The following is a 72,089-nucleotide window of genomic DNA, read 5'->3' as shown; positions in this document are numbered from 1 at the left end:
TCATGGGTGTGAGTTTAAATATATACCACAGTGAAGGTTATAGATTTTGAAAGCAGAAGACCAGGTAGAAAGTCCTGGCTCCAGCCCAGAGGTATGCGGCCTCTCCATCCATTTATCTATATCAATTCTCTTATTTAAATGATAACAGTAAGAATGCAATATCAGTTATTTCAGGGCAGATCATTTGGACAATTGCAAAAGAATAAACAGATTGTAAATGTTGTCTTTAGCAAAGAATGTCTCTGCATAGATTTTTGCATTTCATTGTCACAAACATACTGGGATTGTAAAGAACTAGAAATGACAATTCCTGGCTATCAATCTCTTCAGTTTGGAAAAATACACCCTTTCTCACAGACCCTATCTCTTCCTCTGTCCTTCCTTCTTTCTCCCACGATCTCCTTTTTTTCTTTCCCTAGTCCCACTTAAACCCGGAATTAGCCCCTGCTAGTTTCTGAGCAAGAAGAACAAGACATGCCCACATCCACTTATGAAAGTTCCTACGCACTCCCACAAAGTCTAGGTTTTATTAGCTATGCATATATCTCATGCTTATTTGTGAATATGGTAGCATTTGTGTGATAAAATGAAATAAATAGGACAACTACCTAATAATTCAGAAATAACATTAATATTGTCTTTAAATATAAATATCTCATTTTGTTGGAATGTTTAGAGAAGTAGATTTGTATGAAATAATCTGTCTGAATCTCATCACTCTCGTTAGCAACAGTACAACTTTTGGGCAGTTTATTTAACACCTTTGTCTCAGATACCTTAAAAGAGAAAGACAAAGAGACAGAGAGAGAGAGAGAGAAGGATATAGAAATAAAACAAAGCAAGGGAATATGGTTGAAGTTAATGAACTAATAAAATTAAAGACTTAAGAATAGTGTTTTAATCATAAAACTAATGATTAATTATTATATATCTATATAGTTATATATCTTATAATAATTCTACAGTGCACACAACCGTGGGTCACATAATGATGCTTTTATCAACCAGGACCACTTATATGATTATGTTCCCACTAGATACCAATGGGGATGAAAAATTCCTAAAGGCTTCATGATTCACAGCCACCTAATGTTGTGCAATGAGTTGGTCATGTATCTGTGGAGATGCTGATGCAACAATTTTATATCTTTTATAACATTTTTTGCAGCAACTTTTCCATATTTAGATACACAAGTACCACCGCTTTACTGGTTCCCTACAGTATTCAGTAGAGTAGCATGCTGTACAGGTTTGTAGTATGGAAGCATCAGGTTATACCTATAGCCCAGGTATGTAGTAGTCTACGCTATCTAGATTTGAATAAGTATACTTTACAGTGTCCACGCAATGACATAATTACCTTACAATGCATTTCTGGGATCACATCTCTGCAGAATGAACTATGATTCCCTTTATACACCACATATGTGTATATGTGGAAAGAGAAAGCACACATCGCATGTATACATTGGTGAAAAATATGATTATCCAGTCAAAAAAAAAAAAAACTCTATGCATTTATTTCAGAAATATTTTCAGATTGTCTGGTAGATGCAGGGTATGGATTCAGTGCTAGCAATACAGGTCAAAACAAATAAAATGCGGTAAGTAAGGAGCTATGACAATGCAGAATTAAAGTCTGAAACCCAAACAAGAAAATCTAACTTGCATAATTAAGCCTGTTAAACTAATTTCTAAATTGCATTTGCACTTTAACTGTTAGTTTTGTATAATGAGAAAGCACTAAGATTAGGTACAAACATCTACTATGAATCAGCCAAATGCACAAACACCATTTTATAAAGAAAGATGTCTAACCATCTTTCTCATTTTTCAGGATACACCATTTTGCTATTTAATGAACAGTTGAATGACATCATATACTAATGTTTTTTAGTTTCCCCCAAAGTCAGTATTAATGCTAAATCCATACAAATTACTTTAGAAGCAATAGAATAGAAATAAGTAGAGAGGTTACCAAAGTTAAACTGGGTATAGAATTTGGTACCAATAAAAATGTATAATGATTTCTAAAAGTGCCCCTCTCCCCAAATTGCCACGACATAAATCAGACTTTTTCAATAAGATCCATTAGCCAATCTGTAAAACCCTCTTAGGAGAAATACCGATTTTCAGTACATTTCTCAAATTGGGTAATTTGGGGGTAATTTAAGAGTTTTGAAATCATTAAGACTACTTAGTGCAATTATATAAAGCCGACATCACAAGCATTCCTTTGAATTTTCTTCTATCTTGAAATGTAGCTTCTGTCTATATTATTTATAAGCGTAAATAAAAACAAGCCAACTATCTTTTTTCCTTCTTTAAGGGCATCGCTTTACATAAGAAGTGAAAAGAGTGTTATTTATTGGACACTCCATTTTCAGTTTGTGTGAAATAACAAAGAATATTTACTGGAAGATACATATTCATAAAATATAGATCTGGTTCTACAACTTGACTCAATTTTTTGAATAAATTCCTTACCTTCTGGTGTCACTGTAGCAAATCAACTATTGTTTTCTTTACAAGGTTATTTTCTTTGATCATGGTCCTATATTTTATTCTTTGATCAAGTCTTTTTTCCCGCTTGTTTGCCTTCATTTATCTAATACCCTGCTGTTTGTTTCACTCATTAAATGTTGCTGGTTCCTAAAATGGTATCAGTGTTCTTGACTTTGGTGCATTACGATATCAAACTTGTTTTTCTTCTTCTTTTTTTCCCCATCTCTTTCTCATTTTATATGCTGAAATTCTATTTGCTGATGAACAATACTTAAAAGATAATTTTCAAAGAATTCTAGGCTACTCACCAAAACATCTAAGACAGTATTCAGTTAGTACAATAAAAAAATAGATTGCTAAGTAATGTATCAAATTGTCACAATGAACAGATAGATGACTCTGGGGAAGGGTCCAAGGAGTTCCCAGAGGAGAAGGAGAATTCAACTCAGGTGGGGTTCTTGGCATATGTGACAGAAAAAATGTCTGCAGGAGCAGCCAAACAAGTCATAGGCAAAGGTTTATTTAGGAATAAAACTCTAAATACAAAAAACTCTAAATACAAAAAAAAAATAATAATAGCATGAGGACTATTGAGAGTAGTAGCAGCCCTGACTTGTGTGGGGAATTGAATATTTGTAGAAGGATTTTGTATTGGGGGCCAAATTGGAGGTGGAGCCAAGCAGAAAAGCACAACTTCACACCAGTTTTCCCTGTGCTTGTGTGTCCCTTCATTTTACAAGGGCATGGGCCAAGGGCATGTTGCTCAGGATTTACAACTGTGCATCTCAATGGCTTGAGGGCATTTCCTTTAAAATTCAGTGTATCTCTCTTTTTATCCTACATCACTATCTCAAAATAGTACAGGTAACGTAACCTCTGTTCATTCACTCTTGCTTGATTTTTGAAAGTAAGAGTTTGGGAAATGTAGAGGGCATTTTAGGGTACTGTAAAGAGACAATTTTGGCAATAGACACATAGAGTTTCTAATTCCTGCATTGCCTCAATACTTCCGATTAAAAACTTTGAAAAGTTAAAAGTGCATTTTTTCCTACCCTAATCATGGTGTCAACTTGGTCATGATACAAAACAACATTAGAAAAATCAAAAAGTTAAGGTTTATGCATAAAATGATGAAAACTTCCCAGGAAAGTAGGGACTCACTTGTGTTTTCATTCGAGTACATTGGTGGGAAGTGCTGTGGAGAGCAGTTGGAAGAAAAATGCCACAGTTCTGTCACAGTTTTGAAGGCCACTTAGGAACCTCAGAGGAGGGGTAAGCATGAAAACACTCGCTGACTCCCTCCTGTTCCTTCACTGAATTTATCAAGGTGCCACACAAAGTATGGAGGAGACAGAAGGAGAGAACTGAGGCACCAGAATCCTTCATCAAGAAGGAAGGCACGGGGCATCAGGATGTTAGGGGTAGTAGTAGAACATGCGTAGTCCTTCAAAAGGACACGGATTCTTTGCCAATAATAGTAACCAGGTAACTTCAGTGTCTGAGCAAAATACCAGAAAGACATCAGAAGGTGTAGAGAGTGAAAGTTAATGATGGGGAATAAAGAAACAAAGAGCCGGGCTCTGTGGCTCAGGCCTGTAATCCCAGCAGCTCAGGAGGCTGAGGCAGGGGGATTGTGAGTTCAAAGTGAGCCTCAGCAAAATCGACATGCTAAGCAACTCAGTGAGACCCTGGCTCTAAATAAAATATAAAAGAGGGCTGGGGATGTGGCTTAGTGGTGAAGTGCCCCTGAGTTTAATCCCTGGTACCTGCCTCCAAATGAGAGAGAGAGAGAGACAGAGAGAGAGAGAGAGAGAGAGAGAGAGAGAGAGAGAGAGAGAGAGAAAGAGCTCTGTAGTGTTCCAACAGGATGACTTCCAGGTCTCAGAAGACGGGTATCTATGAAGAAGAGTATATAGAGGTACCCAGAGTCGTGCCATTGCTCATCAGACACCCTGTTGAATTAGATGCACTGAGCCTGTCTTCAGAATATTTTAGCCACTAGTGAACTGAATCTAACCAAAACTACCACAAATTCCTCACACATTTTACAGATTAGACTCAGTCTCCACAATAGTCATCTCAAAGGAAAAGGGACCAAGGTAGGCCCTACACCTCAATGCAGTTAAATTATAAATATTTTGGTCTCTACTGTATACATACTGTCTTACATGCAATAAAAATGCATATCAGACAACAAAACAGGGAAACTCTATTCAAAGTCAAGTGAGTATAGACAATAAAAGTAGACATATAAATAACCAGATATCAGAATTATCACAGATTATTTCAGATGAAAAGTGACAAACTAAAAGATCCAGGAAATGGTGGATCCCATGCAGGAACAGATGGAAAAATTTCAGATGGAATAGAAAAGGAGAAAGTTAAAAGTCAAAACAGAAGATGTCAGGAAAAAAGGACTCATTTGAGGAATTGAGCACCATGTTGATCAAATAGAGGAAAGTGACATTGTATTAGTTTTCTACTGCTCTGTACACTTGTCACCAGTGTAGCTGCTTCAAGCAAGGTGTGTTTATTAGCTCCCGTGTTCCTTGAGGCAGGAATTGGAGTGTGGGTTAGATGGTTCTCCAGGTTAGGGACTCACACAGCTGCTCTCACTGGCTCCTCTAAGAAAAAGATCTGCCTCCAAGATTCCTTGGGTTTTGAACAGTTAATGTCCTCACAAGTGTAGGGTTCATGACGTATTTCTTCTTCAAAGTCTGCAACCAGCAATGGATGAAGGAGGTGGCAGAGGAGATCAATGGAGAGAGAGAGGGACCCAAGCACGATGGAGACAACTCTCACATATCATATTCACAGGGGAGAGAAGCAAGGCATAGGTTCCAACCACACTCACGGGCTCAAGAAAAAGGGTTACATGAAGGTGGAAATTCCACGAAGAGGAACTCATGGAAACCACCTTAAAGTCTGTCCATAGCGAGCTCTGAACTTTAAGACAGGTTCACAGAAAAAGGCCAGATTGAAACACAAAGAGAAAACGCTTTCAAGATCCATAGAAGAGTGTTAGAAAATGTCAAAGTAAGGTTCCCAAATTAGAGCCAAGGGAAATGGATCCAAAGAAATACCTGAAAAGATAACAGCTAATGTTTTTAAAACCTGATGAAATATATTACTGTATAGGAAAACAAACCAACCAAACAACAACAACAACAAACCTTGGCATGAAGAATGAGATCAATCAAGTGATGCAACTTGCATTAACAAATATGGGCTAATAAATCCCATGTAGGTATAGTTATAATGCATCAATAAAAATAAAGCAAAACCTTGGCAAATATCGTGCAGGACAAACACAAAGATAAAGAAATCTAGTCATATGATCTGTAGCATGCTAGAAATTAAAGAGAAAGAGAAAATTTTAAATCAGTGAAAAAGGACACATTTCAATCAGAAAAGCAATGTTAAGGATGACAGCTGACTTCTCCTCAAAGGAAAAAACGTTGAACAGAAATCAAAGTGATGAAAGTAAATAAAAATAATATCATGGTAGTTGCAGTGGTGCACACCTGGAATCCTAGCAACTCGGGAGGCTGAGGCAGGAGGATTACATGTTCAAAAGAAGCCTCAGCAATTTAGAGAGACCTTAAGAAACTTAGTGAAATCCTGTTTCAAAATAAAAAAAGAAAACAGGCTAGGTTTGTGGCTCAGTGGTTAAGCACCCCTGAGTTCAATCTCTAATACTAAAAAAAAAAAAAATTAGAAAAAATTATAACCTAGAATTCTATAGACAATGAAAGTACACTTAAAAAGTGAAGGGAAAATAAAGATATTTTGAGAATAACTTGAGATAATCTGTCGTGAATAATTGCAGAGCTTTATTATTAAGGGCTGTGGTATCAGAAGTCCCAGTTTGCTGGAAGGAATAAAGAGCCTGAGAAAGGAGAAATGTGTAGTTAGAAAAGGAGGAAATTTTTGCATGTTTCAAGCTTCATTTAATTACTGTTGACTCTTTAAACAGAAAACAATGTTGATGTCTTATTAGGTTTATAACATGTGTAGAAATAAAATGCATGCCCTGAAGTAGAAAATGTCGAGAGAAAGTGAAGTGGAGTCATAATTTGTAAGGTACTGTATTAATCTTTTTTTCATTTCTATAACAAAATACCTGAAGCTGGGGAATTTTTTTAAGAGAGCTTTGAGACCATGTAAATATAGCATTGGCTTGTGCTCATTCTAGTGAAGGTCTCTTATGGCAGATGGAGTCACAATGATAAGAACACATCACATGACATGATAGGAAGTCAGAGAGAGCAGAGATAGAGCTCTTTTCATGAAAATCCACTCTGACAGGAACTCACTGTGTTCTCCAAAGATCTACATTGACCCTAAAGAGAACAGCACCTCACTTCTACTAAGCCCCCAATTTTAAAGGTTCCAACCTGCTCAACTTTCCCACTCTGGAGACCAAGTTTCCAATAAACAAAGATTTTGGAGTCACACTGAAATAGCATCCAAATACAGCAGGTCCTATTGATGCCACTGGTGATGAGGAGAATCAAACAGGGCCAACTTCCAATTCCCAGGATGTGAATATTGAGCACACAAGAAACGCTGAGGCAAGCATAGAAAGCAAGTTTTATTTAAAGGATAGAACAGAGATAGACTTCTCTACAGAGAAGGGGATCCAGAGCTGGTATCCAAAGAACTGGGGTTGTCCTGCTGCTCTCATACATTTTAAAATTCCTTGGTTCTCATGCACCCCTCCGCCCTACATCCTGCCTACATGATAAGTGACCCAAAAAGTGGAATCAAAGGTGGAGTGATCCTGAACAGGATAGAAAGAGAACAGCTCAGGTGACATTCATTAACAGCCCCTTGCAAGGAAGGAAAGTCCCTGGGTGCAGGTTACCACAGCAACAGGTGGAGGAGAAGAGGGACAGCTCTGGAGGTATTAGAATTTGAATTCCTTTCTAACCTGTCCCCATCTTCCCCATAGGACCCAATTATTTATTATTTACACTGATTGTCCTTTTCATCCCCCGTCTCACTATCATTATCAATGACCTAATGAAATGTTATCTGAAGGTAAAATGTGGTATGTCAAAAATGCCTAGTGCAATCACTAGTACATCATGTAACACAGAATTTTAGTCAACAAGTTGAATATGTGTGAATGTGTGTCTGTAGTATGTTTTTTTGTGTGTATTTAATTTTATTTATTCAATTGAAGGAAAAAGGAAGAGAAAAGCCAATGAAAATTGAGAAACTGATGTGACTCCATTTTTGAGAACTAGCCTCTACCTCAGAGCAAAGCCTGTCCAAGGAAAAGGGTGTGGCCCTTGTCCTTGGAAAAACCCACAGAGCACTCCTAGGCACATACCCACCCTGCTGAGTTGTTTGTCTGCAAATAACAGGAGAGATCTGTGGCGCCAGGTGTCCCTGACTCAGTCAGGCTAGGTGAGGACCCATAGCAACCTCCTAGCAGCCACCAATCAGCATGAGACAGGGAAAATGCCTGGGATACCAGATGACCCTCCCAATAGTTTATGGTGGTTGATAACATGTTGGGAAACTATGTAGTTCAACATGTACTCTGTACTCCCCAAGCAGCTTAAACCAATCAGTTCAAATGAATCCCCCTGTTGTACTAACTAATCACCCTTACCCACTTGTTCCCACCAGTGAATATGCTAATCATGTTTTAGAGTTGTTTTATGATTTTCCTGCAGTGTGTGATGATTTGCTGAGAGATACTATGATGTATGTAAAGTCCCTTCCTTCCCCAAAGAGTGTATAAAACTGCTGCAAACCCTGGGCTCAGGGCCTCTCAGCGTCACCAGTTGCTGTGTGCACGCAGAGGACGGAGCTAGCTTGCAATAAATGCCTCTTTGCAACTTACATCGATCTTGGTCTCTTATGGTCTTTTGGGGGTCCTGAACTCAAGCTTATCAAAAAATAGGGCAAACAAAAATCAAAGAACAAGGTGATATTTTTGTTTGGCTTAAATGTAGACTCACACCTCCCCTGAAAAAATACTAGAAGGTAGAAATTTCAATCAGTAGAGTAGTTAGAGTTCTATTATATACATTGTCCAACTGATGTATGGCTTCATCAGTTCTGGCTGCTATAATAAAAATATCATAGCCAAAGTGGTGCAAACAACAGAAAGGTATTTCTTCCAGTTCTGGAGGTTAGGAAGTCCAACATCAAAGTGCCAGCTGTTTTGGTTCTTAGTGAAAGCTACTTTTCTGGTCCACATATAATGTGTTGTATCCTCACATGACAGAGCAAGACAAGATGAGAAGGGGGATCATCTTTCTCGTGTCTTTCTTAAAAGGGCACTAATTTTATTCACTCTCCAAGATAATCATCTCCCACACATCCCTCTGAATACATTAAGGATTAGATTGTCAACATATGCTTAGGAGAGTGGTTCTGTATGGTACCCCATGATGGATTGATGGATGGATATGTGACTATGCAGTTGATAAAATTCACTGCCTCATATCTAACAAGGAGTGATGCCTATTTAACAAGAACAATCATCAAGGATGTCAAAAGGTCCTAAGACTGAGTGAAGACCCTTCTCCCCTGCAAAATTACAACTCTAAGTACAAATTATGTTAGCCATGGGCTACCATAAAAAATACAACAGATCATGTGACTTAAAAGAAATGTCTCACAAATTCTGGAGGTTACAAAGTTCAAAATCAAGGTGCCAGTCAATTTGATTTCTGGTAAGGTCTCTTTTCCTGGTTTATAGATAGCTGCCTTTGCAACATGTCTTCAAACATAGCCTTAACTCAGTAGTGGGGGGTGGTGTAGGAGAGAGGAAAGGTAGAGTCAGAGGAAGAGGAAGGATCTATATCCCTTGTCCTATAAGGCAATGAGTTCTATTGTTAGAACCAGATTCATTTAAACTTAATTATCTACCAAGAGTTTTATCTCAAATACATACATATTCAAGGTTAAGGGTTCATCTTATGAATTTTGAAAGGATATAACAAATGTCCTTTCATAACAACTGTCTAACTTAACCTCATGAAAAGTTTGGGGAAAAAAAAGGCTGACCCAATTAACTTAGGAAAATGCAGTTTTTGATATTTTGATTAGAAATTATAAATCTAAAATCAAAAGGAATTTTGTGATTGATTTGCATGAATTTAGCATGTGTTGCTTCATTTTCTCCTTCCCTTCTTTCCAAGAGTTATTGTTAATTTGATCATACATCTTAAAATTAATGGCTTTTTTTTAAAACCAGGGATTGAACCCAGGGGTGCTTAACCATGGAGCAACATTCCCACCCCTTTTTATTATTTATTTATTTTTATTTTTTAGACAGGGTCTTGGTAATTTGCTTAGGGCTTCACTAAGTTGCTGAGGCTGGCCTTGAAATTATGTTCCTCCTACGTCAGCCTCCCAAGCTTCTGGGATTGCAGGCATGCACCACCATGCCTGGCTTAAAATCTATGATATTTAATGTCTTAGTGATTAGCTTTATAACATCTCTAAAGCTTCTATTACATCCTCAAATACAGAACTAACACAACTATTGGTAGCTATTATACTTATTAAATATTTTACCCACCTGATATAGTAAGGATAAAATATGTACAATTTTGTCTTCTACTTTTTACCAATACATTAGAATAATCCTGTGTTTTGAGAATCATAATAGTAATAATAGTTTTTATATTACCATATGTTTCAATAATGTTAGTGTACCACTTTAATTATACATTCCCCTACCTTAGACATTCAAATTATATTCAGTTTAAATTTTTTTTGCAATGTACTTTAGTACATAATGCTATTGCTTCATATTAAGTTTAAAATAAAACTGAGGCATAACAAGACCAAATTGATGGTTTGGGAAAGAATTCTACAGGAATTGGCAATATGGTTTAAAATTCATATGGAATTGAAAGAGAACCAGAATGAAAACCAAACAGATTTGGGTATGTAATCTTAAAAGTTAGCTACGTTTGAAAAGTGTGGGGAATATAATTTAAAGCTACCCAAAGAAATAATTATTATGGATTTTTTTCCCGTATTTTATTGTACCTTATAATTATATATAATAATGGGGCTCATTGTTACAGTCTTAAGAAATTATTTTTCTTTAAAAAGAATGTAACAGTGAGTCCCACTATTATATGTAATAGTGAAAAACTGATCTGAGGGACAAGAGTGAAGAAAAGGAATAGATTAGGACAAGGTTTAGTGACAAGCAAGAGAGCAATTCTTTACCTCTTCCTTATACAACCAAGGGAAACACCCTAGAGCAATACCTCTCCAAACTGGGGCTACAGTAGGCAAGACTGGCGTATCCCTTATTATATATAATAGTGGGACTCATTGTTACCTTCTTCTTCCTTAAAATTCTTATTTTTTATCAAATTTTCTTTAGTTCTATCAATCTCCACATCATTTCATTAGCCAGTTCCCATATAAATTACTATTTATTTTTCTTCACTTTTAAAAATTTAATTGAGATATAATTCACATATCATACAATAATCCTATTTAAATTATGCAATTCCATTGCTATCTGGATATTCACAGACATGTACAACTATCACCATAACAAGAATTCTTTAACTACTTTAACTACTCTGGATACATGTGTCTTATAAGATATATAATTTTTAAATATTTTGCAAATATTTTCTCCCATTCTGTGGGTTGTCTTTTCACTCATTTTCTTGATAGGATTATTTCAATCCCAACAGATTTTAATTTAGACTAAATACAATCATCTTTTTTTGTTGTTGTTGTTCCCCCTGATTTTAGTGTTATATAAAAGATTCCTCTGCCAAGCTCAAAGTGATGCAGATTTCCCCCCATGCTTTCTTGTAAACATTGTATGTGTTTGTCTGTAATATTTATATGTGTGTTTTATTTTCAGTAACATTTTTATACATGATTGGAGTTGAAGGTTCAACTTCATTGTTTTGCCCGTAGCTATACTGTTTTCTTAGCAACATTTGCTCAAAATATTTCTTTACCTATTGAAAGATCTTGGTACCATATCCAAAACTGATAGACCATAGATATGTGGGTTTATTTCTGGAATAGGTCGGTTCTATTCCATTTATGTGTACGTCTCTTCTCAGACCAGTATTCTGCTGACTTGATTACCCCTGCTTCATAGTAAACTTTTTTTTTTAAACTTTTTATTGTGGGTTGTTCAAAACATTACAAATTTCTTGACATATCATATTCCACACTTTGATTCAAGTGGGTTATGAACTCCCACCTTCACCCCATACACAGATTGCAGAATCACATCAGTTACACATCCATTGATTTACATATTGCCATACTAGTGTCTGTTGTGCTCCGCTGCCTTTCACATCCTCCACCCTCCCCCCTCCCCACCTCTCCCCTCCCCTCCCCTCCTCTCTCTCTACCCCCTCCAATGTATAACCCTGAGGGTCTCCTTCCATTACCATGCAATTTCCCTTCTCTCTCCCTTTCCCTCCCACCTCTCATCCCTGCTAAATGTTAATCTTCTTCTCATGCTCTTCGTCCCTACTCTGATCTTAGTTACTCTCCTTATATCAAAGAAGACATTTGGCATTTGTTTTTTAGGGATTGTCTAGCTTCACTTAGCATAATCTGCTCCAATGCCATCCATTTCCCTGTACATTCTATGATTTTGTCATTTTTTAATGCAGAGTAATACTCCATTGTGTATAAATGCCACATTTTTTTTTATCCATTCGTCTATTGAAGGGCATCTAGGTTGGTTCCACAGTCTTGCTATTGTGAACTGTGCTGCTATGAACATCGATGTAGCAGTGTCCCTGTAGCATGCTCTTTTTAGGTCTTTAGGGAATAGACCAAGAAGGGGAATAGCTGGGTCAAATGGTGGCTCCATTCCCAGCTTTCCAAGAAATCTCCATACTGCTTTCCAAATTGGCTGCACCAATCTGCAGTCCCACCAGCAATGTACAAGTGTACCCTTTTCCCCACATCCTCGCCAGCACTTGTTGTTGTTTGACTTCATAATGGCTGCCAATCTTACTGGAGTGAGATGGTATCTTAGGGTGGTTTTGATTTGCATTTCTCTGACAGCTAGAGATGTTGAGCATTTTTTCATGTACTTGTTGATTGACTGTATGTCCTCCTCTGAGAAGTGTCTGTTCAGGTCCTTGGCCCATTTGTTGATTGGGTTGTTTGTTCTCTTATTGTCTAATTTTTTGAGTTCTTTGTATACTCTGGATATTAGGGCTCTATCTGAAGTGTGAGGAGTAAAGATTTGTTCCCAGGGTGTAGGCTCCCTATTTACCTCTCTTATTGTCTCTTTTGCTGAGAAAAAACTTTTTAGTTTGAGTAAGTCCCATTTGTTGATTCTAGTTATTAACTTTTGTGCTATGGGTGTCCTATTGAGGAATTTGGAGCCCGACCCCACCGAATGTAGATCGTAGCCAACTTTTTCTTCTATCAGACAGCGTGTCTCTGATTTGATATCAAGCTCCTTGATCCATTTTGAATTCACTTTTGTGCATGACGAGAGAAAGGGATTCAGTTTCATTTTGTTGCATATGGATTTCCAGTTTTCCCAGCACCATTTGTTGAAGATGCTATCCTTCCTCCATTGCATGCTTTTAGCCCCTTTATCAAATATAAGATAGTTGTAGTTTTGTGGATTGGTTTCTGTGTCCTCTATTCTGTACCATTGGTCCACCCGCCTGTTTTGGTACCAGTACCATGCTGTTTTTGTTACTATTGCTCTGTAGTATAGTTTGAAGTCTGGTATCGCTATACCGCCTGATTCACACTTCCTGCTTAGCAATGTTTTTGCTATTCTGGGTCTTTTATTTTTCCATATGAATTTCATGATTGCTTTCTCTATTTCTACAAGAAATGCCGTTGGGATTTTGATTGGCATTGCATTAAACCTATAGAGAACTTTTGGTAATATCGCCATTTTGATGATGTTAGTTCTGCCTATCCATGAACAGGGTATATTTTTCCATCTTCTAAGATCTTCTTCTATTTCTCTCTTTAGGGTTCTGTAGTTTTCATTGTATAAGTCTTTCACCTCTTTTGTTAGGTTGATTCCCAAGTATTTTATTTTTTTTGAAGATATTGTGAATGGAGTGGTTGTCCTCATTTCCATTTCAGAGGATTTGTCACTGATATACAGGAATGCCTTTGATTTATGCGTGTTGATTTTATATCCTGCCACTTTGCTGAATTCATTTATTAGCTCTAATAGTTTCTTTGTAGAGCCTTTTGGGTCTGCTAGGTATAGAATCATATCATCTGCAAATAGTGATAATTTAAGTTCTTCTTTTCCTATTTTGATGCCTTTAATTTCTTTCATCTGTCTAATTGCTCTGGCCAGTGTTTCGAGAACTATGTTGAACAGAAGTGGAGAGAGAGGGCATCCCTGTGGAAGTTCAAGTCCTATTTTGTTCTTCTTGCAAAATTGTTTTGGTTATTCTCGGTCCCTCACAATTCCATATCAATTTTAAAATCATCTTGTCAATTCTTATAAAAAGAAGTCATCTAGGATTCTAATGAGGACATAATTTAATCTGTGTCAATTTTTGAGAGTATTGCCATTTTAACAATGTTAAGTCTTCCAACCCAAGAATATAAACTGTTTTTTACAATTATTCAGATAGTCTTTGATTTCTTTAAACACGTTTTAGTATTTAGAGTATGTTTTTGCATGTCTTTTGTTAAATATTTCCTAAATATTTCATTATTTTAATGTATTGATAGATGAAATTTTCTTGATTTCATTTTTGATTGTAAGTATACAGTAACACATTTGATTTTGGTATACTGATCTTGTATCTTAAACATTTGCCAAATTTATTTGGACATTATAATAGTGTTTATGTGTGTTCCTTTAGAGTTTCTGTGTACAAGATCATGTTGTCACTAAATAGAGATAGGTTTATGTGTTGCTTTTTAATTTGGATGACTTTATTTTTTTTCTTGCTTGTTTATCCTAAATATAACAGGACAATGTTGATTTTAATTGGCAAGAGAAGACTTCTCAGACTTGTTCTTGGTCTGAGGAGGAAGCATCCATCTCTCACCATGAACTATAATGCTAGCTGTGGGGTTGTAGATGTCCCTTAGTAGACTGAAGACATTCCTTTCTATCTAGTATGTCAGATATTTTTATAATGAGAGAATATCGGGGGCTTCTTTTGCTCTACAGAGATAAGCATATGACTTTGTTTTTATTTTATTAGTATATTAAATGAACTGACCTCTGGATATTGATTCAACACTGTATCCCAGGAATAAATCTCACTTGCTCATAGTATATAATTTGGTTTATATGCTACTGATTAGGGTTTACTAACATTGTGTTTAATATATTCTTGCCATATTTAAAAGAAATCTTTTTGGCTAGTTGTCTTCTTGTGACATCTTTGGTTGTGGTATTAGGATGACATTGTCTTTATAAATGCATTGAGAAGTTTATCTTCTTTTTGTATTTTTTGAGGAGAATTTGTAAAAAAAAATAGGTATTAATTCTTCTTTAAATGTTTAGAAGTATTTAGTTGTGAAAAACTCTCTATAGACCTCACTGATCTGCTAAAATTCATTTTGCTTTTGTGTGGCTAAAGGCTAAATCATTTTGACTTTGAAAGAAAGTAGATTTGTTGCCATTCAACTGCATGATTCTGAGAAAAGAACAAGAAGGAACAATGGAAAAACTATAACAAATACGGCAAGGATTTACCTTCTCATTTTGGTATGAGTCCTCGAGATCTATAGAAACCAAAGTAATAGATTTGACTTCTCGTATATCTGAGCTTTAAGCTCTATGTAATTTAGCTTAATGCCACTCCAAATTTCATTCATCTTATTAGTTCATGGCAAGACATTTGGAATTCTCTTCTACTCTTTTTAATATGAAATGATGGCCTTTATGTTATAATCTGCTTTATGGATTTTAAAGATACATAAATGCTAGTTCAGTGAGAATATATTACTCTGGGGCCATTGGAGAATGTAAATTATCTATGGTTAAATGAGATATTTGAGGTCCCATGGAGCATTGGAGAGACACACTATTCTGCATTTGCTGGGGCTTTTTGCAGCTGTTTATACTCATGTCCTAACAAAGTACATGCATTTGTCCATCTGCAGCTTCTTCTCAATGCACTGCTCCAGATATCACACCACATAATATCACCAGTGAGCAATCCAGATTGAGGCACCAGAGAATGTGCTGCAAATAGAATTCCATGTCTACACCAAAGCCACTCCTTTCTCTAGGTTCCATCCTTGAATTCTTCTGTTCCCATTTTTCTCTCCTGCTTTGGACAAAATAATTGTTGCTTTCATTGTTGTTGATGTTGTTGCTTTTTTTACAACAGAATATTGAGCTCAACTTAATGATTTGGAGTAGGTAGCTTTCAGTTTTATTTGATTATTTGGTTTTATTTTTCTGACCCATTATGGAAACTCTTTACCTGGTTTACTATGAGCTTTTAAGTTTGATGGGAAAGCAATCAATACAAAGAAGATGAAAGTACTAGTTTTAGTGAGTTCAAAAAACATGTGTGAGTACATCAAATACACATCTTTGACCTGTCAGTCAAATACACATCTTTGAATAAGGCAGACTTGCCCTCTGCCCTGCCTTCTAGGTGCCAAGATCAGGCAAGCTCTGCTGTCCTATAGGTAGCAGGAATCTGGAGTTCAGCAGAAGCATCTGAACACAGGCAGAGTTGAAGTGATAAGGGTAAAAGTAGATGTTGTAAAAACAGAACAGTCTTTAGAGTAATGACCTGAGAAACACTCACTGCTAAAGCCACCTGCTGCCAATGTGGTTGAACAGAATGTGTATGAGGCAGAGAAAATGCTTAAAGGTGTTACATTTGCATATTCAGAGTTTCAGGGAAATAGGCACATTGAACTGCCTTTCCTGAGACCCTAGATTACTCTCTCTCTCTCTCTCTCTCTCTCTCTCTCTCTATATATATATATATATATATATATATATATATATATATATAATTCTTTATATATATAGAATATATCTAATGACTATTCTATACAGAATATTCTATATTATATAATGTCTATATACATTATATGTATATAATATATAATATATTTTATATATATGTATGTATATATTGTATTCTAGGCAAACAGGGACCTACAGTCTTTTCCCAATAACTCTAGCAGGTTTAAATATAGACAACTACACATTTTTACACCCCCACCCATTAATTTGGCATCATTTAGAAAAATCCTTTTAAGGTCATACAGGTCAAGCTTTGGATGCATTTCCCTACTTGTTTACTTGGAGCACACATAGTATTTATAGCTATGTACCTGCTTTCTCCAATAAATCTCCCGTGCACAGGCTATGACTTGTGCTAAGTGCTGGGTATGCACTGATAAGTAAGAGGTTCTTTGTGTTGTAAAGCTCACATTGCTGTCTGAAGAACTCTCTGTGATAGAGCTGTGCTTTATGCATGATGTCTAACACAGTATCCTTGTGTTACATGTGGCTACTGAACAGTTAACATGTCACCAAGGCAACAAAACTATAATTTTATCTCAATTTTTAATTATTTTAAATTTAAATGGCCAGAAAAGACTTGACACCACCATGTGGAAAGGAGTGTTATAATCTTATCCCAAACTCCTGTGGATACACTATGATCTACACTATTGGATCTCAAACTGGTTGCTTGGAGCACTGAAGTTCAACTAATGCTGATTTGGTCCTTGCAGAAGACAGAGGGGGGCTGAGGGACAGAACTCAGCAGTCCAGGGTTGCTTCAATTAGAATGTTTCATTATTCTATTGATTTTTGCATTATTACATTTCACTGAGTAAAATAACTGTTAACATAGTTACAAACTGATGGCCTTGAAACAATCAAATATGATGTGATCTGGACCACAGTGTCCTAAACTTCAGTGCTCTTTTGTGAAGTACATATTATGATTCAATACTCAACAGTCAATCTAGGCCCAAAAGTCATTTAAAACCCATTTCTGGGAATAGAGTGGTTAATATTTTTGAGGGTAGATATGAGACTATTCCTAGAATTTCCATGCCATAATTCTCAAAGATTTTCATATCTTTAAACAGAGAAATTAATATGGTATATAAATTAAAAAATTGTCACTTTTTCTTAACAATGTAATTTCTAATTCTTGTTGTTTCTATAAATGTATCATTGTGTAAAAATAATGTTATCATGTGAGTTCCTGGCAACAAAATCATTGATCCAAAGACCAGATGATTTATGACTGTCTAAGCTTTTCATGACTAAGATAGGATACCAATACTTTATAAATAACTTTATGGTCTTGAAATAATGTACTATTTAGATTCATCTTCTACTTTCCGTCCAAATAATTATTTTAAAAAAAAACATAAAACATCTTTTGGAATAGAAAAAAATACCACCAACAACAGAAACTTGGATGGTCTGCAGGGTATTCCTGGTAGCTGCTGCTATTTTAATCAATCAAGAAGAGTAGGTAATGCTTAACTATAGAAATCGCTCACACAACTATTATTATATATTATGTACTAGACTTGCATGGATCAAATATACATTTCTTGGAATTATTTTTAAAGGAAGACAGCTATCAATAAACCACTCTGGAAATATGTCATTTTCACTTTTATTTAAAATTATGCTGAATATATGCTTACTATGGTAATGGGAATATACATTAAAATTCTACAAATATACACAAGAAAACAATACATAGTTATGGTCATGTTTCACCCACTATATGGAGTGATGCGGGGTCCAAGAATTAGGATCAGACATTGGCACAAACCGACTGTTTTATCAGACCTATCACTCAGATTATGTTTATTTATGCCTTTGTGTTTCAAATAGGCAGTTTTATTTCCTTGTGGAAGGAGAGCTTAAGAATTCAAGTGATGGCCATTGAATATTGATGAATTTATTTTTTTTCTAATATCATCTTTCTACCTTTTCTGTTCGCATTCAAACTGCTATTCATAACTTATGAGTCAGTGATACACAACTTTGTTGTATGAGTTGTCGTGTGTCAGCGTCAGCAATACTGAGCTTCTAGGATTCATGCTATGTTTTATCCATAAATATCTGCATTCGAAAAGAATGGAAAGAGGAAAAGACAAGAGACAAAGGAGGAGATGGCAGAAGGACAGCAAGAAAGAGAGAGGGAGAGGGAAGAAGAGGAAGAAAATAAAGTAGAAGGAAAGAAGGAAGTTCTGAGGGACAGAACTCAGCAGTCCAGGGTTGCTTCTAGTATATAGTCATTGCATACCCTGAGAACAACTGAGTGAATGTCACTGCAGAGTGTGGCATGCTGAGAGGTGACGGCTGGGAAGGTTTACATAAGATGGATGCAATTTCTTCTTGGAATAAGCTCTCAACTCACTTTGTGGGGTGCCCCAGGCTGTGAGTGCCCCGAGAGCATGGTAAATTATTGACTCAGGTAATCCCAGAGTTCATGTGCTAATTCAGACCTAGTAAGTATCTGTCCAATGCTGGCTCTTGGCTAGGTTCTTCCTCTGAGATGCAGGCAGAGATCAGTGCAGTGGAACAAGGTCTATTAATGATGATATTTTTTACAACTGTAGAAAGTTAACAATATATGTAAAATATTACGAAGGCATCGCTCTTTGAATACAAATGTTATTACTGCAAAATAGCTAAATAAAAAAAGAAACAAATGTAATTCAGTATTAAAACATCATCTCCTCAAACTGCTTCCCTTAATATTACTATCTTGAGGCTTGAGGCCTCTCTTTCAGCTCCCACCTTTCTCAGAAAGGTCTTGATTTAGACAGAAAGTCCATCATGCAAAGGCACTTGCTATTTGTTCACATCATCTTAGATCTGGTCCCTGTATTATGCAAGATATTTTATTAATAAATAAATTATTGAAATATTTGTTAGAGAATAGGGAGAATAAAAATCTCTTTAATGAGGTATGGTATTATGATATAATACATTACTATCAATCATTCTCATTAAATATTAATGGATTATGTATACAGACAAGCCACTATTATTAATGTGATTTTAAGAAAACTCCAATAATTTGCATATATATTTCTATTCTTAAATACTGGATGACCTCTGATAATGCAATTATTAAACACGAGGAGACAGGTAATATAATGTGCAACACTTTCTGAATGCATTCCCTAGTGTTGTTTGCTAAAGATGGGCAATGTTTATTGGATTTATTTGCATTTCCACTGCCAGTATTCTCATGCCCAGCTACTAAATATGAAATAAAATAATTCATGATCATTTAAACTGATGTTAAAAAAGGTGTTTTAGGAATCATCCCTGGATTGATTGATTTAATCTTTCCTCTGTTCTAAAATGTTGTTCAACATGTGATTAACTAAGCTTTGCCTTACATACTGAATCTCTTTTGTGAATCTTCCTCTTGACTTCATTTCTTCTCCTAGAAAAAGTCCCGCCACTCTGCCTAGGTTATTCCAGCTTTCAAATGTAAACACATTTGCAGAAATATTTAGAGATGGCTATAAATTCTCACAACTTTTAAGATTATTGGATGAGCTGAACACCATGGTGAATGCCTGTAATTCCAGGGACTCAGGAGGCTGATGCAGGAGGATTGCAAGTTTGAAGCCAGCCTTAGCAACTTAGTAAGACCCTGTGTCGAAATAAACATGCAAAGGGCTGGAGATGTGGCTCACTGGTTAATAATTTATTATTCCCTTGTGCTCAATACCCATTACCAAATAAAATAAGATTAACAGAATGATATGTCTGAACATACTTCAGAATATCTAGCATGCTTGAGGTTAGGTAGATAACAACAAAGATTTGTTTTTAAATGGTTCTATTTTAGAACATTTTTTTTGTAAGATTCATGTTTGTTGTGTGTATGTCACAATCAGTCACAATATCTGCTGGCAGAACCCTACCATTTTAAGAGTTACTTTGCCAATATATGAGGTTCATTTTCTTGGTTAAAATTATTTCCTGTTTAAATGGCCCTTCTCATATCTAAGAAAAAAATTTCTACACTTATTGTCTTTGTTATAGTTTTTTTGTGTTAACCCTTGCATTGAAAACTATTGTTAGGCAATGCATGGAATAATTGGTAAAGATTCTCTGAGAACTGGCTAGCATCCTGGTCTGAGCATATTCTTCCCTTTCAACACATAAATTAGATATGCACTATAGACATAGATAATGCTCATAGTAAGTATTTTTTTAAAGAAATACTGACCAAAAAAGAAAGAAGAAATCAATTCTTTAAAGACTGCATTTGTAAGTATTCAGCTTGCTTAGAAGCTTACAGCTTACAGTCATGAATGAGGATATATATATATATATATATATATATATATATATATATATACATACACACACACACACACACACACACACATATATATGCATCCATTCTAAATTCTAAAAATTGTAAGTATTCTTACAGTTAAGAGTTCATTAATCTCCTAGAGTATGACAAACTGTAAAGACAAAATGCTGACAGAATTAGGAAAAAAAAGTACTGTTGGGAGATAGATGAGGTTGGTTTAAATGCCTGTCCTGTTGTTCACTAAATTTTAGTTCTTAGAAGAGTTACTTTTTTAATGTTTATATTTTAATTGGACATATCTTTATATTTTATTTATTTTTATGTGGTGCTGAGGATTGAGGATCTAACCCAGGTCCTCACCCATTCTAGGCGAGCACTCTACTACTGAGCCCCAACCCCAGCCCTAGAGGAGTTCTTTCATCTCAACTTTGTACTTTAGTTTTCCTCTTATGTGAAGTGGGGGTACTAAGTCCTATCTCAAGGGTTTTCATAAAGATTAAATTAAACTATATCCATAAAATTCTTGGCACATAATAAGTACTCAACCAACGTCAGCTTCCTCCACTCATGAATTATGGAGAAATCAATACCTTACACAAGGCCTGGCTTCCAGCTCAAGGGAAGAGACTGTCTATGGATGAAAAGTCAAAGAAGAATCTAGAGAAACTGAAAAGCATTTTAGAAGGAAGAAAAAAATTCTCACTTCACTGCCACACAAGAAGTGAATGGTTCCTTCTGTTCTAGGAATTACAGAAAATAAGAAATCATTCTAGATTGTTAGGTGTAGCTCTCCTGAGGATAGGATTTGAGTAGGTAAGAATAAATGAAAACCAAGGTCACAAAGAGGAAAACTCGTCCTGTGTTTTTGTTTTTAGTCATCATTTTCTAATCATTTTAACGTACTGGGAATTGTTCTTTAAAATGAGGGAAGTGTTTGCTTCTCTTGAGTGTTCATACTGGAGAGTTGCGAAATATTACATTCAGGGCCGTGTTAACTAAGAGAGAAAGGAAAAGCCAGTGGAGGCTTCATGCTGATAACATGTCTCTGCTGATGATTCCTGCTGGGCCCTGGAATCTGCTCCTCCCTCAGGCACACTTTATTTAATGACATTAGACAGAGCTATCCCCATCTTGCACGTCACTTTCATGATCTGGAGAACAGAATGAGGGGGTCCCAATTGAGAATCCCTGAGTCCCTCCCAGCTCTAGTACACTTTAAGCGGAAGCCCAACTCTTTTATTGTCAGAAACTCTGGGGTACCCAGTGAGCTGTGAAAAGGAAACCTATTAGAAACTGGAACACAGGAGAGAAGGTGAGATAATTAAATGAGCAAGCACAATGGGGCGGGGGGAGTTAATAAGAAACACCATGGGTGAGAAAACGGGAATTTAAAACCATGGAACCACTTCCAAATGAAGAAAACTCAATTTCAAAATAGTGTATGAGGGTCTTTAGCACAGTCAGTAAAACATGGTTCTTTCTGTTTTTTGGACAATATGTATCTGCAGCTAGCTTCACCATTAAATAAAACTCTCACATTCTCCTTCCAGAAAAAAAAAATGAATATGTATTATTCCCCCCCAGGACACTCTCCTAGTTAATAGATTATAAGATATTAATTTTGGCTAGATTTAACATATTTGGCCTCTGGAGAATGAATTAGAAAATTCTATTACTGTCAAAAAAGGAGAGACCCCCCCATCTCTTCCCTATTTCTTATTTTCCTGGGAACAGCTTTGAGACTATTTCTAAAACAACTAAAAACACTAACAACATTCTAGCAAATTGTACTCAATAACCACAGGTAATTATCCCTCAGAGAAGGAGGATTCAAGTTTTATGGGATGTTCAAATGTTATCCCTTAACTCTCCCACTTCTAGTATCCTGTAAAATACAGAAATTGCAATTGCCCATGCGGTATATACAAATAAGTGTAAAGAAAATGGTACAATTAATTTAATAATCAATATTCTCATTAAGGTTTCAGAGTGAAGACAGTAATTTTGTATTTTCCATAAGACAAACTTATAACCCAGGTCATTATATTGGCTTTTTAATTTCATTATTCATAGTGTGGTGTTTCATATCAAGGTAAGACCTCCCATGGATAGTTTTCATCCTTAGAGATAGCATTAGTGGTTTGTACATTTTGTTTTAAACCCCTTAATTTGTAATGGGATATTTGACTGAAACATCTCCTATTTGGACTCCATTGATTGTAATGTGTCTATTTTACATTTTCTTTTTAGGTTATAGACACTGTAATTTTTAACTTAATATGTTTCGTCTTTATGTTGCTCACTCAAGAATTCACGTTGGATTTGTTTTCCACATGCTTTTTCAGGAGTATGAGGAGACTCAATAACACAGCAGCTTAAAGAAGAAAGAGTTATTTATGTGTCTTAAACAATTGACCTGAGTTGACCAGGTCATGCCACTGGGTTATTTGAATTCCTCATAAGTTTTCAAGGGACTAGATAATCTTTTAGTTATGGATAAGGTACACACAGGCCAATTGCATCTTCTACATCATCATGTCTGGTTTCCAGGAGGTGAGAAAAAGAAAGAGATCATGTGAAAAGAACACCCATTCCAATGAAATCTCATTGTAGAAGTAACTGAAACACCACCATGATCATGTGAAAAATCCTGAGCTAGATTATTGAATGCTGAGAAGCCACATGGATAGGAACAACATAGAAAATGTGACTCTTCCAACCTCAAATACTAACCTACAGACATTTGATTGAGGTCAATGTGGATAATGAAACTCCAGTAGAACCTTTAGGAAATGGCAGCTTAAAGGAAAGTTAATGCCTTTTTCTTTATTTCCCATATGATTAAATTAAAGTGGGAGAGGTTGAGTTCTGTGCCCAAGGTCACTCAGGAGTCAGCAAATTTAGGGTCCAGTGACGTCAAAAAAATAGAAATTAAGACAATGAAAGGCAGTGCTGAGAATAAAAGCAGTTTCAGCATTTGGTCTTATCCTTATGCTGTTTAGTTCAATAATCTTCAGACTACACCATCCCGACAACCAGCCAGCACAAGTGAGATTAAATTTCAGAAAGGAGACAGGAAAACAATATGTATATCCCTGTTTAAAATTCTCTATCAACAAAAGATTTAGATCTGTAGACAACTTGCATCTCTACCATACAGAGAAGGTTGGTCTTAAGTGCACTTCTGAAATTATTTGAAAGGAAAAGAAATGGTGAATATTTTCTGATTTATTAGGTTCATGGGCTCCCTGTTCTGAATCTTAGTTTCTAACGAATTTTCCTGACAGAATTCAGCATGGAATCTGTAAGTTACAAATGTTAAGGGGATTTAGCATAAATTGACTACTATGACCATAGAGGGAATTTATATGTAAAAGACAAAGGAGACATACAGAAGAATGCACACTTCAGGAAAATAGTTCTCCCCTGGGATGGATAATCAGGAGTTAAAACCCTCTTTCATAGAATGCATCAGGGACTGCAGTGTGTTTCAGCATATCTGATGAGTGAGGCAAGGTGTGGCAGGCAGGAGTGAAGGAGATTTGGTTTTGGACTGAAACTCAGAATATGGATCATCTGTGGGTTAAGGGATTAGAGCTTATTGCAAGTGTTGGAAATTTTTTCTCAGAACCCTTGAGAACTACTGGTTCATGTTCTTAGAAGGGCACAGACTAGGACCATTCTTACCTGATCCAAGTGTGTGTGTGCACATGTGTGTATTTATGTGAGTAGTTTGTGGATATGGTAAGATCTATTCTTTCTCATATGCATAGAAGGAAAGAAAAGGCCAAATGGAATTTCCACTTTTATTGACTATCTACTTTTATCTAGACAATATGTTCCATAACTTTTTTTTCAAATCTCACTTAATTCCTACACACAGAAAATTAATGCATTTTTCTTTACTTCTCATATGATAAAATTAAAGCGAGAGAGGTTGAATTCTGTGTCCAAGGTCTCTCAGGAGTCAGTAAGTTATGGCTTACTGATGCCAAAGCTGATGCTTCGTTAGTTTCAGCATATGGTCTCATCCTTTTCCCTTTTAGTTCAATAATCCTGTCTGCAAGGAGGAATATCTAGCTGTACTGATATGAGTGTAGCGTGGACAATTGAAATTAAGACAATGAAGGGCAGTGCTGAGAACGAAAGCAGAGAGGAGTGCTATTAGTACACAAAACAACCAACCAACCTCTCACTCTCCATTGAACTCTCAATGCAACTACTTATAACTGAATACAATGCAGCATGAAGTATATTTTAAAGACCATCAACATATCAGGATATCCTTATAATAATACTCTGCAAATGACACTGTCATCTAAAGCATAATTTTATTTCTATTCTCAACCCTTGGGGCAGGTATGGGAAATCCTGGCATAGTTACTATTTCTGAGTTAAGATTTATGATGCTAACCCACATGGACTTTTCTTTAAAGGAATTAAGAAAATATCCTATTAACAAACGGCATTGAAGAGAATGCTTTGGTGTACATTCTCTTATAGATTGATCTCTGTATTTGACAACTCCATCACCTTTTTCCATGTTCTTAGCCAAAAGCCAAACTTGAAGTAACACCATAGCAAAGATTCAAATACTAATCCCTGAACTAGCCATCTCAATAGCTCCCTTGTCAATAAGTCATATGATGTAAGTCAGATGAAAATATGGATTATACTTCAAGTAAAGGAGCTTCCTGAAATAGTTCATTGCTGTAATGTGAAGGAGGTCAGAAAATTGAGAAAGCCACCTAGACAATCCTTTAGAAGAGACATACATGAAAAGTAATTTGATATGAATTTGAGACAAATTTAATTTATTTGAGGATTTGTCTCCTTCTGGATAGAATGGGGATGGTAGCACCATCCACATGCTTCTTGGGATTGTAAAACTGGTATGTATGTATATCTATCTATCTACACATATATATGTGTATATATATGATGGCTTCAAATATCATTCAAATATAAAAAAGTATTCAATTTATGATATTTCATAATGATTTTATTAATACTGGTATTTCAAATATAAAATCATTTGGACATAACCTTTGCTTTTGCTTGAATATAATAGTCCTCCCTCTTATGCAAGGAGTATGTTGCAATATCCCCAGTGGATGCTTAAAACAATGGGTAGCACCAAACCCTATGTATACTATTTTTTTTCCCTGTGTTCCCAGCAGCATTACCATCTAGTGCCAGAATTAATTTGTCTTTTCATGTTATATGTGTTGGTGCCTTCTTTGCATGATTACTTTGGGGGCATTCTTAAGTAAAATGTGTTACTTGAACACAGCTCTGCTGGCATGATGGTCCGTCTGGTGACTGATATGACTATTACATTAGTAGTGGATGGGTACCATACACAGAGTGGATGTGCTGAACAGAGTAATAATTCATGTCCTGAACAGGACAGACTAGTATAATGTGAGATTGCATGATGGTACTCAGATAGTGCATAATTTAAAATGTATGAATTGTTTATTTCTGAAAAATTTCATTGAATTATTAAGACCATGTTGACTGCATGTAACTGGAAAAATGGAAAGTGAAATTACAGGTAAGGGGCTTGTGAGGACTGTACCTCCAATAATAAAAAATAAAAGACAACATGAACCCGAGTCATATACCCTGACTTTGAGTCCTGACTCCTCTCCATCTTGGACAAGACACTTTATCTCTCTGCTCCTCATTTTGCCCTGGATAAATTGTGAGTAATAATGGAATTTACTATAGAGTGCTGTTATTTCAAGTGTTTAAGCATGAAGCTCACATCAGGCCTGTCATACAGTAAGATCTACAATATTTGTACAATATATCTATTATGTTTTTATCCTGAGTTAATTTGATTAAATATTAAGGGTCACAATCCTGAGAGCACATCTAATCACTTGGAATGTGTTCTGAATTATTGGTGCCCACGCATGACTCCTAGAGGAGGACTAACTAATGAAAATATAATAAAGGTTATATATGTGATCATCTACCTTATTTTAAAAGGTCTTAATTTTTATCATACAATTTGTTTAATTGAATATATTTTAATTATATTCCTTTCATTTGTTTGTTTGGTGGTGGTGGTATATGCTAGGCAAACACTCTACTACTGAGCTCTATGGCCTGTACTTTTTAAATTTTATTTTGAGACAGGTTCTCATGAATTTGCATAGGATGGCCTAGAAAATTGTGATCCTCCTTCCTCAGCCTCCAAGTAGATGAATAGATGGGATTATAGGTGTATGCCATTACACCTAGCCCAAATGTATTTGTCTTTAACATATGATCCATAAAGAAACATTGATATTTTTATATTTGTTTGTATTATTAAAGACAAATTATTCACTGGAAACTCATCCAAGACAGCAGGAGAGGTAGCTTTCAAGACTAGAGGACAGCCTGAGTTCAACTCTGTATAGAGCAAGGACAGATGAGAATGCCAATAAGCAGAAGGAAAGGGTCAGTGGATTAACAATTTCTAACAGGAGACATCAGGGGGGAAGAGAAACTTTGCCAAACTGGTTCAACAGGATTCTTGCTCAAGGAATTCAAGGACTTAGACAAGCAGGGGTGGAAGGTGAACTTGAGCAGATATGAAGGTATCAAGGGTGAAGGGATTCTTGCTAAACTAACTTAGCAGAATTTTTATTAAGGCTGGGCTTGGTGGTCTAAAGGACAGGACTCAAGGACAAGGTCCAATTGAAAAGAGAGCTCAGGGGAGTGTGTTTAAAGATTGGTCGAAGAGAGTCTTTGTCATTATGTTGGTCAGTTTCAGAGTAAATACTTGAAATCCAATGTGTATTTTCCCCTTACAGTACATCTTAGTTCAGAGTAACTACCTTTCAAGTATGGCATGGTATCATATGGTCAATGGCTATGGTATCGGACAGGGCAGCCCTGGAGATTCTGATTCTATTTTTCTAGGGCAGGTCCCAGGCATACCCATTTTTATTTTTAACTCATGAAGTAATACATTGTGTAGCCAGACTCGAAAACAAAGATTGAAGGCTTGTTTGCTCCGTACTGAGTTATTCATTGTTGCTTTTATGAACTTCTGGGTTTTGCTAGACACCCCGAGTGACTCCAGAGCAAACATCCATGAGAATTTCTTACCCCATCTTTCGTTTTCTGTCATGTTTTGATCCTTCCTGGGCCACATAAAGGCATGTGAATCATATAAGAAAGATCTCTTATAAAGACAGAACAGAGGTCATTTTAGGAAATCAGAATCCTCAAACCTTTTGAGCTCTGGCTGTGAGTTCTGCTGATATTTAAAATCAACCATGTAGCTAAGTATGGTGACGCACGCCTGTAATTCCAGCAGCTTAGGAGGCTGAGGCAGGAGGACTGTGAGTTCAAAGCCAGTCTCAGTGACTTATTGAGGTGCTAAGCAACTCAGTGAAACTCTGTCTCTAAATAAAATACAAAAAGGGCTGAGGATGTGGCTCAGTGGTTAAGTGGCCCTAAATTCAATCCCTGATACCAAAAATAAATAAATAAAGCATGTATTCTCAAAACATAAAGTAGGGCTGGATGTGTAGCTCAGGGGTAGATACTTGACATATAGGAGACTCTGAGTTTAATCTTCAGCATCACAAATTAATAAATAAAGATGAAGCATTGAGAAAATAGATAACTTAGAGTAAATCCGCCATTAGATATCAAGGACCAAGCTCCTAACTCTACTTTAGATATCTAAAATGTCCTTTTGAATAAATCTTTATAGAAAACACGAATTGCAGTTTCAATGTGTTATTTTCCAGGTTCCTACAGGTTCCATTATTTATTTCAGTGTAAACTGGAGTCTGAAATAACACCAAATGGAAATGCCTTTTTGCCTGAGAGCTAGAATATCTCCATCACCCGCACAGAGGCTGTTTTATACACGGGCTGCTCCACAACTTTAAAAAAAATCACAAGGAATTGTAACTGTACACAAAAGCCATTAGTATTCCACAGGGAGGATTTGTGGTTTGTGTTTGAGGCAGCTTACATAAAACTCAAGGTCTTAATACTCCTTTGAGGCCTCTCAGGCCCCATGGTGACTCTTGAAAAGGCTTTTATTTCTTCAACATATGTAAATTGCAAAGGGTGAAGTCAATGTGATTTAAAGCTAACATCTCCTTAAGAGCTCAGAGGAGACATGGGTTTTATTAAATGAAATAGTAGAGGAAATTGAAGTTCCAACATTTCAATATAATGTGATCATGAAGATTGGAAAATAATATTTAGTGAAATTAAAAGTTCAGGTTTAGAATGTACATCACTCTTAATCTACATCTGTTCCTTTCATTTAATTTATCTGACATGCTTCGTTCCTTTCAAGGGAATTCTCAAACAAGATCTATTGGATAAGGCGAGATTAGTGAGATGGCCTTGGGGGTCACATTGCAATTCATGCAATGCTTTTAAAAAATGGGACTTGGATAAGAGTGTATTTTAAACACTTAAAAGTTTTTTTGAATGCATGTACAATTTTCACTGAAGCTTTCCGTTGTCCTTTGGCATAACATAATCATTCATGGTGATAATACTCACTTTGTTATTTTAAATTTCATGAAGTGGAAAAATCAATTATCTTTATAAAGATTTAGATGATTATAGATAGATAGATAGATAGATAGATAGATAGATCCTACCTGTGAACTACTCTCATTTGAAGAGTTTAACATACAGTGACACAATGGGAAGGTTTAAAAGTATTTTCTTTAATCTCATTGGGATATTAGTGTGATGTTCACCCATACTTAATGAGTGCTGACACAAGTCTTCATTCCCCTATATCTTTAACTAGGTATCTAACATAGAATTTATAGTACTATGTTGTATACTAAATAATGATGTAACTCCTGTATTTCTAATTGTATAGAAGCAAAGCAATGAACGAAGTGGGAGTGGGGGAAGACCTGCTGGGGCAGAAATAGCCCCTTAATTCAAGTAGACTATAAATAAATAAAAGCAATTCCAGGAAGGAGGGAGAGAAGGGGCAGAATAGAATCTTTATAACATGCTTTGAAAAGCAGGTGTTTTATAAGCATATCTTACTGAACTGCCTGCTGTATTTTTTTAAACCCATATAGACTATAGATGGAGATGCTACACTGATTCTAGTATTATTCACTTATTTATTTGTTATTTTTTAAAATTTAAATGTTTTATGTATGCCTACCATGAGTCAGTACCAGAGCTGACTTCATGTGCATCATTGGTTATACAGAGGAATAGTAAAAAATGGGCATGAAACAAAGTGCAATGGATACACTTTTTCTATTTAAAAATACAAATAAAAATATACAATTGCTTACTGCTTTAAATGCATAATGTTGAAAATTCTCTCTCAACATATTATGTCATATCCACACTCAGATATGTCCATCATGAACCTTCTAGTTGGCATTGTGCCCCATGTCCAAGTCCCCTTATAACTTAATTTATGTAATCAATCACATTCCTATAGAAACTTCTTCCTTTTTTCAAGGTTATTGATAACCATCTAGGACAGCATCAGATATCTTGTGAAGGAAATTCATTCGTGCACAGTTATCAATGTTATTATTTTAATATCATACACATTAGAACTTCTTGAAGATAATCTTCAGTAAAAGGATACTGCCTATCAGGGAGTTTTCAAAAGGCTCATTTAAGATATTAAATAAACTGACACATTGAACTGGAAAACCCTGAGTGAAGTCTACTAAATAGTGGGTATTGAAATCTATGTGTAAGGATAGAATCAAGGGGCTCATTCCTGAACCTTAAACTGCAGTTCTAATAACTGTGCCTGTGAGATATGTCACTGCTGTTGAGGAATAAACACATGCCTAGGTGCTGTGGCTCACATTGTAATCCCAGGGCTCTGGAGTCTGAGGCACGAGGATTGCAAGTTTAAAGCTAGGATCAACAATTTAGTGAGACCCTGTTTCAAAATAAAAAAAGGGCCAGGGATGTGACTCAGTGACTAAGCACCCCTGGGTTCAATCCCTACTACCTAATAATAATAATAATTATTATTATTATTATTAGTAGTAGTAGTAGTAGTAGTATTAAAGGAAGAAAGAAAAAAATACCAAAAAAATGAGCACACAGCCCACTGTTTAATCTCCCACAAGCACTTGGCTCAGACAGCTTTATGGGCATGCTGAGATTATTCAGTTGGTTAGCAGCAGAATCAGAAAGGGAATTCCAGACTATCCCTTTGATGTTATTTCCAAACCACAGTACTGTCTCCCTTCTTTTTGTGACCAGGTTCATATTTCTAGGGGATTAATAATTGGTAAGAAGAAATAAGGAGGAGTTGTGGAGCTATCCATGCATCAAGCAATATTGATTCTCCCTAAATGGAGCAAAAAATAAATTTTCACATCATATTAAAAAAGATGTGCTTATTTCTTAACAATCTACTAAAATATTTTTAAAAATGGCAGTTTATCTCTCCTCTTTGGTTTGGCAAATTTGACAGGAAACTCAGGTTAGATAAACATTGTGGATCTAGAAGAGGGCAAATTTGTATCTCAGGGCAGTTTCATAACAGTAGTCTTAATGCTGCTCAGAATTCCACATGCGATTGGAGGGATGGGTTTAAAATGTCAAACACAGTCCTGTCTTCCTTATCAAAGAAGAAAAGGCAGGAAAGGGGCTCTGCGGAGACTGAATTCTAGTATAAGGTGGAACCCAAACAGGCTCCCTCCTTCACCACCCCGTTATGTCTCAGGAGGATGAACATTCCCTTACTAACCGTAGTGTGAAGCTCTCTCCCTCTCTTCTTCCCCCATGAGTCAGATCTTGCTTTTCACAATTTCCTCTGGGGTAAAATGTCCTTATGTTCCAGCTACAAAAGAAAAACACTGATAACAAAAAATACACAGGTTTTTCTATTTCTCTCAAGTCTGCATTTCATTTTGAGAGTTTGCTTGCCATGTAAAATTTTCATTAAATACATTTGCACCTTTTCTCTCGTTAAACCACATGAAATCTTATGTCTTCACTCTAGCTCCTACCTCACCCTTCCACCTTCAAAATGGATAACTCCATAAACACATGGAAGATTAAATTCCATCTGATAGATACAGCCTCTGCCTTTCTCTGCAGCTAGAGCTACTTCCAGAAGTGAGATTATTTGTTGTCTTCTACTCTAACAACTCATCCAGAAGGGAGACAAAACTGGTTATGAAGAGTGGTGTGGGCCCTAGGATGGGGCTGAATACTAACTGTATATGCAATGTTGAGCTCCTGAGCAAATGGTGTACATCATAAAATCTAGGTGTGCTCACCTGTGACATTAAAGCTATAGGAATTGGTAGCAAGATAATCACTAATGAAACTGGGTTACCACAGCATAATAAAAGGACAATGCTTACACTTTTGAATATAATCTGGGTGAATCCTAAATATTTATCAACATGACTCCATTTTGCTTCCTACAAATAACAGAACTCAGCCCTAGCTAATGCCCTGCACACAGATCTGAATTTTTAAATGTTGGGCTTTATTGTAAAACTTCTTTCCTTAGAAGACATCTTACTGTATCATAAGTATGTAAAAGGTCTTTGAATACTGTTGGATTGATGGATTAATAATGCAGATTTTCTCAAGTTAAGCTCATGTGCCATTAAAGAGGACACTGTTAGGCATCCAGGAGGGAAAAAGATCTTTTCCCCACCCATCCCATTTCCATGGTTCAGGTCCCTAAAACAAAAAGTGGATTAACAGGAGAAAAAATACAAATGTGTTTAATGAAAATTTTACATGGCATGCCAGCCTTCAGAATGAAATGAAGACTGTAAATAAATGGGAACATCTGTGTGTTTTGGGTTGGTGCTAGTGTTTTTCTTTTGGAGCTGGGATTAAACCCAGGGCCTCCTGTGTGCTGAGCATGCACCCCACCACTGAGCTATACCCCCAAACTGTGTGCATTCTCTATGCTAGGTTTGAGAAAGAGGTGGATAGTTATGGAGAAGTAAGGTGGATTAAAGTATTATCTAATGGTAATACACTATGGAGAACTTAGGAAAACCTCTCTTACAGGTTCCCTTTTGTGTCTTTCTGTCTTCAGAAATAAAGGCCTTTCTCCTGGTGTAGAGAAGATGACATCTCTCACATGACTGACTTGTTTCAGCGGAAAGTAAGAAAATGTCTCCTGGGTTTTATGATCTGTTTTATAGGAGAAAGGCAGGACAAAAAGGGCATTTTGTTCCCATCATGGGACACTATCCTAAGTCAACAAGGGTCAAATGAAGTCACTTAAGGGTAAAAGGAAGCAAAGACTATACAATTCCATGTGAGAGGCATTTTTCTTTACTGACCTCACAAGACTACTCCTGCCTACAAAGAATACAGGAGCTCAACGTTTGGAATAAAGCCCCTGAACTTGGACCAAGCATAGGTGGGTGGTGTAAAAAGGAAAATCCAACTCTATAGGCTTCTCAATTAAATCAGCGCTATCTGTGAAGTGATTTTCTCTTCACTTTTGATGTTTGTTTACAATTTTGTTTTGTTTTGGTTGCTAGCAATAGTAAGTGACTGTGGCCCAGTTAAAAAGGAAAAAAAAAATGTAAAAGAAAAATGAGAGAAAAGGAATAAAAAAAAAAAAGGGAAGAAAGGAATTTAACCTAAGTAATTTATGAGAAAGTTCAGGATATCAAAGCAAAGCTAAAGAATCAGATCTGAGAAAAGACAGGAGTCAGGAGCCAGGGCAATTTGGGGATTCAAGGTGATCCTGCCAAGGACTGTCTTATCATGGAAGACCTGGGATCAAGCAGCTACAACACATGTGGTCTTGTCCATTGCTCCTCTAGGTGCACATTCCTGGAAATCAAGTCATAACTCATACACATAAGTTGGCCCAAGGAATATCTAGGTATCTTGATGGCCTTTCTTGGAAATAACTTAAGCAAGTAGGGGAGAGAAACAATTCTTCAAGGACAAATTGAGTTATTGATACCAGAATGTAATAAAGGTACCATTAGCCAACCAAAGCTACAAACTAACACAATCTTGAGAACTTTCATCACTTTCAATGATTTTACAGGAGTAGACAGCTCAGATTATGCTGGGAAAGGCACAATATCTTTGTTTGAGAGTAGGGTCAGTGTTAAGGGTGAAATAACACAATGACCCTGTAGCAAATCCATTCGTGTCATTATATGATCTCCAGAAATTATATGCTAATTTAGGTTGCAGTATTAAAATCCAAAGAAGAAGAAATATTAATGATTACCTCTGGGCCACAAGGAAATTTACTACTAGCCTATCACAATTGTTTAGTATCTGCATCAGCTGACCTGCCCCCACATTTTTATTTCAAATTATTATGTACAATATTTTCCTTCTTTGGTGATGTAAGAGCTTTACACAAAATTGTTCAATTATTGCTCACATTTAATACTTAGATGACTCTAATGGTGGAACAGAAATCACATCATTAATCTTCACTTTAAAATGCTTGACCATGAATCATAAACCACCACATATTTCATGTTTGACACATTTTTATCAGGGTGCATGGAGCTGAAATACATGTCATCTATGATTTTGAGTTTTGTATGGGAATTTTATTTATATACTTTTATTTACCTCATGTTCTCCAGAATAAATATCAGAGTCTGCAATATTTATAAACTCTGGGGGAAATAGTGACATTTACTATTTCTTGCCATCAGGACACTATATAAAGTAGGAACATACATATATTTATTTAGGAATCCATCAGACGATGATGTAGAATGGTGATTTTGTTATACACACAGATGCACACAACATATTCTCATGCCCACATATGCACTCATACACAAAAGTCTGCAATCAGGGTAGACAGAACTCCTACTTTGTACTTTCAAATGTTTAAAGTAGAGATTTTATTCCAGCAATGAAAATTAAATTTTATGGTGGAGATGTTATTTTTCCTATGTTTAAACTCAGTATATCAAAACTTAGATCTAACTATATCAAAGGAAAGATTTGGAGTTCAATGATTTCACAGAAATCGAGACATGCACAATGTCAAGTTGTGAACATATACTAGTTTCAGCCTCACGAGGCTTTTTGACATTTTGGTAGTTAACTCCAGTCAAATGGGTTAGAATTTTACCTGAATACATTGTTCACATTTCAAATTTTAAAGTATGATTTTTTTCCTACAAGCATTATACCATTCCTTTCTCCAGTCCAACTCCTATTCAATTCTTGCTGTCCATTAAAATCCAACATGCCAAATGCATTTTCCCTAAACCCTCTTTGTTGAACCTATGGCCCCAAAACTGGCTTTGTACAAACAGAGCATTCCAGCGATAATTCCATGAGAGAGAAGCTAAGGACTAAAGCAATTGGTGATTTAAATATATGTGGTTATGAAAAGAAAAGAGCATAGAAGAATAAAAGACCAGGAAAAAAACAGCAAATTGAAAAAGGGGTCTTATCTTAGAGACACTAGATCTACTTCTCTCAGGGCAAGGGAACCAGTACCCAAGGTTCCCAGACTTCTGATATGGCAGCATCCTCCCAATAGATCTTTAGGTTTTACATACACAGTGCCCATTATTCTAGCAGATAAGATGTTATAAAAGGCAAATGGAGATATTAGCAAGTGTTGATGCTAAATTAAGATACTACCCGGTTCAAATGGATTCAGTATTTTTGAAAAATTGTGAGTGGCATAATTTCTCTGAGCACTACTAATCTTACCTATAAAATGGGAATGATGCTACTTAATATGACTGCTATAATTAAATGGAATTATACATAAGTGGATAACACAGATGCAAAAAGAAAGATTATAACATTATTGATTCTATCTCTTTTCTGTGTACTACTGAAAAAGAATAGGGTCTGGTATTTAAAAGAGCAATTCCAGCATGGAAGATAAAGAGAAGAGCCCACATGCAGATCCATAGCCCCAGACTAAGTCAGTTGTTAATAGGACTATTAAATTCTCACTTACTTAACATTGAAAATTCTTAGGTCTTGTCTACTCATTAATATAAATTCCAGAACTCTCGCCAAAACCATCCTTCCCAATTTCTAAACACCATTTTTAACGAGTTACTTCTTGTATAGTAAATATACCTTCAAAATTTACCTATGATGTGTCAAACATTGTATAGTTAAAAATTAAAGAAAACATATACCCTGCTCTCAAACAACTTTCTTTTCACTATAAAGTCAAGAACAAGCCCTGTCAACTGATAGGCAAAATATGAAAACAAGAATAACTACTTTTTTCAACCTCAGATATGCATTTTTAATGAATTTCTAATACAAGCAAGGTGGTGCCAACAGTATATTGCAGATAACTGAGCCCATAAATAAGTAAATAACCTGAGTCCTTGAAATAGTGGCTGGAGGTAAATGATGCTTACATATTAATTATTTGAACAAATTAATATATAAATATACTTCTTTGGAAAGCATTATAAAGGTACACAATAGGAAAAATTCAAATTCAGTTTATAACTTATATATTTTAGTTAGTGTACATATATACATGTTTAAGACACTTATTATGTAGAAGTGAATGAATTTAAATGTATGACAATACTTAGATCATCATATATTCACTGGTCATAATGTTGCATAGATATTAACATAATTAATGGTGTGTTTGAAGCAACTAGAAAAATAGAAAAACAACTGTATGTTAAAATTTGCATATTTTCTTTGAACCTAATACTATAATTCAGACTCTCTTAGAAATTTATGCCATTGTATTGCTTAAATATAACTGCCAGGAATTTTTTTAGGAAATAGACATAAATATAAATATAAAATTAAATCTATAATGTCATTTTTATAGAAATCATTTAAATATAATTTGTCATTTACCACTATAAAAGTATGTTCTCATTTCTCTTCAGAACATATAACTCATGTGTGTATGCATGTATATGTATGTGTGTGTGTGTGTGTATATATATATATATATAATTATACAGGTAATTTTTTTTCATCAGCTCTGCATGAGATACTGCGGAGACAGGCTACTTCCAAGATATGATACAACAAAAATCAGAGAGAAATTTAGCAAATCTCTCAAGGAGCCTAGGAGATCCTAACTTTTTGTCTACAATAAAACTCTTAATTCAGGCACATTAATTCACATCATATTTTAAAAATTGCAACTTCTTTTCAAGCCCAAGAAAACAGAAATATGTTTGTGGGAGCAAACTTGAGTATTGTAAGATAAACCCTCTGAATTATGAAAGGGAACAATGAATTCAATAATTGATTTGCATTCTTAGGCATTAGATATTTTCTTCTGAAGATGACTTACACGTTGCTGTGATGTTGGGAGTTCAAATGCTTATTAATAATGATGAAATGAATAATTCCTTACATTAATTCAGAGCTTTATAGATTATAAGACATTCTAACATCTTTGATTTCATTTAATTCTCTGGAACACCTTGCATGGGAGGCATGACGAATTTTTATGATCCCTGTTTTATCTGGGATTAAATTAAGGGTCAGTGAGGTTAAGCTAATGCAGAAACTTTCACAGGAATTGGGAGAGTTGGTATTTAATCTCATATTGTGAATCTAAGAACTGTAACTATTCTTCCTATTACAATAATGTATCTTCTTATTTCACTTTTATAAAGGGTAAAAATAAAATAATGACCTATCATTATTTTCATACGTTTAAAATATACTTATAAACAAGTTATACGTCTTTTAAACTTTAGAGTACATTGAATTGCAAATCAAGAAGTATGTATAAAATAATAAAACAACAAAAAGAACCCCACATGCCCAATTGAATCAAAAGAAAGAAATAGAATTATAATTTGCTAGAACTAAATTATTGTTCAGAATGTGGAAATAACACCAACTACCAAGAATAAGTTTCTTTTGAATTTGCATAGCATGTCTTATTGTGTGTGTGTCACATCATGAGTGTGTTCATTTTAAAATGATCTCTTTTGAAGTACTAAAGTGACTTTTTCGGTTCAGCTCACTCTGTTCTGTTTCTGGCTTTACTTGACGTGATCACATCACGCAGACATTAAGTTTACTTGTGCTCTTTGTGCATAGTACCACTTGATGTGAACGAACGCTACCAAACATCCAAATGCAAATATAAGCACTAAATTCTGGCAACACCCAGTTACATGGCAGTCATTTACAGGAGTCAGGCATGTTTACACAGCTCATCTGATTACAATCAAAAACAAGTAAAATAAATAAACCTCCTGCGGCAAATGCATGCACCTTGGAGAACATTTGTGAAAAACCTCAGAATTTAATTTCTATTTATAGAAGTATTTTATTGTTTCTTTAGTCTTTCCTTAGTGTAGAACAAATTTTCACCAAGTGTATTCTGCTGTAAGGCGTCATACCTTGTGCCGAAGTTATCAGGACATGTCAGTGGAGCAGATATCTGCATTTTAGTAGCAGATAGAATGTGGTTGGGAGAAGATAACTTTCTCAATCTTGCTAGAAAAAAAAAATAGCAAACACTGGAACCAGGTTATTAACCCAGATCTATGTACAGGTTCACCCGCACTATTCCAAGTCCATATTTCATTGACCAGGAACCATTCTGATTTTAGGCAACATCCCACAAAACATTCTTAATATACAGAAAAAAAATACCAAATATTGATTTCTTCTGACTGAAGTACTACTACTGTAAATTATAGTGTATGTAGACCTCAAGGCAACCAGAGTATGAGACACCAGTTTTAAGCAAAGTCAAGATCAGTATTTATTAATGTTCAGGGGCTATGTTTCTCTGGAACATTTAATAATACATCTTCGTTTTGCTTGTTGAAATGTTTGCTTCTATATTGAAGAAGAATGTGATGGTCTGAAAATGCTGAAAAAGTGTGCCTTGTAGGTTTCCCTGAATTCTGTAAATGTTAACAACATAAAACTGAAAAATCCAATGTAATAATTATGTCAATCTCTTACACATATGGTAGACTGAGAGATAAACAGAAAATCTTAGAAACTGGACAATGCTTTCCATTGAGGTCCTGCAATTTCTGGTCAGAAGCTTAAAATCACAGGGGGTTTGTGTATTTACAAGAATACAAGGCTACCTATGAAAATCTTTATATGTAATTTTTATGTTTAATGAAAGGAAGACACGTGGGTCATTAAAGTAAGACAGAACTGCTTTTGTGTCACTTAGTGAGGCAGTCTTCTGGATCATTAATTTCCATTTAAAGTAACTCCATTAATGTGAACTTTTCTGATTCTAAACCATGTTGTTTCATTGAAATTTCTATGTGCATTCATTTTGTTTTATTTCCTGTGATGTACACATTAGATGGCGTTTTTAGTCTTGGCTTGTTTTTGTTTGCAGTCTGCCCTATCCTTGGATGGTTCATTCTAAGATTGATAGCACTGACTTTTACTAACAAGTTGTTTTTTTTAAAACTGGTGTATTATAACTAGACATGATTGGTGGAGAGTCACTGTTACATATTTGAACATGAACACACTGTAACAATATAATTTGGCTGGTATTTTCGCTCTCATTCCCCTCATCAATTCCCTGGTCCTTTTCCTCTACTGGTTTCCCTTCAATTATCATGAGGTCCTCCCCCGCCTCTATTTTTCTTAATCTTTTTTTTTTCCTTTCTGTAAAACAATTAGTTCTTGAAATGAACCCAGAGAAAAGGACTAGTTACCTTAGGATAGTGGAAGAGAAATTTATTCATCTTCTCCTGAGCATTCATGTATTCTATCTCACTTCCTTCACTCAGGGATAACTTCATAGTCAGGCTGTTACCAGTGGGACAAGAGGAAACACTGAGGGTTCATTTTATCACACACCCTAACTGTATTGTGGATATTGTAAATATATCAACCATAAGTCTATTACCCTGCTTACTTAATTTTTTTTTCATTCATAGTTGCAGCTTCTCCCTTGCTGAATTGTTCTAATGACATTAAAGGTTTTTTCATATAAATGGGAATTTGGAATAGTGGGCACGGAATGTTGGCATGTTATTATTTTATAAATAGACATCCAATTGTTGGATTGCAGAATAGAAATCCTGTGAGTGGTGACTTTTAAATATGTCTGTTTGCTCACTTGGTTATGAAATGACTAAGATCATGTCTTACGTCTGGTATTCACCACATGGCATGGGAATGTATTTAGTGTTCTGTAAGTTTTATTTCAATAGGAACAAATGAATATTTATTCATCTTTTCATTTGTTCAAGATCGTCACTAAAACTTCTTTTCTGTTTTTAGGGTCTCCCAATTGGTAATTAAGTGACAGTTGAGATGCAGAATTTTGGATCACTGGGGAAAAATTTCTTCTCATCTTGGGTAAATGTCAATGAGAGTATTGTCTTTTCTTAGCCAAAACATGGCATGTAGATTCTGTTGATTAATAGTATTTCTAAAATGTAATAATTTGTCTAATAACATATTATGTTAGATACTTATTGGGATTTAAAAATCCATAACGTGTGAAAATATTACTACTTCCATTGTATCTCCATTATGAATATTTTTGGGGTTCTGATCTCTACTCCATTTATAATTGTTATAATTTTAATATGCAAGTTTGGTGATTGATTATATTTACCTTAGGAAATAATCCTTAGAAACATCCAATTTTTATCAAATGATATCTGCTTGGTTGTCATAACAAAAAGTGGATTCCCATTTTCAATTTTTCTGGGAATAATGTTATTTTACTAAATCTAATATTTGTTTCTTCTTTATTCTATTCTACAACAACATGTTATCCATAATAATATCATTAACTATCTCTCTCAACTAAGTGCCCACACCTGTGATTTTATAATTCTCAGTATGACTTGAAAATTAGTTCAGGAACTAACATTCAATTCGACTAAATCCAATTCAGGAACTAACATTTATTCCATTGTCACTCACATGCCATCATTCCATTTATTATACCTTACTTGTCACGTAGCAAGTGAAGAATGGATTAGGAATGGGAATTCATCTTTAAAGACTTTTAAAAAAGATTTTAAAATATATTTTTATTAGACCAGTTTGTCATAGACAACACGAAAGACATAAAACTAAATTTACCATAGAATTTTTAGTAGTCATTTCTTTATTTCTTTCTATATGTGGTCCATCTCCACATATAAGATCCATTAATTTTGACATTTGTTTTCACTAATTCAGTTTTGTGTGCTAATCTAGCTATGCCTAAAACACGAAAATTATTTCTAAGAGATCAAATTGTTTTATAATTTTATATATTTTAAACGAAAGGCAAGTTCAGTATTTTCAGTTATAATGAAGAAAAACAGAACAAAAATAAGCCAATATTACACTGACATTGTTATATTCTTAACATTGATATTTACATCTATTTTAATCAACAATATTCAAAAAGAGAGAGTAAGAACTTGATTAAGATCTACAGAGACAGATAATGATTAAGATTTTGTCTTTTTTTTCTTACAGATTAGATTGTCATGCAGTGAAAACATGGTAGACTTGGAGCCGAAAAAATTTCAATGCTAATCCCATCTCTATGTGTCATACCAGGCCTCCTATTACATAGGTTATGTAGACTTTATAAATAATTTACTTGTTTTTCTATATGCACATAATTACCTTGAAAAAGTGAGTAGTGGCAGCTAATGCCAAGAGAATTATTACAGTGTACATCATTCTTAGGGTACCCTCAATACAGTGTCTGGAACACTATAGATCATCTCTCCACTTCATCAAATGGTACTCTTTTGCACATCAGGCAGTGATTTTTTTTTTTCTGGATATTCGTCTCCTATGTCATTTCATGAAACAAATTTGATACGAAGTAGGTGGTATTTAAATCATCTAAAGTCTTAAAATAAATTAATATCTCAATCCAGGCATAGGTCAGCCCACCATGAATCAGTGGAAAGTCATATCTATGATCTTGGATATCCTTTGGCAATATCTTGTAAATACATTTACTTTTCAACTCCCCTTTCCTTCTCTTCAACATCAACTAGGACCAGAAGTGGGTCTTACTCAATACTTCTAAAGTCTGATTAATATAAAAAATTGAATTTTCTTTTTCCCTATTTTGTCAGTTCTGAGGACTAAACTCATGGTTTCACACATGCTAGGCAAATGCTCCACTACTAAGCCACATCCCTAGTCCCCAAAAATTGGATTTTAATTTGTCACCAATGTAGGTCTACAAAGCCTGCCTCCATGGGCTGACTGGCACATCATTTACTTTTGTTTTCATTGTGATCATATTGTAACCCTGGGTCAGTCATCTTTACTCAAGCTTTGCACCTGCTTAGTAATGTAATAAGTGCAGAAAATTTCAATAAACTAGAGCTATTATCTTACTTACTATTAGTGTTAATTTTAATTTTCTCTAAATTCCTATTACATCTCCATTTAGATTTGATGGTGCTTTCCCAAATTATTTTCAGGCCCGTCCCAAGCACTGAATGAAAGGTAGGGATACAGTGAAAAATAATTCCCTGAATTCTTAGTGGTTAATAGTTGAATTAACAAATAGATAGCCCAGTGTATAATCACAAAGGTAAATGTGATGAAATAAAATATGTTATTCTGTGAGAATTTATAAGAAAAAAATAGCCTGACAGAATGAGGGTTGGGGAAAAATTCTCTTGAGGAAGCCATGTTTTATCTAATGTGTCCAAAATAGGAGTTAATTAGGCAATGGTGGATTGTGCCATAGAAAGGTGTGTGTCAGAGGAAAGAATTTAGATATGTCTGTGAGACAAGTGAGTGATCCCATGTATGGTACTGAAACCAAAAGACAAGGATGAATGAGTTAGAATTGAAATTCTAGCAGTACTCAAACAATAATAGAAGGATTGGTAGGCCACACACACACACACACACACACACACAAATGAAGTTTTATGTAAAGACCAGTTGTTAGACATTGAATGATCTGTATATGAAAGTTGAGATATGAAAATTTGCATTTTGAATATACAATCAATGAGGGGATGGGGCTTTGAAGTGTGATCTGAGAGTAGAAATGGAGGAAGTTAAGTTAGATAGATACTAAAAACGTCTAGCAGAGAATTAATATTATGTTGAACAAGATGGTGAGTTGAAAATGGCTAAAATGTCATAAGTACAGATTTTAGACCATTTATATGTATTTTAAAGAGCTGGTAAGACTTTTAAAAATAGTGATACTACCCATGAACACAGTACTGCTGAAATTATGCACAAGTTTTCTACAGTAGTAGTTAATACAAATTATACACACACACACACACACACACACACATATAATTGTCCCTAAGCCTTGAAAATGCCTGAACAACTTGAAAACCATCTCAACATCTACAGAGCCTTGAACATGGAATTCTGCAGTGTGCACCACATAAATCAGCCAGTGCTGTCTGCAGTTGATGAATCAGACAAGCCACATGCAAGGTTCTGTCCCCAAACACGAAGACTATCACTTCCTCTTTCACTGCTTAAACAAGTTTGACTTCAATGAAATTTTAAAAGCACTAAGATAAGGTGCATTGACTGGAATGTGTAATTACATTGTTCCTATAAATGATTAAGGCAGTGGACAACAAAGGGGAAATGACTGTAGATTTTTTTAAGCCCTTTTTAAGGAAATAGAAATCTCTCTTCCCTACATGGATGCCATAAGAAAGCTTCATCTGAAAGTCATTTTTTTGGAGGGGTAACAGGGATGTATCTCAGGGGTATTCGACTGCTGAGCCACATTCCCAGCTCTATTCTATATTTTATTTAGAGCCAGGGTCTCACTTAGTGCCTTGCTTTTTCTGAAACTAGCTTTGAACTCATGATCCTCCTGCCTCAGCCTCCAGAGCCTCTAGGCTTACAGGTATGCTCCACCATGCCCAGATCATGTGAAAGTAATAATAATCTCTGAGCTAAATCAGTTGTTTCCTCTTTGTCATATGCTACATCTTTCTCTATACCCATTATCTTAATTTGGTGCTTATTAGCAACTAAATCTGTTATTATTATTTTTTATACTGGGGATTGAACCCACTTAGCCACTGAGCCATATTCATAGCCCTATTTTTAATTTTTATTTTATCTTGAGACAAAAATATCACTAAGTTGTTTGAGCCTCATTAAGTTGCTGAGACTGGCTTTGAACTTGGACACTCTTACCTCAGCCTCCCATGAGCCTCTGGGATTATGCCTGGCCCAAGTCTGGTAATTTTTTAAAGTTATCTTTTCAGATGAAGAAATAAGTTAAATGGCTTGCCTAAAATTGAAAAATACAAAACAACAACAACAAAAACAAAAACAAAGTTTTTTAAGTGTCCAAGACAAGAAGGCTAACCTGAAAGCCCTATTCTCACACTTAGTCATGATATTTCTATCTCTGAAGTTCATAAGTTCTTGACGACTGTCAACATGTAAGAGGGCAGTGGCCATGAGTGATGCACAGTATGTATTTGTGACATTGATTCATTCAATAGGAACTGGGTAATCATCTGCAGTGTGAAAAATACTGTTAATTGCTGGGAATTTAGTATGAGTATGACAAGCAGAAAGTCTGCCATGCTGTAGACAGGAGAAAGTTGAACCAAGTTTAATAATAAAATCAAAGTTTTTATAAATAAAATCACAGTGTTCTAGGATACAAATGAGTATATCATGGCTGGGGCATTGATGGGGTACAGAAAACAAAGATACTTGAAAGGCAAACTAATTCATTACTGAAGAAGACAGTGTAAGTCATAGTAAGAAGGTTCAACTTTATCTTAGGAATGATACAATTAGAAATTTGGGGCTCATTCTGGGTATGTTGTGCCCCAGGGACGAGGGTGACAGAAACTTATATAAGGAGTTATTCAGGTTGTTAAGGAGTGTAGGTGGCAGATTGCAGTGATCTGGGCTAAGAAACTGCTAATTAGGCTAGAGAGAAATAGAAATTTTCAAAGATGTATAGCAGGTTAGATTGAAATTGTATGGTGAAGTGTTACAAGGTAAGGGAAAGGAGGAGGTAAAACAAAAACAAAAAATATATCTTTGTATTGGGTAAATCACTGGAGGCTGATGCTATGCCCTGAGATGGAAAATGACATATAAGGTGGAAATAATTTCTAATTTGTTTCTGTTTGATTTAATTTCAAGATATGAGCAGCATGCCCAGCGGGAGTATATGTCCAATGGGCATTAGACAAATCAGACTAGAGATGAACATTTGAGGTCCTTTTATACTGGGAGTGAAAGATGCCTATGTTCAAGGTTGTGACCATGACTGTGGGATTCAATTAGATGTCTTTAAACTAGTGAGGATTATAGTCTTGGCTTCCCATAAAGAAAACAAGTAGGGAAGATGCTAGTCTTTTACAGAAGACATAAGGCAGGCTTAAGTTGCATAAAAGGGGTATTTTGAATAGGGAAGGCAAAAATAATAAATCCAACAGAAATATAATCTAATGGATGTCCTTCTAATGTTTTAGAAATTAAAAGGAGAAAAATGGTATGGGTATTAAAAGGTCAACTTTAGGAAACCCAGGATGGCTTTTCCCAAAAGAAACTTAAAAACAATTTGACAGGGATCTGAATAATGCTTATTTAGTGGCTACTCTTCAAATATGGGGACCATGTTAAGCATTGAATATAGTCCATTCTAATTTCTTGAATATTATTATTATCAAACATACTAATCCTATGATTTTACTACCTATTTTGGAAATTAGTAGAAAGCTCAGTTTTCATGTTGAGACTTCAGTGAACTTAGATTGGAGAAGGAAGGATATGGCAATGGGGATGTCATTATTCAGATCTGACTCTCCGTGATCATGATGTGCTAGTAACTGTGACTCTCTTTCAGGGAATATTCACAAATGAGAAAAAAAAATGATGTGTTAAGTGGTCAAGGAAATTGATCTCAATGAAACTGCGCGTGAACAACAGAGGCAGTAGGTCAAGTGTAGGGAATGGCAAATAAGACTGGTGATAAAGTCTGATTGACAGGATTTAACTTGAAAAGTTCTGCTTCATCCCACCAGGTGTGTTTCTTTGGAAATAGGCAACATTCTTTACAGCCACACACCCATCCTTAGTGAGAAAGAATTGCCAAAACCTGTATGTTAATGAGATTTTCATCACTGTGACCAAAACACCTGACAAGAACCACTCAGAGGAGGAGTGATTTATTTTGGTTTATGGTTTCAGAGGATTCATTCCATTGAAAACTGGCTCAAAGACAGAAACATTGTGGCAAAGGGGTGTGGCAGAGGAAAGCAGCTCAGTTCATGGAAGTTGGCAAGCAGAGAGACAGAAAGGGGCCAGGGACAGATATAATCCCCAAGACCATGCCCCCAGTGCTGTAATCTTTCCTGTCTGTCCTGCCTGTCCACAGTTACCACCCAGTTACCATCTATCAAATGGATTAATCAAGTGATGAGGTTATAGCTGTCACCACCCAATCATTACACCTCTGAAAATTGCTGCATTGACTGACACATGAGCTTTTGCTGGGACATTCCAGACCAACACTATAAAAACTGGGTATATGTGTGTATATATTACATATTATATACTGGGTATGTGTGTGTGTGTGTATATATATATATATATATATATATATATATATATATATATATATATATATTATACATCCCATACGAGGTATATATATATATATATATGTGTGTGTGTGTGTGTATATGTGTGTATATATATATACATATTTATGTATATATATATATATATATATATATACATATACATATTTATGTGTATATATATATGGTATTATTTCCAAGTCATATTTAGAATTTTATTCTATGATGTTTTGTTGGTGGTTGTTATCTGCCACCATCTTTGGTCAATGGTTGCTTTATGTATTTTATTTGATGAACATACTGAGATTAAAAGATGTAAATTGATTGTATTCATTCTCAAAATAACAAAAAAAGATTTTTTTATATTTATATATGTTATAGAAAAAATATTAAGATATTTTTACCGATTTTTATATGTTATAGAAAAAATATTAGATATTTTTACCAATTTAGAGATGACATTTATGGTATTTCTCTTACTGAATGATTGAGTGGGAAATTGGACCAGAACTTCACCTTGGCAAGTACAGTGGGAGAGAATTATGTAGCTGCTGGACAGTGATCTTATATTTACTGATGGTGTACCAGTTTCTATGTGCAGGTTCTAGTGGCCCTAGAGTAATGCAACCATTTCTGATTCATGCACTGAAACCATAAATGATGTGACTGACTTTGGAACAAAAATGATTTAGAGGAATCATGTCTTCTCTATCACTTTTTCCTCTTCTGTCTCAGAAACTATGAAAGCTCTGTGTTGCAGAATATAAACGATGAGATAGAGACAGCCCAGACCCTTGACTATACAGTTTCAGCAGGGTGACAAGGAAGTGTATCCTCATTCTGAAAAGAAAAAAAAAATGTGAATTCATGCAATTAAATGTAATGCTCCAAAGTCACAGAGATTTGGGGTTGTTGTTTTTATGAAGAACAGCCTCCCATCCTGACATAAACTGTAGCTGCAAAATAGCTCAAGCTGAGAGGTCTTAAGAAACCACAGCAAGCTGCAGTGCAGAGAGCCATGCTGAGTGTGTTCAGTTGTGCAAAGAGCAGTTGCAACTGTTTCAAATAAGAGCCTCACGTTCACAGTCCCAGACTTGGGCAATATTAATGATAGATATCACACACTGGATTTTCCAAGAAGCTGACTCTTGGATATTTTAATGTAAATATTTTATTGGGGAATGCTCTCAAGATGAACATTGTTGAGCAAATAAATAAAGCAGGATTGAGCAGAGGGAGGTGTGAGATGCAAATCAGCCTGAGTCTTTTGCTCCCATTTTTTTTCAGGGTACATAGAACTGGAATAGATTTTTAGAAATGAATCAGGAAATGGTGGCGAGGATTTTAGACCCCAGTTGGTGCAGGGAAATGATGCAGGATGTTATTAGGAAGAGGACATGGCCTCCATGTCTGCAGCTCATCGCAGCTGAATTCACATCCCCCCAAAAGGTAATTAGCTGAGATTTGTGAGTCATTAACCCTCCTCCAGGCAGCTTCAGAGATCACTGTTGAAGTATTCAAGGAGGCATCTGTGGTGTGGACCATGGCATCTAGTGCAGTAGATATGGAAGCAGGGGCCATAGGCTTCTCATGTGGACACACCTCTCTGTTGGCAGGTTGAGATGCCAAGATGCCTCATGAGTCTGTACTTTTTGATTCTTTGCTTGCTTTTGAATATAGACAGAAAAAAAAAATTGATGGATGCTCTAACACCACTCTGACCTTCTAGGCTGATGATATAGTTGGGTAATTCCTTGCCCAGTAGAGCCAATCACTTGGAAATCATATAGACTTCGTGTTGAGTCCCACCACCTAGTTAAATCCAGCTTCCACTTGCAGCTCTTTGGTGCATGAAAGTGGGCTCAGCATGTTTTCCTTAATGAACCTTTCTCTTCAGTTCCTCATTCTAACTGCTCATGCAGATCACTACCTCTCCCTTCCACCATCTCTTTAGGATAATAAATCTCTCTTTCTCTTTGAGAAAAGTATTAATATTTAATTGGAAAAACTCTTAAAATGTTAGGAAAATATTAAACCAAGCACTGAATAATGCCCAGGAGAGCAGGCAGCTTGATTTGTGGAGTGAAGTTTTAGTTGTTCATTTGCATTTTTTTCTAATAACAGTGACCTACTAAGTGGATCTTTTTCATGTTCCTTTTTAGAAGTAAAGTTCTATTGAGGAAGAAAATAAGTCACAAAAGGGGATGTCAGTTTACATTTCTATTCCAAAGCACCCTTTGAAACACTGCTTATTTGAACACATTAAATTTGTTCCAAAAGTATTCAGGTCATGCATAATTAAATATGTAGCTTTTAGCAAATTTAGTTGTTCTAAAATACTTGTATACTACATAATTTGTACTTTTGAGTGAATATTATTGTATCATGCTTCTGGATGTCTTTGTAATTTGCTATTCAAAGATTAATTTTATGCAAGTATCAAAGGTCAAGACTGAGACAGATTTTAAATACTAAAAAATGTATGTGTTTCAACATATACTAGAGTGGAAAAAAATTAACAGAAATATATTCAAATGCTTTTTCTGTATCTATATGATCATCTCAGTAGATGCAGAAAAAGCATTTGACAAAATACAGCACACCTTCATGTAACAAACACTAGAAAAACTAGGGATAGTAAGAACATACCTCAACATTGTAAAAGCTATATATGCTAAACCCAAGGCCAGATCATTCTAAATGGAGAAAAATTGAAAGTATTCCCCCTAAAAACTGGAACAAGAACAGGATGTCCTCTTTCACCACCTCTGTTCACTCTGTTCATCATCATCTTTGAAACTCTAGCCAGAGCAATTAGACAAAAAGAAAGAAAGAAAAAAAGAAATTAAAGGGATATAAATAGGTAAAGAAGAACTCAAACTATCACTCTTTGCTGATGACATGATTCTATATCTAGAAGATCCAAAAAATTCCACCAGAAAACTTCTAGAACTAATAAATGAATTTAGTAAACAACAAAGAAGTAGCATGATATATAATCAATGCCCATAAATCAAACACATTCCTATTCATCAGTGATGAATCCACTGAAAGAGAAATTAGGAAAACTACTCACTCACAAAAAAATGAAAGAAAGAAAGAGAAGAAAAAAAAAAAAAAGAAAACGAGTACCTGGAAATAATCTAACAAAATAGGTGAAAGACCTCTACAATGAAAACTACAGAACACTAAAGAAAGAAATTGAAGAAAACCTGAGAAGATGGAAAGATCTCCCATTCTCCCATGCTCCTGAATAGACAGAATTAAAATTGTTTAAATGGCCATACTACTAAAATAATTCTATAGATTTAATGCAATTCCTATTAAAATCCCAATGACATTATTCATAGAAACAGAAAAAGCAATCATAAAATTTATTTGGAAAAATAAGAGACCCAGAATAGCTAAAGCAATTCTTATAAAAAAAAATTAAGCAGAAAGTATCACTATACTGGACCTTAAACTACACTACAGAGCTATAGTAAGCTTGGTATTGGCACCAAAATAGACTTGTAGACCAACTATATAGAATAGAGGACACAGAGACAAACCCACATAAATACAATCATGTCATACTAGACAAAGGTGCCAAAAACATTCACTGGAGAAAAGACAGAGTATTCAACAAATGTTGCTGCCCAAACTGGAAATCCATATGGAGTATAATGAAATTAAACCTCTATCTCTCACCCTGCAGAAAAACAACTCAAAGTGGATCAAAGACTTAGGCACTAGAACAGAGACCTTGAACCTAATAGAAGAAAAGATAGGCTCCAATCTTCACCATGTTGACCTAGAATCTAACTTCCTTACAAGACTCCTAAAGTGCAAGAAGTAAAATCAAGAATCAATCAATGGGATGGATTCATATTAAAAAGCTTTTCCTCAGTAAAGGAAATAATCAATAATGTAAGGCAAGAGCCTACAGATTGGGAGAAAAATCTTTAGCACATGAATGTCTGATAAAGCATTAATTTCTCAGATATATAAGGAACTCAAAAAACTTAACACCAAAAAAATAAATAACCCAATCAATAAATGGGCTAAGGAACTGAACAGACGCTTCACAGAAGATACACAAGTGAATCAACAAATATATGAAAAGGTGTTCAACACCTCTAGCAATTAGAGAAATGCAAATAAAAACTACACTAAGATTTCATCTCACTCCTGTCAGAATTACAATCATCAAGAACACAGGCAACAATAAATGTTGGTGAGGATGTGAGGAAAAAGGTACTCTCGTATATTGCTGGTGGGACTGCAAATTGGTACGAACACTATGGAAAGCAGTATGGATATTCCTCAGAAAACTTGAAATGGAGCCACCATTTGACCCAGCTATCCCACTCTTTGGTTTATACCTAAATGACTTAAAATCATCATACTATAGTAATATAGCCACATCAATCTTTACAGCAGCTGAATTCACAATAGCTAAACTATGGAACCAATGTAGGTGTCCTTCAATATCTGAATGCATAAAGAAAATGTGGCATATATACTCAATGGAATATTACTCAGCTTTAAAGAAGAGTGAAATTATGAAAGAAGAGTGAAATTATGGCATTTTCCATTTATGTATGGAGTTGGAGAATATCATGCTAAGTGAAATAAGCCAATCCCCAAAATCCAAAGGCCATTTTCTCTAATATTCGGATGCTACTTCACAATAAGGCCAGGGGCACTAGGGAAGAATAGCAGTACCTTAGATTAGGTAGAGGGAAGTAAAGGGAGGGGAGGGGATGGGATGTGGGGATAGGAAAGATAGTAGAATAAAACAGACATTATTACTTTATGTATATATGTGACTGCATGACCAATATGATTCTATAACATGTATTCTCAGAAAAATAAGAAGTTATATCCCATCTATGTATGATATATAAAAGTGCATAAGTGCATTACACTGTCATGCATAACTAATTAAAAAATTAAAATAATTTAAAAATATATTTAAATATTGGTTTAATACTGAGGGAGACTATGGGATATTTTAAGATATGAAATTTAATGTATCTTATTGGTTATTATGGGATATTTATGTTATCTAGGTAATAAGTGGGAAGAAGAAATCTAAGTTCTAGAGGTCAGTTCATGTTCATGAACAGAAAATATTTCACATCCATGCAAAGATCGCTCCTGTATTTAATCAGGAATTTTGATTTATTATTATCATTTCTTTACTCATAAATATGTTTGAATAGGGTCTGCAATGCCAAAAAGCTTCCTATATAAGAATAATAGAGTTATAACAACTAAGACAATGATGATAAAAACAAAACAAAACAAAATTAATAGCCAATGATGGCAACCCCTGCCTCAGCCTACAACCCTGATGCACATCTTTTTAGACACTGAATGTACCAGGACCTTGATCCTGGAATTCTCAGTATCCAGGCCTATGAGAAAAGAAATGTTCATTATATAAGTAACCTAGTCTGTGGTATTTCTATTGTAGAAACATGAACTGATAAGTAATCTTAACTGTAGGATAACTTAGTAACTACAGATTCCTTATGCCCAAACCAATATTACTCCCTCAATTTCTTTGTGATTTTTTCTTCTATTTGACAATATTGATAGTCACTACAAGTCCCAAAGGAGTCAGGGGAAGCAGAGTAGATATTAGGGGTGAATTGATGCAATGCTATGTATCCCTAGAGGATTATTCCATATGATGTGAATTGTTAGTTTGGTTGTGGAGCACCCTTTTGGTAACTTGCTAATTTAATAACTACATTACCAAGAGAAGGAAACAATATTTGAAATTACCTGCTGAAATTCATAGAGCCTTGATATATGTCATCACAAGTAACATTGCTAACATTGCCTTCTTAAAATACCATCACACTTAAGATATATTTTAACTTCTTAATTTTGAAAAATTATACTGAGACTTAATGAAGGAAGCAGAACATATAAAAATGCATCAAGCTCTGATGATATGCATTACTGTCATCTCTCTGACACTGCCTAATTTCAAGAACCTACAGCAATGCAAACCCCCATGAAATTGGGCATTCCAAGGCAGTACAATCAAAGAAAATAACCAAATGTGCAAGCACTTAAGCATGTGAACACACATGCATGTGCACACATACCCTTGGTGTGTTTTTTTATCAAACAGAAAAATAAATCATTACATATAATTCTGATGAGATGCAAAGGGCTCATGTCTTTCCATCAGTATTGAAACAGTATTTTTTTCTCTTTTGTATGCTAAAATACATTACAGTCAGATAGAGATGAAAGATATTTTTACTCTGAGTGAAACATAGATGTATTGTAAAAGACTTTAGAAGAAAATCTCAATATACATTCAAGGGAACCCCTACTTCATTAGCTATCAACTGTCACCAATTGTTTGTAAAACAAATCAATCAAGATCTGGGTGATCACTGATTTGGAGCTCCTGATCATCAGCATGAGATAACTTGTTTAAGAAATCTACCTTCAGTAACAAAACTTCTAAGGGTACTTGGACTGAATTTATTCAATGCCATCTGTTCTCTCAGTAGTTGATGCTCAGCTGATGTTTTGAAAGATGAAATATGCAAGTATTTCTTACTTTGACATTTACTTTACCTGTCACAATTAGATCTACAACAAGAATTATTTGGATTATTTTTGTTTCTTTTGAAACCCTATTTTTAAAAACATATCTTTATTATTTTTCACATAATTGAAACAGATTCTTAGTATCTCAAGTCATAATTCAAAAAGTGATTTAAAAGTAGTCGAGGCTTGCTTGGATTGAGGGCAAAATGTCTCCGTCATCACAGCCTTCACCTCAACTCTCTTTTCAATCCCCTGCCTTCCTTATTCACATGAGTTGGCGGGACTGTGCAGAAGAAGAAATGGGTAAAACAGCCCGGACAGAATTCCAGGGAGGAGTTGAGATGGATTCACTGGGAAATTCAGAAAGGAGGAGATCCAGCCAAGGTGAGAGCGGTTGTGAGGAAAGATCCAGGCTGGATCTGGCTTTCCAGGGTTTGGGGAGATTCATGGGAGTTCTGCAAAAACAGGTGACTGGGTCCTGAAAAAGAGATGACCTGTCTTGATTCATGAGTTGGCTTTGCAGGGATGAAGGGAGATGGATTTTTTAAGACGTTAATTTTGTCCCATAAAAGAAATATCCTATTTGTATTTTTTGAGGAATTACAATGAATATTCAACTTTTTTGTTTGTTTGTTGGTTGGTTGGTTTGGGCACCTCTTCTAAGATTGTCAGAAATGTGCTTTTTGGATGCATCACGTTGAGTCTATGGAGGTACAGCTGGGATTTACCCACTGTTCTTGGGCTTATCAGCTTTCAGCACTAGAGTCTTGAATGTGATAGTCAGTGGGAATACGTTAAATTTGGATTTATATAAATATTTTTGTATCTTTGTATCTATTCTCCTGGAAAATGTCCCAGAGGTTGTATCTATGTTAATAGACATTATATGGGCAGGAAATTGAAGATACTTAAAAAAAAAAAAAAACACTGAAAAGAAAAAGAAAGGAAGGAAGGGAGGGAAGGAGGGAAAAAGCAGAAAAGAAAGAAAACTCTCAATAACTTTCTTTGATACCAGATCTCTCAGTATTTTTCATATATTCATATATTCTTGAGCATTGCAAATATCCAGGAGATAAATAAAATATACAGCATTTCTGGAAGACAGTTATCTATTATTGTATCTATTATTAGAGTACTCTGTGTGTGTGTGTGTGTGTGTGTTTGTGTGTTTGATGTCTAGCACCAATGTTAAGTGAAATATACTTGGGAAACTGGGCTTTCCTAGTGTTTATCTTAGGATGCCATAAATTAGCAAGCACTATTTATTTATTTATTTTTAAAAAAAACACAAAATTCACATGTAAAATACCATCTTGGATTAACTAAAACAGTGAGCTTGAATATCTGTTTGTTCATGAACACACATATGCACACAAGAATCATAAATGTTATACATAATGTAGCTCTGGTTTTCATTCTCAACATCACACACACACACACACACACAAACACACACACACACACACACAAATGTGTTTTACTGTGCTTTAAATTGAAAGATTTTTTTCAAGGTCTGTACTACTTTCTGTGATCCTTGAAATCGACACTATGCACAGACTCATTTATGTTTTCCAAAGTCATTCTTTGAAGGAACTGAACATACCTTGTCTATTTCCCTGCATTTTGGGTGTGTTTTCATCTGAATTTGTTTATTATTTCCAAGTATAGAAGACTGTCAGTCTGCCCTATTATTTCTAAATTGCAGAATTGCAAAACAAAAGTCATATCTACACAAAAGCTTTGCTTACTTTGGTTCAAATTTACAAAGAACTTTGGAATGAAGTCAAGTCCAGTAAGTATGGAAGGAAACCTTTCCCACTCAGGAATGTTTCCCCTTTGCTATTCTGTAAAATCTCCCAATCTTGTAGTTTACAGTTTTATTCTAATTCTAGCCATTTGAAAGCTACACTCCTCTTCCAGATTTTGTCAAGAACAAGCATGGTTCTTAGCAAGAGGGCAACTCGACATAATTTTCTCCATTGGGCAGTTACCGACTACACATCAGTATGCAGCATCTCCTTCCAGCTAATTTAGGCAATTACATTAGACAATTATCAAATTGGATAACCCTTATTTAAATGGTTTCCTCAACAGTGGCAGGTGGAGAGGCAGGGGTTGTGTAAATAAAGCTTAATTCCTTTAGGTACTTAAACAAAACATAATTATGGTGCAAATTAAAAGTTACAATAATTCAGAAAAGGAAGATCAGTTAGAGTTTGAAATGCAAAGAAACAATTTTGCATTTCTCCTCCCTCTTTTTCTCCCAAATAATGTAAATTCTTATGTAGAAGTTACCACCTTATTATCTCTTACTGTTAATTTGCTCTAATAAACTGACAGAGTTCTAGATTATAATACTGCTGACAATGTGGTGAGGGAATACCAGAGAAGAGCAAGCCAGGGGCAGGGAGGACCCTCGTTTCCCTGAAACTTGCATAGGTGAGTAGAAGCCAAGCATCACTGATAAAGATGAAGGAACTGACTTTATGTTTGAAATGACACTTAACAGCCTTTGTAGTTCCAACCCATTCGAATTAATTGTCATTAAAACAAGCCAGCAAAATAAACCATAAACCAGTCTTTGGAGGAATATTATGGTATCTAGTGCCTTCATTAACTTAAAACCTATACTGACAAGTTTGGTCAAGTGATTTTTTTTTTTTTTGCAAAAATTATTCCAAAACTGAACATAAGCCTAATTGTAAGAACCGAAACTAGAAATCTCTAAAAGTAAAACATGGCATACTTTTTGTTACCTGAGAGTCCATAATGATTTCTTAGATAGAAGATATAAAGCATAAATAGCAAAAGAAATGAAATGGGTAACTTGAACTCCATCAGAGTTAAAATAGTTTGTGCTTCAAAGGACACTAATAAGAAATTTGAAAATATATTCCACATATTCAAAATTAAACATAATGTAAGCATATGATCTAATAACCTCACTCCTAGATATTCACCCAAATGGATTGAAAACTTGTGCATACCAAAACCTACACAGGAATATTTATAGCAGCTTTATTCATAATTAGTAAAACTTGAAAGAAACCAAAATCTTCTTCAGTAGGTGAATGGATGAAATAATCGTGATGATTCTGTGTAATTAAATATTGTTCACAGATGTAAAGAAACCAACTACCAAGTCATGCAAAGACAAAAAGGAATGTTAATACATATTGCTAAACAAAAGAGGCCAATTGAAGAAAATTGCATATTATATAGTTCCATATATTTCAAATTATATGAAAGTCTAAAAGAACAAAGTTATAGAGATAGAAAACAAGCAGTTGTTCTCCATGGTGCAGAGGTAGAAAAAGGAAAGACAAATTAGTAGTTGAAACACAGGAATATTAAAAGAAGTCAAACTTATCTTATGGAAATGGAATATTCATGACTACATTTTTTCTGAATCTATAGAACTATAAAATGCAGAGTGAATTCTAATGTAAACTATATACTTTAGGTAAAAATAATGCTTCAATATTGGGTCATCAATTATAACAAAAGAACCACACTAATACAAGGCATTAATAATACTGCAATGGGGGAAGGGAGTATATTGAAACTCTCTGTAAGTTCTACTAATTTTTTTCCTGTAAACTAAAACTACTCATTATTTTTTTAAGGAAAGAAATAGAGAAAGGCATAGTATGCTAATACTAAAAGTAAAAGTAAAAATAATAACAAACTGAAGAATAACAAAATGTTTTCAAGTCATATATAAAAGAAGGGATTTGCATCCAATATGTATAAACACTTACCTAGAAGATAATATCAAGAAGATAAATACCTCTATGAAAAGTTGGGAAAATGATCTGAAGAGCCATTTCTTCAAAGTGCATATTTAAAATCACTAATAAGTATGTGAAAAATGTTGAATTATTAGTAGTCAGGGAAATATAAATCAGTGATATAGCACTTTACATTTACCAGTCCACCAGGACAGCCTTAATAAAAATAGATGGACAATAATAAGTTTTGCTTAAGGTCTGGGCATTTTTATTTGTTTTTTCCTGATTAGGATGTAAAATGGTACAGTCCACTTGGAAACAGTCTGGAAAATTTTCAAGACAAACAAAGTAAACAGCTGGTTCAGTATTTTCACTTCTGCCACAGTCTGGCTGGGCACAAAATCAGGAGCCACTCAAGCAGGAACAAAGTTTATTTTTTGAAACTGCCACCAATGTCCGGTAACGCCCGGGAAGATTTTTTCCACCACGCCGCCTCCTCCCGGACCCAGAGAGAGCTCCTCCCCCGGAACTCCCTCCTACTGTACTTCCCCAACCAATGGGAACTCTCCAGGAGTCCCGTAGCTGGCCTAGGTGAACAGCAGGAGTCCAATATCCATATGAATGCAAATCTTTACATAATCATATCATCTCAATGGCTAGCTGGCGTCACCTTTTGACCAAAAATGCCATGCATCATATACTTGGCTCTTAGCACACTTCTAGGTATGTAACAAAGAAAGCTGAAAAAGAAAAAAAAAAAATAGGTCCATGCAAAACTTTTGCACTTGGAAGCTCATAGAAGCATTATTCATAATAGCCCTCAAATAGAAAGCCCATCAATTGACAAATGGGTAAATATAGGAGTATAGTTTATCCAACAATGGAACTCTATTTAGCTATAAAAGAGAATGAAATTCTGATGCATGCAATGGTATGTATAAGCCATGAAAATATTGTGCTCTGTTAAAAAAGCATGACACAAACGGTCAATATTTTGAGTTCATTTTTTTATGAAATGCCCAATATAGGCAAATTCATAGAGCCACAAAGTAGATTAGGAATTTCCAGTGGTTTGGGAGAGAGGACAATGTGGAATGACTACTAGGGCAGGATTGTTTTAAGCTGTTTAAATATTCTGGAATTAGTGTGTTCAAGATACACAGTGATGTGCAGCCGTCACCGCTAAGTTTGTGATATTTGGATTATACTTAAATTTATTAAAAGTTTTATAATGAACACAAGGTTACTTCATCATTGAAAAAATCCAATTTACTATGTTACAATAAAAGAGAAAAAAGGCAATTTCAATAAACACAGAAAAAATAATTTAAAAAGTAATAACCATGCAGTATGAAACAAGCAAATGAAATCCTGAATGACTAAAGAATTGAAGTGGACTTTCTCACTTTGATAATGGGCGTCTCCAAATAAATCTATAGCCATTTTAGCTACTTAATGTCAAATATGGAATGATTTTCTGGCAAAATAAGGAAAGATGATGTATGCTCATTATCCTGCCTCAATTCCACACTATATAAAGTGATATTATTGATTGAAATAAAGCAGGAGAATGAATTTCATTTGCATTTGTAGTTATACAGAATATATTAACCAATTCCCAAAATATTAGAACTCACAGTTAAATTTAGTAAGTTCCCAAGTTACAAGTTAATGTATAGAATTGTTCTGCATTTTTGTATTCTAGCAGTAATCAGAAAATAAGATTAAAAGTAAATAGTTCTACTTAAAGTAGTATAACATTTTAGAAACTAATGAAACAAATTCATGAAGCTGTCACAACTACTGAAAATGCCAATTGAAAATAGAAAAGTAAATAAAGGTGTATGACATAGTCTTTGGTTAAAAAACTCAATATTTCTAATATATCAGTTCTTCCAAATGAGTCTATAGATCCAGTGACATCCTGATCATAGATCCAGCTACTTTTTTAAAGGTCTTAAAACAATTATTTTCAATAACAGAGTTTCAAGATAAACTGATATTTGACATTAGACAAAGAACTACAATTTCAATAAGAAATAGACAACTGAAAAACGTGAGCAAAAATTTGAGCGAACACTTCCAAAATGAAGATATGCAAATAATCAATGAATCTACAAGCTCTTAATAGAATTAGGTATCAGGAAATGAAAAATTAAAATCAAAATGAGATAGCACCATGTGCCCACTTAAAATAAAAAGACTGACTGCTAACAAAAGTCAGCTTCCATACATTACTGGGATGGGAGTAGACAATGGTGCAGCCACTTTGGGAGACTCTATACAATTTCTTATTAATATTAAGCTTATATCTTACTATGTAATCTCAATTCTACTCCAACATATTCATCTAAGGAAAAAATATTGGTTTAGAAAAATATTTATAAAAATATGCATAACAGCTTAATTCATTTTAGACCTAAATGAAAAAAAAATTCCAAGTAGCTCAATAAAAGAATAGATTTTAAAGGAAACATTGTATTCTCACAGTGAAACACTGTCAGTAATACAAATAAATGCATTATTGATACATGAAAAAAAATATGGAAGAACATCAAAATATTATAGTAATTGAAAGCAGACTTACGCAGAGAGTGTATATGATATGATTGTGAAGGGTTTAGAGGAGGGTTAAGAGAATTTTTTTGAATATGGCAATGTTCTATAGTTTGATACAGGTTTATGCATTTTCAAAGATTCATCAAATATTGACATAAGTTTTCAGTTGTACAAATTTTCCATAAAAAAAAAATACTGTCCCTAAATTTCTCACACTAGCTCAGGAATAAGTTCTAGAATATTTAGTGAACTAATCTAACAATTTACCCTGAAATGCACCTACACTTATACAAAAAAGATGAACTGTTAGACAGATAAGCAAACTATAAATGGATAGCAATGTGCTAGCAGCTATAGTAAAATCGTAATTTTAGAATCTGTCTGGGGGGTATATATTTACTCACTCTAAAATTATTCCAAACTGTTTGTATTTGAAAAATCCAAAGTAAAGTTTAAAATGACCATTACAGGTTTTGTGATTGTGTTTGCCTTTAAAAATATTGTCAACAAAAATAATGAAGGATACATCATTCATTTATACTGGGTTTTATAAAAGTATTTCCATTTTAAGTGAAAAAAATTAAATTGAAGACTAAAAATCCTACTTTTAGTTCCTATAGATAACCCACTTTGTGGTAGTTTACCTGTAAACCCCGTACCATACTGCTCATTACAATTTGAAAGGAGACAACATATCCTGATTTCCAAGTCAGGAAGCCAAATCCATCAAGCATCCTAAATGTCAAGTGCAATCTAATTTTGCATGAAGCCATTTAAATGAAACATCTTCTGACAAACAGACAGAGGGGTAGAAATAGAAATGGCAGTTGGAAACCATTAAAATCAGACTAGCTCTTGCTGTCTGAATTATGGTTTGGATAGAGACCCCTCTGTCTAGTTCCCTCCATCCTTCCCTACTGTGGTTTCTGATGAATTCACAATTATTGAGAGTTTTCTACATCATGTATAGAAATTACAGATCTAGTTTTATTCCCCAATGTTTTAAACAGCGCACCAAATTTCACTGAAGTAAAGTGACTCACCAAGTTCCGAAAATATAATTCTCTAATTGCCAATTGAAAGTTCTATTAAAATAATAATTCAGAGTAACAGGGTAACATAAAAACAGTTGCTTATGTGATTTAATTTTCATTTCTTTCTTGCATTTATTGATAGACTGAAAAATGTACATTAGCTTTCTTCCTTTATTACCCAAATAACTCATTAATTTTGAATAAATTAATGTAGAATAAATTAATCCAAATGAAGAGAAGGTTGTCTTTCCCCTTCGTTGTACCATTGAAGCACAATTTTTGGTGAATTTGATTAGATGACTTGCCAATTCAATTCTGTGGCTTTTAATCATATTTTCAAATACATTATTTTTTAATGCCTAATTAAATAGTCTTGTGCATTATTCACTCAAAGGTTGTTACAGTAAAAAGTGAATGGCCTCAAATATTCCCATCCAAGGGTCATTTGACCGTTGTTTCTTCAAGCAGAATGAAGAACAACTTATGAAACACCACCTTTTTTTTTCAACTGTTTGCATTTTAAACACAATCTGCCACTTCATATGCCTTAAGACTATCTCAACTGTAGAATGGACACACACAGGAGCATAGGGGTTAAATTTCAGACCCTGAGATTGCACTGTACTGCATAGATACCAACCCAGTTCCACCAAGTGATTGGGTAATCTGCCTTTGTCCTTCTGTAGTAAGGAAAATGCTGGCAATTACATGTTCTAAAACAGCTTTCTGGTCGTTTTACTCTTTTACTATAATTATTTGTGTTTTACTTTGAAACTCTCAGGGAATGGACATAATTTGTGGAAAAGAACCATTTCCATTAGCCTGTCAATAATTTTCTTTCTCTTTCTTTCTCTCTCTCTCTCTCTCTCTTTCGTGTGTGTGCGTGTACTTAGAAGAAACACAATCTCTGGGTAGGATATATTCACCTTATTTTAAGAAATCGTCTAAGTTTCTTTTCTGCTGACTTCAGTGCTCAAGTTACACTATCACAACTGTTGGAGCATGAAGTATAGAGTATGAATCTACAAAGCATGCAATATAGAGTATGAATTTTAAAAGATTCTATTTGATATTCAAATCCAAAATCATTTGGTAACAATGTGATATAATATTTTTCTCTGGCAAATTTCTTCTAATTTTTAAAGCACACAGTTTTTAACAATGCATAACTTTTTAGTTCAGACTGAAGTTGGATCCTGTTTTTAGCAGTTTAGCTCAGGAGTCTAGCTTTTGGGGGCTGGAAGTTGCACACTACTATAGTGTACACTAAGGAATGGAACTCACAGGATTTGACACCTTAATGAAGCCAATAAGAAAATACTGCACAACTGAATGTTGCATTTGGAAACCGTGCAGAATTCTAATTTCAGTGTAACAACATAGACACCATAAATGGGTTTTAACATAAACCTTTCAAACATATAATCTTACATAAAACCTTCCAGGTCAATTACTTCATTTGTAACTTGGGGTAGGATAGCAAATGTCTGGTGAGAAGAGATATACCCCTGCCACCTTCTTTCTCTCTACATAACTAGTATATTTATAAATGTTTCTTACCTTGGCGCTGTTAGAGGAGGCGCTGGTAAGGTCTGTCAAGCAGTATAATTTTTATTTGTCACCTTCTTGCTGAAAGTTCACATGAAAAATTCATAGGGTCAGTATATTTTGTCTTTTAAAGGCCTGGGATGATAAAGAAATGCAGATATTGTCTTAGCCATAGGCACCCTTTCTCAATGTCAGTTTTCTTATTTGTGAAATGGGTGGGGGATAGATTAAATAATCTGTCAGTCTCTTGTATAAAATATATTTTAATATCTTCATCCTGAAGAGTGCAAAGAAGGTATGGAAAGTCTACCTAGCAAATACGTTCAGGATACTACTAATCATGTCTGTGTATATTTCTTCCAGTTACAAAATTATACCTGGCTTCTCCTGTGAGTTTATTTGGCCAGTATTGTGTGTTCTTGGTGGTTTTCTAAGGATTTAATGTTGTGAGTTTTCTTCCTCATTGTAACTTAAATATTTATTTTCTCTAGATATTTCTAGCAAAAAAAACTATTATTTTTTTTCCTGCCTGATAGTGTAAAAGTGTTTGAAATTACTGAGAACGGAACTTCTCTATTCTGATACAATATGTTCTCATCTTTTGGTAAGGATCCTGCATGCTTGATACTCCTCAATTTATTTCAACCAAGGCTAGAATGCTTTTACTTTGGCTGTTTTCTACTGGCAATTCACAATTTTAATAAATGCACACATTGGAAATGAAATTCTTTACATGATATGTGAAAATGACTGATGAATGTGACTATTGGTATTTAGATAGGATTCTTTTATATATCCTCCTGGTATATATTTGAATATATATGCATACTATCATTGAATTTTTACATGTTGTGCTACCGATTTGTTTTACTTATTATTTTCTGCTCTTTAAAAATAAGAAGAGTGTCTTTTATTTTTTTCATCTTCCAACTTCACAAATCCCTGATGAGGTCAGTGCTTTCTAAAGTAGAAGGCAATTTTATCCACTCTAAATGAACAATTAGCATAAATTCATCTTTTTTTGCATAGGATGAATTCTCCATTTAGAACACCATAGTTTATTTTAACATCTTCTGTACACTTCAATAGCTTGAAGAATTCTGCATGCTATTATCCCAAAATTATTCTTGGCTTTCAAATTGCTGATCTTAATAAGATGGGCTTTCTTCATCTTCTGTATTACCATATCATACCTAATGAAATCAGGTCGAACCAATCAAATTCCTGGATGACTGACCTTTATTAACTGGCAATTCAGAAACATGATTTCAGAAGGCTCTAACTTATAATGGGATAAAAATTACAAAAGTAAGGCAGCTTCTTATTGACCAAGAAAGAAAAGGTTCTCTGGAGGCCAGCTGAAATTAAGGTTTAAAAAAAGATAGAACGATAAAGAAACAATGCATATCCTTCCAGACAATGCCATTAATTCAGCTACTTTAATTACATAGCTCCTATCTGCTGTGTCTACTTCATCCTTCACAAAGCCAATGTATATTTGAAATGTTTTATGTAGTATTTATTTTATTGACTTTATCAAGTCTTAGCAAGAAAATAATTTTCCTCTAAAGATGTTGCTTTCAAAAAACATTATGCTATGAAATAATTTTTCATCCAGAATTTCTGAAATTTATTATATACAAGTCTCTATGTAGGTGTATGGAGAATAACTCCCAAAGTCTTAGCAGTTACTTTCTCTCTCTTTTCTCTTGTTTTGGTTTTTGTGTGTTTCACATTTTTTTAATCTCCTTTTCCTTTTTGAGGGATGCATCTTTGTACTGTACATATAGAGAACAGGTCTGTATTCTTAAGAATACCACAGTCCAGGGTGAGAAACGAATTCTCCTATTATACTTTAAATGGTAAGACAGAAGTAATCACTATTTGCAATGGGGGATAATTCCAAGTCTCATAGTACTTTCTTCTTCTTATTTGTTCTGAGTCACTGTGATCCTGCTATATTTCTTGCTCTGCCACAGTCTCATTCAGATGTGAGTTGTTTTCAGGACAAAATTTTCCTAGTACTAGTTAGCCTCCTGAGCTGCTGGGATTACAGATATGCATCACCATGCCCAACTTGTCTTAGGGATTTGATTTAAAAATTCTATAAAAGCCAGAGAATAATAATAATAATAATAATAATAATAACAACAACAACAACAACATAATATATCTCAGCTAGGGTTCTAGCAGGACAGATCGTTCACTCAGTCTGGGTAATTGGAGGAGAGTTAATGAAAGATCACTTAAATGGTTGATGCAGGGATTTCTGCTTTCTGGAAGATGGATTGGACATACTTTTCCCTTTTTTGTAAGGATAACTAATTGTCTGGGGCATGATATTTAAGGTGAACACAGGAATAGGGGAAGAAGGCACACTAGCTGTAGACTTCGGGACTCAAGAAACAGCACAGGAATGGATTCTTTTAGTTTTCTTTTTCTGTTTCCCATATATTCTGAATTAGAGTGGAGTAAGTCAGCAAGCCAAAAGCCAATGGGCATAGACAGAAATAACTCTAATAAAACCCCGGTCTTCTAGTTAACAGACCAGAAAAAGAGTTAAAACAACATTTAGGGGATATCTGCTCTATTTCAGCCAAACACTGCAAGAAAAGTTGTGTCCTTACCTCACTCATAAAAGAACAAATGACCCAATGTAGAATGTAGATTTCTACCCTATGAGACTCTTCCAAGGCACTCTAACTCTATTGCGCAGATAGTGTCTGAAAAGCTATTTAAACAAGAAAGATTTTCATCTCCAATGGGCATTATGAAGCTGACCCTCGCTCAACAGGGGATGTGTGGGCTTCCTCTACACTAAGTGGAGATGGAAGCCCCAGCTGTCTACCATGGCTCTCTTATCCCACCACCAGCAGTTGGATTAGGGTACCCGTGTCAATCTGTCAAGGGTAAAAATCTAAATTCCCTGGAAATCTCCCTAGTGCCAAGTGCTAACAAGACAATACTTCCAACCCCAACCTCACCAGTGATGTTAGGGGAAGTCATAAAAGAAACAGTCAATAGATCACTTTTAACTCTTCCAGCTAAGATTAGATACCAATGGGAAATCAAAAGCCTAACTTCCATTCATCAGGAATGAAGAATGCCCTCCATATATATCTACAGGGTCCAGCAGGGAAACTGAATTATTAATTCATCTGATTATAATGTAGAGCAAACTCTCTTCTTCCACCGGAATGGCATCAAAAGAGGCCAGTTAAAATGAAACATTTAATTCAGATGTAGAATATTGTGTTAGACACCAAATGTTCACGTTTCAATTTTAAAAATTACCTACATAGCAAAAATCAGGAAGATTTCTCATTGAAAAAGAAAATGAAGAGATGCCAATATGAACATGATAGAAAAAATAGATTTGATAAATATGTATGATAAAGCAAACCAGTATAAAAATGCTTCAAAAATTAATTATGAAAGTGCTTTAACTAATGAAGAAATTGAAATTGCAGTGAAAAATTAGAAAACTATCAAAGATATCAAAATCATAAAATAGAATCGAATAAGATTTTAGAACTGAATAATATCCAAAATTTAAAAAAAAATAGTGGCTGGGCTCAACATACGACTGGAGGGGAAAAAGAAGAAATCAGTGAACTAGAAGTTATAACAACAGAAACAACAACAACAAAATATAAACACGAGAAAAAAAAAGTTGAACAAGTATAATTAAAGCATTGAAGTTATGTGGGACTATAAGAAAAGACTTAACCTTAGTGTCATGAAAATATCTTTAGAGAATGCAGAACTAAATATGGACCTTAACATGTAATGTCTGATAACTTCTTAAATTTGACAGAAGACATACACCTCCAGATTCAGAAAACTGAGCATACTCAAAGTAGGAAAGACCTAAACTCACATTCAGATTTGTTAGAGTAAAATTTTGGAAATGAAAAGATAAAGAAAAAATCTTGAAGGTAGAGATAAAAAAGAAATAATATCTCTTCAACAAAGCAAACACAAATTAAATTTTAGAGGATTTATCAGCAGAATCCATCAAGGCCTAACAGGAGGAAAGAGACACAATATATTTTTTTAATACATGCTGAAAGAAGAGGACTATGGTCCAGATTCTATACCCAGTGAAAATATCCTTCAGAAGTGAAAATGGAAAGCAAGGTATTTTCAGAGGAAAGAAAACCCAGAGAATTTATGGCCAGCAGACCTATTTGATAAGGATAGCTAAGAGAGAGTCTCTAAACAGAAGAAAATGCTCAAAGAAGGAACTGCAAACATTAGGAAAGATAGCAGATCATAACACATGGATTGCTTTTTAATTTTTTCTTAAACTTTCTAACTTATGAATGATGATTCAACCAAACATTGTTTGTAACATGGTTCATGTGATACTACATGTATGTAGAAGAAATTCTGAAGGCAATTCTTAATAGAATTAATAGAAGAATAAAGGCATGAAAATGGAAGTAGATTTTTACTTTTCACTGAGGCTGATAAAATGAGGATACCAGTGGATTATGATATGTTATATACCAATAATGTAGTATCTAAAGCTGCCTCTATAAAAGCTATACAAAATTAACACTCAAAACCACCATATATAAAAATTATATTCTAAGACCATTTAAAAATAACCCACAGGGTAGTGAGAAAATGAAAATAGATCGATTAAAATATCCAAACATAAAAGAGCAGACTTAAATGCTAAAATGTAATAACTACATTAAATGTGAATAGTGTAAATCCACCAATTAAAAGATACTGGCAGAGTAGGTATTAGAAAAATAGAAGCATATGCTTTTTATGAAATTTCAGTTATAATGATATAGACAGCTTGAATATTACAGGATAAAAAATGATATGTTAATTACTATCCAACAAAATACACTTTAAAACAAAAAAAAGTTAGGAGAGACACAGAGGGATATAATATATCAATAAAAGTCTAACGCTACCAAAAAAACATAATCAAATGTATGCACTAAATGAAATGGCTATAAAATCCGTGACTTCAAAACTAAGAATGATGAATATAGACATATCTCTCAACTATATTTGCAAATTCAATATCATCTCAAAATTGATAGAACAACTAGATAAAACAGCCATGATAAGGATCTTGGCAATATAATTACCAAACATAATTCAATTGGCCTTTATGGAACCCATAATCTTACAATAGCAGAAAGTTCATCTTTGTAGTAACCAGACTACATACCAACTTAGATAGTTGCATAAGCTACAAAATGAACCTCAACAACATGCAAAATTATCAAACTCATTCAGTGTGTTCTCTGACAATGATAGAATCAATTCACAGAAACAAGGACAAGAAAATTATAAATGACTTGGAAAGTAAACGATGTATTTTTAAATAATATGTGGATCAAAAGGGAAACTTTGAAATTAATTAAATTGAATAAAAATGGAAATGTAGCATTTCAAAATTTGTTGGACACACATAAAGCAGTACTGAGAGGGAAATTTTAACACAAAATGATTATGTTAGAAAAGTAAGCATTTCATCTAGTGTTTTACCCCCAACAACCTACAGAAAGGGGTCTAGGTTGTAGCTCATTAGAAGAGAACTTGCACAGTAAGCATAACACCCTGGATTTGATCACCCACACTACAATGAAAACAAGCAAACTAAAATAAATAAATAAATAAAATGAAAATAAATAGAAGGAAGAAAAGGAGACAGAGAAAACCATGAAATCAAAATCAAAATGATAGATAAGATCAATGAAATAGTCTAGTCTATTAAAGAAAAGGTCAATAATATTCAGAAATCTCTACCAATACTAATAAGTACAATAGACATAGATCACCGTTATTAGGAAAGAGGATATCATTACAGACCCTACAGAAATCAAACTAGCTATAAGGAAACTACCACGAACAGCACAACAAACATAAATTTTAGAGCTTGAATGAACAGAATCAATTCCTTAAAAAATAAACAAACAATCACAACACATGTAATTTGTAACAAAAAAATTGAGTAGTCCTCTAAGAAGAACTAATTGAGAATTTTAAACCTTGATAAAGAAGATTTACAAAAAATTACAGCTAATGAAATACCCGATGTTGAAATGCTGAATGCGTTCTCACTAAGTATAGAAACAAGACAAGAATATTTGTTCTTAGTGCTTTTATTCAACTCAGAGCTGAAAATTATAACAAGAGTGTTATGGTAATAAATACAAGGTATACGGAGAGGAAAATAATAAGAAAATGGTCCCTACTGCAGATGATATAGTCACCTAAATAGTCTAAAGAAATCCACAACTAATAAACACCCTCAGCCAAAAACTGATAAAACCATAAAATTCCAGAACTAATAAATTGCTCAGCAAAGTTATAGCTTATAAAAAATATTTAAAAATCATTTGTATTTTATGAACTGAACCAATTCCTTAAAAATATCATCATTGACATTAAAAATAACATCATTGATATTAAAAATACAGTGCAATTAGTATGTGTAAACTTAACATGTTCACAGTTTATAATCGACAAGCTGCAAAAATCTGGTGAAAGAAGAACAAAGAAACAGACAGACCTTTAAATGAATGGAAGAGCATATAGTGTTTGTTCATGTAAAGAGTAAAAATACTGAAGATATCAATTATCCTCAAATTCATGTGCAGGTATACACAACTTCTAAATGCCAGCAAGATGCTTTTGTTATCATTGATGTAGGCAAGGTTATTCTAAATATGTGTGGAAAGTGTAAAAGACAAGAATGATTTTTAAAATCCTTGAAAATGAAGGACAAAGGGAACAGAATTAATCTACTGATTTGAACATATTGTCTTTGGTAGAAGGAAAGATTCATTGATCTGTCAAACTAGAAATGGATTGCAGAACTATGACCAACTGATTACAAAATCACCAATGAAAAGATAACATTTTTAACAAGTTTTGCTAGAGATAGAATTTTTAAAAATTATATTAGTTTTCTATAATTATGACAAAATTCCTGAGGCTAGGTATTTTTATGAATAAAATAGGTTCATTTATCTCATAATTTTGGGAGTTGAAAATCCAAGGTTCCGTGGCCCCATCTGTCTGGCATCTGGTCAGGGCCCCTTGGCTGTATCACAACATGGTAGATAACATCAAGTTGGGAATGCATGAAACAGGGCAAGGTTTGAAGCTAGACACTGATTCTGGCCTGTCTTTCTCTTATACACAACAATCCACTTTTACAAGAACTAATTCTAAGGACACTGCCACCAGTAAAACTAATCATCGGGTCCCACTTCTTAAAGGTTGGACCATTTGTTACATTGCCATGCTGTAGGTCAAACTTCCAACAGAACCCTTGGGGGACAAACCACAGTCCAGGATAGATAGCACTAAGTCTTTTACATAATAGAAGTATTAAAATGAATCATAGACATAAATGTAAAATATAATACCATAAAACTTTTAGGGAAAACTATGGAAATAATCCACAAGCCCATCAAGGGTTGAATATTTAAGTAGACTGTGGGTCATGTCATGGAATTCTGCTAGGTAATTAGGGGCAAAATACAGATAGATACATAAGAACCTGCATAAATCTCCAGAGAATTGTGATGTATTAAACATAGAATAGGAACAGCAAAACCATTCTATGAATGGTGAAATGAACAGGGTGCTAACCATGAATGGAGCTTGCTGGGCTGGAAATTTGCTCTGGGCCAGTGAGTGAGGGCTGAGTGAATGTGAGGACCTGGGTCATTACTGTGCATGACTGTGGACTTTTTAAACAATGTACATTTAGGTTAAAATAACTTTACCCAAAATAACGTTTTCAATAATAAATTGACCTCGCTTACTCTAATCTTGAGCTAGTCAGCTTTGCATTGCTGTGACCAAAATGCTTGACAAGAGCAACTCATGGGAGTGAAAGTTTGATTGGGTCCCACTTTCAGGGTCTCAGTCCATGGATGGACCACTCCATTGCTAAGCATCCAAGGTGAGGAGGTACATCATGCAGAAATGCATGGGGGTGGGTGCAGAGAAAGGCTGCTCACCTCATGACAGCCAAGAAGTAGGGTGACAGGGAGAAGGGGCTGCAGAGCACAAAATCCTTTCAAGGACTCATCCCTAGTGACCTACCTCCTCCAGCCGTACCCCACCTGCCTGTGGTTACCATGCAGTAGAGTAGTCCTTATTAACCCATCAAATGCATCAATCCACTGATGAGGTTACAGCTTCTATGATCTGATCATTTTGCCTCTAAATATTAACCTGGGAACTTCTGAGTGACACCATACTTATAAACCATAACAGACCATTTCTACTTTATTCAATTTTAAAAATCTTTTTGACTTTTCCTTAATTCCATTTAACTGAAAACACAAGAGCATGAATAGGTGATAGGGAATTTTCGCCTCTATGGTGATTTTATTGAACTACCTACATAAATGCAATCCACATTCACCAAAAGGTCATTCGGCAGCCTGCACATGAATGGTTATTTTACTTGATTTTTGTGGACTGTTTAGGACATGTTAATTTTATGTTGAATGGGAGGAGAGGCCATTGGAGGTTTTTGAGCAGGTAAGGAATCTGATGGGATTCACATTTGAGGTCACATTCATCCTTTGTGCTAGATGGAACACATATTGGAGGGTGGCAAGAGTGGAACCAGGGACACTAAGGAAGCTATTTACTATTCTAGGCAAGAGGCTCTGATGGACTCAACCAGGAAGTGGATGAGCAGGAGGTTGTAAGATGCTATCTCTGTATCTTTTTTGAGGCTTTCACCCAGGCTATTTTCTGAGTGATCAGATGTTGGTATGGGGAAAGGAGAGTCATACTTAATAAGATTTTTGGCCAGAGCAGTAAAAAGAAAGGCATGTCCAATATGTAGCCACTTCCCTATAAGGCACATTTTTGTTTTGATGCCACTTTGGGTGACATTCTTCCCTGAATATTAAAATCATGCTGCGATTATGAAAGAAAGGAATTTTGGCCTGAATTCCTACATTACACATAAGGCAACAATTCATAGGAATTAAGTTTAGCAATATGGGGCTTTATTTTTTTTATTCAGTTTTGAGTTTGGGTTTATGCCTAAAGTCAGACAGTTCGCAGACCCTCTTTTAGATTCAGTAGTGCAAGAGTTCATGGTGTAGTATTTTAAGACCTTAAAAAAATGAAAAGAGAAGTTTCAAAATCTATTACCTTTTTATACTGCCTAATAATTATGACTGTGACTCATTCAAATCAACCTTTCAAGTATCTTGTCATAAAATAAAGGACAAGTTACCGAGTACCTTAACAAGAAGTTAGTAAAGAGAATAAATGCATAATCCTGAAGCTTTCATTTGACTTAAGTTTAAAAACCTCCAAACTTACCATTAAGGTTCATTTTTGATAATATGTCCTAAAACTGTTCTCTCCGATTAATTTTAACCTTATCGTTTATATTAAATTCTGAAAATCGTTTTAGGATATGTATAAAATAGTTATAGATCCCCAGTAATTCCATTTCTGGTTTTCATTCAGAAATCACAGAGGTGGTATGGGGTGATTTACATATGACCATATAATTATCTTGGCAGAGAGGTTCAAAAAAGACAGATACCAACGCAGGGTACAGTGACACAGAAGTTGAAAGGAATGACACAATGTGTAGCTCTGATAATCACTCTACCACCAGTTAGTGTCATGCATAAATTACCTGCATAAGTGAGAAATTACAGACAGCCCCGCAGCCGACCAAATCTGTCAGTAGTTACCTTCTGCAAATAAAATAGAAATACTGTACTTAATTATCTTTGGTTTTAGGAGTTATGATAAAAATAAAATTTAAAAAAGAGAGTCAAGTATAAAAATATCCATTCAGCATGTATAATGCCACACCTACCAGGGCAAATGCTATTAGGCTAAGGGAAACACCTCCAACATTCATTGATTCTTTTCTAAAGTCTTCCCAGAAGGCTTGGTTATCAAATTAAGTTTGTATGAGATGGTTGGACTAAAGGAAGGAAGACTGGGAGATACAGAATACCTTTATCAGGTACAGCAGTACCTTAATGGCCTATGCAGACTACACATCTTTTCATTATTACGTTTTGTTAAATGGGAACATTATGTGAAGTAATTACAAGCTTCTTGGAAGGCGTCGATGAGATAACAAAGATTAGACATTTAGAATATCCTAATTCTGCTGCCTTTTGTGCCCGATTCATAAGCATTCAGAGAGTTTCATGGCTACCAATGTGTGTAACTCAGCACAATTCATAGCTGACAGCCCTCGACTCTTCCTGGTTCATGCCTCTACTCCAGGAAACAGGTGGAGACTACTCTAGCAAATGGTAATCTTTTCTTCCTTAAGTCTAACCTTTAATATTACAGCCCTATACCCTCCATCTCAGAAAGGGCCTCTGGGACTGCAGGGAATGG

Source organism: Marmota flaviventris, chromosome 18 (assembly GCF_047511675.1).
Source record: "Marmota flaviventris isolate mMarFla1 chromosome 18, mMarFla1.hap1, whole genome shotgun sequence".
NCBI lineage: Eukaryota > Metazoa > Chordata > Mammalia > Rodentia > Sciuridae > Marmota > Marmota flaviventris.
Note: the sequence above shows the minus strand (reverse complement) of the source record.